At 42.5% G+C, this 72,089-nt stretch overlaps 2 protein-coding genes across 2 annotated transcripts; both read left to right on the top strand.

The window, feature by feature from the left end:
• The first annotated feature begins 29,808 nt into the window (after positions 1-29,808).
• On the top strand, positions 29,809-35,172 carry LOC118400162 (kelch repeat and BTB domain-containing protein 8-like). Its single transcript, XM_035796715.2, has 5 exons — positions 29,809-29,914; positions 30,767-30,968; positions 31,171-31,477; positions 31,725-32,532; positions 32,603-35,172. The coding sequence occupies exons 1-5, from the start codon at positions 29,899-29,901 to the stop codon at positions 33,064-33,066; spliced, it is 1,797 nt and encodes a 598-aa protein (XP_035652608.1). The 5' UTR covers positions 29,809-29,898; the 3' UTR covers positions 33,067-35,172.
• Positions 35,173-35,837: 665 nt separating this feature from the next.
• On the top strand, positions 35,838-63,702 carry LOC118400161 (monocarboxylate transporter 2-like). The gene is made up of 5 exons (XM_035796714.2): positions 35,838-36,086; positions 50,458-50,678; positions 54,808-54,951; positions 58,335-59,177; positions 62,512-63,702. The coding sequence occupies exons 2-5, from the start codon at positions 50,462-50,464 to the stop codon at positions 62,778-62,780; spliced, it is 1,473 nt and encodes a 490-aa protein (XP_035652607.1). The 5' UTR covers positions 35,838-36,086; positions 50,458-50,461; the 3' UTR covers positions 62,781-63,702.
• Positions 63,703-72,089: the final 8,387 nt, after the last annotated feature.

The raw sequence follows: 72,089 nt of genomic DNA, 5'->3' as shown, positions 1-72,089 counted from the left end.
AAGACCTCCAAAGGAGTCTGGGATGAGACAAGACTAAGTCAATTGTGTGCTATATTTTCAAACAATGTAAACCATTTCCATAAAACAATGTGTCATCACAATATTGTAACTACAGTAATTACTGTTTAGTTACACAGGTACAAGAGAAACGTAATGTAACGTGTTACCATCCTGTCCTGAACGTGTATTCATGTCATCTACACTGTTAGATCCTGCATGTCATTACAAAGACACTGTAAATAGTGAACATGATAATAGTAAATGGATCTAAAGTGGTACAACGCTGTGGATAAAAAGCACAGAGCAACACCAGCTGAACCTTTAAAGAGGAGAGCAACAGCTTTACACCTCTCCCCTCTCAGTGAAATATCACATCACATTTCAGGCACCAAAAATCACAATTAACAAAGAGGATTTGTCAACCTTCCAAGTTGTGGGAAACAACCGATTTGCGGTGTACTGTGAAAAGCACTGCAGCTTGGCCACATCATGCTTGCTTGTTAAATCACATTGACAAGTCCAGTTTGTAAAAGGATAACCTTTCCTTTGTAAATGTCTTTGTAAATGTCTTTGTAAATGTCCTCCTTCTGTCTATGTGAGAAACGTTTCCCCCCTAAAGAGACACACCTTCCTCCCCATAGTCATTGCTCCCTCCACACTCCCCCAGGGTGAAGTGTTGAAAATCATAATTTCCCGTGGGCATGTTGCCGTGGTGAAGGCTTGCAGAAACACGGTCGGTCGGCTTTTGTGCTCCCAACATGCACCTGAATGTGTTTGTGAAAGGACATGACAGGCTGGAACGAAGGAACAGCTATGTCAATACAGCCAAAATGGGAAAAACAAACATTTTTGAGTCAAGTGTTACTTCAGTTATTTTCACCTCCACTGGAGCTCACCCCCGTACAAAAACACACACACAGACCCCACCCTCACACACACAGACCCCATCCACCCACCCAGACCCCACCCTCACCCTCACACACACACACACACACAGACCCCACCCTCACACACACAGACCCCACCCTCACACAAATCAAATCAATTCACATTTTATTTGTCACATGCGCCGAATACCTTACCGTGAAATGCTTACTTACAAGCCCTTAACCAACAAGGCAGTTTATAGAAAAATAAGAGTAAAAAAAAAAATTACTAAATAAACTAAAGTAAAAAATAAAAGACCAACAATAAGATAACAATAACGAGGCTATATACAAGGAGTACCGGTACCTAGTCAATGTGCGGGGGTACAGGTTAGTCGAGGTAATTGAGGTAATATGTAGGTAGAGGTAAAGTGCATAGATAATCAACAGAGAGTAGCAGCAGAGTAAAAATGCAAATAGTCCTGGTTGCCATTTGGTTAGTTATTCAGGAGTCTTATGGCTTGGGGGTAGAAGCTATTAAGAAGCCTTTTGGACCTAGACCTGGCGCTCCGGTAATGCATGTCGTGCGGTAGCAGAGAGAACAATCTATGACTAGGGTGGCTGGAGTCTTTGGCAATTTTTAGGGCCTTCCTCTGACACCGCCTGGTATAAAGGTTCTAGATAGCAGGAAGCTTGGCACCAGTGATGTACAAGGCCGTACGCACTACCCTCTGTAGCACGTTGCGGTCTGAGGACGGGCAGTTGCCATACCAGGCGGTGATGCAACCGGTCAGGATTCTCTCGATGGTGCAGCTGTAGAACTTTTTGAGGATCTGAGGACCCATGCCAAATCTTTTCTGTGTACAGGAGCGGACTAAGCACGCACCCCTGAGGGGTCCCTGTGTTGAGGATCAGCGTGGCAAATGTGTTGTTACCTACCCTTTACCACCTGGGGGCGGCCAGTCAGGAAGTCCAGGATCCAGTTGCAGAGGAAAGTGTTTAGTCCCAGGGTCCTTAGATTAGTGATGAGCTTTGAGAGCACTTCGGTGTTGAACGCTGAGCTGTAGTTTGTGAACAGAATTCCCAGGTAGGTGTTCCTTTTGTCCAAGTGGGAAAGGACAGTGTTGAGTGCAATAGAGATTGCATTATCTGTGGATCTGTTTGGGTGGTATGCAAATTGGACTGGGTCTTGGATTTCTGGGATTATGGTGTTGATCTGAACCATGACCAGCCTTTCAAAGCACTTCATAACTATAGATGTGAGTGCTACATGTCGGTAGTCATTTAGACAGGTTACCTTGGTGTTCTTTGGCACAGGGACTATGATGGTCTGCTTGAATCATGTAGTTATTACAGCCTCAGCCAGGAACAGGTTGAACATATCAGTGAAGACGCTTGACAGTTGTTCAGCTCATGCATGTCCGTCTAGCCCTGCGGCCTTGTGAATATTGACCTGTGTAAAGGTCTTACTCAGTCGACCGGAACAGCTGGTGCAATTAATGCATGCTTCAGTGTTGCTTGCCCCGAAATGGGTCTATAAGTAATTTAGCATATCTGGTAGGCTTGTGTCACTGGGCAGCACGTGGCTGGGCTTACCTTTGTAGTCCATAATAGTTTGCAAGCCCTGCCACATCCGATGAGAGTCGGAGCCGGCATTTAATGGTTTGTCTGATGGCATAGTGGGATTTCTTAGAAGCATCCGGGTTAGAGTTCCGCTCCTTGAAAGAGGTATCTCTACCCTTTAGCTTAGTGCGGATGTTGCCTGTAATCCATGGCTTCTGATTGGTGTATGTACAACGTCATGTATGTACATTGCTGCAGGGACAACGTCATCGATGCACTTATTGATGAAGTCGGTGACTGATGTTGTATACTCCTCAATGCCGTCGAATGAGTCCCGGGAATATTTTCCAGTCTGTGCTAGCAAAACAGTCCTGCAGCTTAGCATCTGCGTATTTGACTACCGTATTGAGCGAGTCACTGGTACTTCCTGCTTTAGTTTAGGCTTTTAAGCAGGAATCAGGAGGTTAGAATTATGGTCGGATTTGCCAAAGGGAGGGCGAGGGAGACCTTTGTACGCATCTCTGTGTGTGGAGTAAAGGTGGTCTAGAGTTTCCTCTGGTTGCACATGTGACATGCTGGTAGAAATGAGGTAAAACGGTTTTAAGTTTCCCTGCATTAAGGTCCCCGGCCACTAGGAGTGCCGCCTCTGGATGAGCATTTTCTTGTTTGCTTATGGCTTTATATAGCTCGTTGAGTGCGGTCTTTGTGCCAGCATCGGTTTGTGGTGGTAAATAGACAGCTACGAAAAATATAGATGAAAACTGTCTTGGTAAATAATGTGGTCTACAGCTTATCATGAGATACTCTACCTCAGGTGAGCAAAACTAATATTAAGACTTCCTTAATATTCAATTTTGCACACCAGCTGTTATTGACAAATTGACACAGACCGCCACCCGTTTTTTGTCCTGCCAATGCACGGAAGAAACAGCCAGCTGTATATTATCCATGTCGTCGTTCAGCCACGACTCGTGTAACATAAGATATTATAGTTTTTAATGTTCCGTTGGTAGGATAGTCTTGAAAGGAGCTCATCTAGTTTATTCTCCAATGATTGCACGTTGGCCAGTAGGACAGATGGTAGAGGCAGGTTACACACTCACCGACGAATTACACAAGGCACCCGGGCCTACGTCCCCTGTATCGACATCTTCTATTCATGCAAATTACAGGGATTTGGGCCTGGTCGGGTATCTGGAGTAAATCCTTTGCCTTCGATTCGTTAAAGAAAATATCTTTGTCCAGTTCAAGGTGAATATATATCCAGAAGCTCTTTTCTGTCAAAAGATACGGTGGCAGAGACATTATGTACAAAATAAGTTACAAACAGCTAAAAAAATACTCAAAATAGCACAATTGGTTAGGAGCCCGTAAAACGACAGCCATTTCCTCCGGCGCCACACACTACAGACATCAGTGTAATCTAAAAAGAGACAATTACATTTTTCTCCTATACTACTGTATAAGAAGAGTCCTATACTCTTTAGCTTCGTGGGTGAGAAGAAAAGTATACGAAATGTAATTTTGTATACTGAAATTAAATTTCTTTTCAATTGAGATTTTGCAATAAATACTGTACGATATCATTCATACGTCAGTGGTATATTTTGCATCTCTCAAAACTCTCTCTCAAAAGTGTTTAAAATCCTATGGTTACATCTAACTCTATCTCTCTGCTCATGAAGAGCCCTCTGAGGCAGATCCACTCTAGCCCGTGCCCCTGACTGTGCCCTCATTGCCCTGGGTCGGGTTTACAGTTCAGACCGGTTGAACACACATATTCTCTATTCAGCTGGACACGGCTGTAGAGTGCACCTGGTTGTGTCCATGTTCTCACGACATTGTGTCATTCCACAGCACCTGTTGGTAGAACCGTCAGAAACAGATGTTCCAGCCACATACCAGCAGTAAGGCATGACTATTGATTTGAAGGAAATCCCTGTCAGGATCCATCATAGAGTTTGCTTTGAGCTGTGGTGTGGGAGCATTGCAGTGCCATACTGTGCTGCTCAGAAATTAACTCGGGGAAAACACTCTCACCCAAAGCCAGGAAAGCTGTTTCCTGTCATGTTATGACACATGCACACACACAAACACACTCTTGTAATTCAATGTGTCAATTTGTATTTATTTACAGTAAGTCCAGTGAAAGGATATAAACATGTTCATACAAAGAAAGGAATTCATGACGGTTCTTTTCCTCTGTGACTTGATACAAATGTACAGTATTACATCTGAACAGTGTGCTTTCTCTTCTTTCGTTGATGGTGTAGCGTGATATGCAGCAGTCTGAAGATATAGATCACAGGGCTGACGAACGTGATTGTTAAGAAGAAGTATGGTTTGACAGCGTAACAATGACAGCCGTCCTTGTAAATAAGAATTTGTTCTTAACTGACTTGCCTAGTTAAATAAAGATAAAAAGCAAGTGGATGACTTATGGAGCAAATCTGCCTTAGATTGAAAAAGATTGAGAGTGACTACGAACAATTAAAACAGTTTGGGTGAGTGAGTGAGCGAGTGACAGAGTGGGGAGTGACCCTCTAGGAGGCTGGTGGGAGGAGCTATAAGAGGACGGGCTCATTGTAATGGCTGGAATTGAATCATGGGAATGGTACCAAACACATGGAAATTGTTTGACTTCATTCCATTGATTCCAATCCTTCCATTACAATGAACCTGTCCTCCCATAGGTCCTCCCACCAGCCTCCTCTGGGAGTGACATACTGAAATAATGAATTAGTGAGTAAGGGATGAGTGAATGAATAAGTGAGTGACAGTGAATGGGAGACACGAATGGAGGAGGGAGGGAGTGGGCTAGAGGATTGCAGAGAGTGGGAGAGCTTTCACCTCTTTCGCCATTAAAATCCAACGGCCACAAGAAAGCTCTCTAAGAGAACAGGCCGTACAGCTGTAACTCCCAACTATAGAAAAGGCTCTCATCTTTATTACTACTTTTCAGTTAACTGTCCCTTTAATTTCACTTTCTGGTTAACTGTACCTTTTAACTGCAGGCACCTCAAAGCCATAAAGATTGCAACGACGTATCAGTCCTCAATGGCGCTGCCCATGTGAACATAGGCTTTATGGCACTAGAGACGTCTATACAGCTCTATGCTCTGAGCATTTCCCTTATTAAATACCTGAGTTCCCTGTGTCTTTCAGTTCAGTGCCAAACAATCAATGCCTCTTGAAAATACTCTCCAGCATGTATCCCTTTTATTTATGTTGTCTGTGCTTCCAATACCCAACCACACACAAGTCAATAACGGAAATGAAACTGGATTATGATTGAGTGGAGAAAATAAACCGGAGCTGCAACTCTAAACCGAAAGTCTCTCTGCTCCTATCCTTGCCCTCTATTTGGGACTCCCATACCTGTATCAGCTCCTACCGCACCCAGTGCATTCAGAATAGGCAACCAGCCTTAATACCCACAAACTTACGGACAATTACTGATTTTGGTTGCCGTGGCAATGTCATTTCTGACAGAGCAATGTAATTTACAAGATAGCTTAAACAAAGCAAACTGCAGCCTGACAATGGGCCATTGGGCATGACTTTTGTCCCAAAAAATTATGCATTCTTCCTCAGTGACTTCAAACGGTCCAGCTACAAAAACATTATTGTATGTTCCCTGCATTACAGGCATCCCAGTACAGAGACAGGCCCTCCTCTCAGAGGCTGAGGGGTCCTCAAACCCTGGCACTTTTCTTGTCATTGTGCAGTTTTTGTGAATGGGGCCGCAAGTGGGGTTTGGTGTGGGTGTGTGTGACATGTGTGTCCCTCACACACAGACCCCATCTGTTGATGGCTGGACACAGTCTGGGAACGTGTGTCCAGGCAAAGAATTCACACACAGCACAAAGGTCCAATTATGAGCCCAAACTCTGAGGAGGGAGGAGGGCTGCTTTGGAGAAGGATAATAGAGGCTTGTCCATCTCAGACGGACGTATGATGGTTTCCTTGCCTCTCCCCTTCCCCCTCTCCTACCAACTCGGATGAAGTTGTAGGGTAACTTTACTTTGAAGCTAAATATATAACAATATAACAACAAAATGACACAACATTTTCAAATTACATAACTTGACATCTAGTATAGTAAATAAGTATTTTTTTAAATAAAAAAACAAACATTTTATTTCACCTTTATTTAACCAGGTAGGCTCGTTGAGAACATTTGAGACTACTTTAGGTTTAAGAAAAAAACCTGGACAGAGCAATCTCCTGTGTCGAAATCCCCCTTGAAAACTTCACCTTCAGTCTGTGTGAACTCTGTGAAAGCTGATTAGATAGCCTCTATTGGGAGGCGGCGATAATGCCCTGTAAGAGTCACCTTTCATCCGGCGCAGTCACAGGAGTGACAGAAGTTGTGCCAGCTCACAACTTTGATTCCTTATCTCACATTTCAACAATCTACTTTTGCAAAAAATGTTCTCTCCTTCATTACACATCTACTAAGCTACTCTACTTTTATTTCACACTTTGTAGTTTGCGAGACGTTGTGACTGCTTTCATCTCTCCCGTCTTGTTTAAACTGGACAAAGCGTTACTTCCCTTGTTGTGATACCAGAGGCTGGGAGTGTGTACTGGTCCAAACTTTGACACTTCTGGCCTGAGTCAAAATAAACAACCGCAGTAACATGACCGAGTTAGGCAGCACAACAGCAATGTGGATAATTCACTTTGAAAGGCATGATAAAAGTTTGCCTATCTGCTACTGCAGGGCTGTTCTCCACGTACTCATCGTTTGCCAAAGCAACTCAATATGTTTTTGTAATCTGCAGGTTATATGCACTCCCGTATGGTATACTAAACACATTTCACATTTACAGCATTTCAAATGCATAGACATTCAGTTGCAGACCAGTCCAGGGACTTGCATCTCGTACTTTGTTGCAGTTGTGCGTACAGGATTGTGTCTTTGTGCATACCATTAGGGATATACAGTAGGCTCTGGAGAGCACATGTGAGCATGAGTGCAAATATGTAGGTGTAAGATGTATGTATGAACAAACATGCAGGTGTGTGTGTGTGTGTGTGTGTGTGTGTGTGTGTGTGTGTGTGTGTGTGTGTGTGTGTGTGTGTGTGTGTGTGTGTGTGTGTGTGTGTGTGTGTGTGTGTGTGTGTGTGTGTGTGTGTGTGTGTGTGTGTGTGTGCGCGCGCGTGCGTGTGCGGGTGTGTGTGCATGCGCGCGTGTGTTTGTGTTCTGTTACTGACATCAGAGTGTCAGCAGCTGGTCAACTCTTCTCACACACCAGGTGTGACCTGTAGCTTTCAGCGCTGTGTCAGCACATAACCTAGCAACATGACACTGTTTAACACAACGGACACACACACACACATACACACACACACACATCTGTGTAGTGCATCCGTATAGTATAAGTACCAATATAATGTTTTCCTTTTAGAACTTTATATCTCACTTGGAAGCGACTTCACCATCATTGGCAATTTCACCACAGCATGATCATTGACTTATGTATGAATATTTTTGTAGGGCAGGATATAGTTGTAAACTAATTGTGGTCATCTTCTGGTTGTGTGGCTGTGGTGTGATCATGACTATTCAAACTGAGGCCACAGAGACAGATGGGCTTGTACTGCCTCTGTCACTTGTGTGTCCCTATCACTTCAATTATGGCTCACATCAGCACTGGGAATATGACAAGCCTACATGCCTCTCTCTCTCTCACACACGGACGCATCAACTGACCTAACACACTCTTACAACTTTGGTTCAAGCCATGTCTATGTTCAGATAGTGAGTCGTGCCCTCTATCTCTGTTTGACCCATGTCAGGACAAGACAATCCATCAACTTTTACTAATTACTGGTTAACAGTAAATACTTTATTGAACCACGATAATCTGTAGAATTCATATTTTTCTTATGAGGAAAACAATGGCGGACGAGAGCAACTGATACGAGCAGGCGCTGACAGACACGGTAAGACACAGACACCAGTCCGGGTCATAACATTAGACCGCACTGCAGACTTCCCAATCATCTCCAAATTCACATAATCCCACCCTCCGGATTTAAAGGTTATTGCCTGTGTTCTATTCTTTGTCTCAGGGGTCGCTTTTGAGGCTGAGGTGACTCTGAGGTGAACACTGAAGGATTGTAGCACAACGGGATAATGTAGCACTGTTGTAAAATATAGCATCCCAACCCGTGCGTAACGCTCATTCATTTTGATGGAAATAATCTGCGATGACAAACCTTTGAGGGCGGTTACCTGTTGAATAATATTATTCAAGGCCGTTGCAGTAGTGAAGGGTGCATGGGGAGGTACAGGCAGGGCAGGCCAATCTATTGTGAGGCCAGTTGAATGTTTGAACAGAACACCGAAGGTCATGGGTGACACCTGTTTTCTGTCTCATCTCCAACGTCAAGTTGAGTCTCTGCAGGGATTCTATCCCCCACCCACTCTGGCTCAAATACCCCAGTCTTCCTTTCCTAAATAGCCTACAATAAAAGGAAGGGACAAAATGTCAACGGTTGTAATTTAGAATGATAAATTAATTCCCAAGTTGAAATGAAAGGAAGGCATATCTCTATTGGAAATGTACTCTTTGGGATTTATGCATGAAAACTTATTCTGGTTTGAGCGCCATATACAATTGGATAAACGTATGTGTGAGCATCTGTTAGGGCCTAAAGAAACACTATAGCCCAATTACTAGAAATGTGAATGGAGACAGATTGCCCCCTTGTGGGAGCTGTGAACAATGTTAAGTTGCCCTTGTGCCGAGACTAAGTAGTAGGCCGCTAAGCAAATTCACACAGCTTGCCTCACATTAGATAGGATCATGGTCTGTTAGGCAGGCTATAAATCATGATCCCTTATTGATGTCACTTATTAAATCCACTTCAATCAGTGTAGATGAAGGGGAGGAAGGAGACAGGTTAAAAATATGTATTTTTAAGCCTTGAGACAATTGAGACATGGATTGTGTATGTATGCCATTCAAAGGGTGAATGGGCAAGACAACAGATTTAACCCTTGTGTTGTGTTAAGGGTCAAAAATGACCTGCCACAATGTTTATGTGGTCCTTCTGTAGCACAGTTGGTAGAGCATGGCGCTTGTAACGCCAGGGTAGTGGGTTCGATTCCCGGGACCACCCATACGTAGAATGTATGCACACATGACTGTCAGTCGCTTTGGATAAAAGCGTCTGCTAAATGGCATATTTTTTTTTTTTTAACAGCAGAGAAAACCCACTAAGTTATCTTTTTTCAACTTGAAATTTCATTTCTTTTCCTAGAGTGACCCCAACATTCAAAATAGTGAAAAATCGCCTTTGTTCATATTTCCATGAAAGCAGTACACCACGAGGGTACAAAGATTGTCTAAGGGTAATTTTTGACAAGGCAGTTATAAAATAATTTACACACCACAAAAAAAAACAAAGACACACACACACACAATGAGAAATTGAGATTAGGTGTGCTACTGATTGAACTCAGACAAAACTCAAATGTTCTTGTGCATGTGCAGCATCTCCCCTCCACGACCCCACACATGACTCAAGTTCACAGACAAAATAAAAACAAATTCAGGCAAAATAAACAACATTTCAGACAAATTAAACATTTCTTGAAAGCATTGTTTAGTAATGGGGAATGCAGTCAGAAGCTATAAAGGTGCTGCAGATGACAGTCCCCCTAGTTCTCTCTTTGCTGAACCATGAGTGTACGTTTCAGTGCCCAATAGGCCGTAGATCTGATTTATTTCAGATGTCCAGGAGGAACAGCAGTCTCTGCAGCGCTTATGAAAGCTGTTCAGGAGGCTGAATCTTTTCCTGATCCACCTGAGGCTACAGCTGGGGCAGGCAAGAGGAGGAGATGCCATTTCTGCCCCCCAAAGAAGGACTGTAAAACAAATACTATGTGCTGCACATGTGAGAAATACATCTGCAAAGATCATGCACAGACACTTGCATATTGTCCTACATGTGCTAATTAGAGTTTATTGATGTATGTTCTTCACGTTTTTGCTATTATCTTATTTTATTCCTATTTATTGTTGATGTTTATACACCTTGTGGGTTCAAAAGATAGGAATGGACTAGTATTTTGTAGTTGAATTCCTCATTGTACAGTATATAATAATGTTGCCAAAAAGGTTCATGACTTTTATTGTTTCCCTTCAATAAAATGCATTCAAAACTACTTTCTGCACATTTCTGCTACTTTCTTAGGCTATACAAGTGCTATCACTTGCACCGATACACCTATGCAGTACCTTCAGCAATAATAATAATACACTTTTACTTTAGTAAAGAAAACAATTATGACTGGTGTGTTGTAATATAAATGAGTGGTGTCCACTGAATGCTGTCTTTCGGCATTGTGAAGAGGGAAAACCAAGATATTCACAAAGTTTAAAATTCAATTAAGCTGCTTTATTTTAGAGCTTTAATGCCAGGCGCAATGGTTTGTGTCAAGAACTACAGAGCTGCTGGGTTTTTTCAAGATCATCAGTTTCCTGTGTGTTTCAATAATGGTCCACCACCCAAAGGACATCCAGCCAACTTGACAAAACTGTTGAAAACATTGGAGTCAACATGGGCCAGCATCCCTGTGGAATGCTTTCGACACCTTGTAGAGTCCATGCCCCGACGAATTGAGGCTTTTTCTGAACTCAATATTAGTAAGGTGTTCTTAAAGTTTTGTACACTCAGTGTATATAAGCACCCACCTTATTGTTATTTAAAAAACTTGTTTTCAGCTTTGCACGGCGTTAGGCCCCCCAATAAATGTCTAGTGGAATTTTATACATTCATTATGCTTACTACTGGTAGGCTCATTGAGATAGACTATGTAATTGACATTTGGGGCTATTTGTACAACGGACAAGTAATACATTATAGGCTATAGGTTCCTTTTGTGAGGGTCTTGTTTTGAGGTATGCTACCTGTTTGCCTGTGCAAACTAGTATAAACCCATGTGTTTTGTGTTGTCATGGTCAGGCTGTTTGGCTCTTACCTTTACCATATGGTCTTGTATAATGCTGTGTGCACACCCTTAGGCCGGTTTGTATTGGGAAGGGTCTCAGTAAAAGAGGAGAAAAGCGTTTTCTCCCAGCCTCTTTATTAGCCCCCTGTTTCCCAGTTGAGTTCTCTGCAGCTGAGGCGTGAAACTGCTCTGTGTTTAAGGCCATGACGCAGCTGCACACTGACTCAAGGTGCAACTCCTACTCCTTATCACTCCTCCCCTTCTCCTGGCTGTCCCTTCTTTTCCCCCTCCTTGGTTTGGAACATGCTAAAGCACTTACCCCTTCTCGTTCTCTCTCTCTCTCTCTCTCGTTCTCTCTCGTTCTCTCTCTCTCTCTCGTTCTCTCTCTCTCTCTCTCTCTCTCTTCTCTCTCTCTCTCTCTCTCTCGTTCTCTCTCGTTCTCTCTCGTTCTCTCTCGTTCTCTCTCTCTCTCTCTCTCTCTCTCTCTCTCTCTCTCTCTCTCTCTCTCTCTCTCTCTCTCTCTCTCTCTCTCTCTCTCTCTCTCTCTCTCTCTCTCTCTCTCTCTCTCTCGTTCTCTCTCGTTCTCTCTCTCTCTCTCTAAAACCATTACACGGACAAGAGTGCATCCACATGTATTCCTATGCTAAGGAATTTAAGGTAGCCTAGTGGTTAAGAGCGTTGGGCCAGTAACCGAAAGTTTGCTGAATTGAATCCCTGAGCCGACTAGGTGGAAAATCGGTCGATGTGCCCTTGAGCAAGGCACTTAACCCTAATTGCTCCTGTAAGTATCTCTGAATAAGAGTGTCTGCTAAATGATTCAAATGTAAATGAATTGTCCTCCATTTCATATGTTAGACATGACTTGCACAGAGTTAGTTATTGTTGAGAAGATACTATAACAGCAACTTGGGTAGTTATGGTTTACAATATTGGTCAAGTAAGTCAAACAAAACCAATCAAAATCACACAAACCCATTCAAACCATACAAGACCATACAAAATCATACAAAACAATACAAAACCTTTCAAAACCATACAAAATCACACAAACCCATTCAAACCATACAAGACCATACAAAATCACACAAACCCATTCAAACCATACAAGACCATACAAAATCACACAAACCCATTCAAACCATACAAAACCATACAAAATCATACAAAACAATACAAAATCATACAAAACAATACAAATCATACAAAACCAAAACCAGTAGATGGCATCAGTGTGCCGTAACTTGCTTGTAATGTATTTTTCTTTAAAGCATTGTACCGGTCAATGTGTGGTTTGTGTGGTATTGTGAAGACGACAATAAAAGTGTTGGGTGTTGAGAAGATACTAGAATCTGACAAATGAGCCAGCCATCCCTGTAAAATATGTTTCAGACAACTGTCATACTTATATTCATTGGACACTGTAATTCATTATACAAGGCTCTTCATCCAAAACCAAATCTACTAATTACACGTTTCTTCCACTAGTGGATTTACCTCAAAACCTTCTGCATCTAACTCGATGACAGACAGTTGCATTGTACATTGTGGTGAGGTCACTCTTGTGCCCCGGCCAGGTGTTGACGCCGTGGGAAGGGGATGCTGTGAGCTGTGAGGGCAGGAACGGAGACAGCTGTTTGAGCAGATCATTGAACAGTTTAACATCGGAATATCTAGAGTGTGCTGGACTGGGCACGCTTTGTGCATCAGCTCTGTATATTTCCAAGCGACTGAACCTCATAGCCTGCCATAGGTGTGGCATATACTATGTGTGTATTTTTCAACCCCCTCACTGTTTTTTATGTCACTATCACTATGTTTAATTATTGGCTCTCCATATTTGGGCGTTCATCCAAGTGAGCTTCTCACTCAATTTCCCAAATCCATATATTATTCGTGCATGGAAGAACCCTGCAACATGCAAACCTCAGTGGCCACCTTGAGTGCACAACCATTAATCATTTCACCCACAACGTTTGCGCATGTGAACGAGCGTCTGAGTTGCCAAGCGCTAAAAAAATAACTTAGTTCTATTTTAATTGAACACACACTGCACGTCCCCTCCTTATTGGCTATCAGGAAGATACAAACCCAAGCGGATGCTTGAAAGACAAACTAGGAGAGATTCATTGAAGATAACTAACTAAAATATATCCCTTTTTAGCTGTGGATTAATCTTCAGAGTAGAGAAACCCATGATTTACACACGATTTTTTATGACTCCTTGTAATAAAAAAAAAGAAGTTCATCTGCATGTCATGATTGCATCTGGTGCGGGAGACAAAATCAACATGAGCTCATACCATATTTCCTGAAAGAGGTAACTGCAGAGTGCGTCGCTCGTGCGCATGCGCCATCGCTTGTCTGGTGTCTATCCCCACCAGACGTGATCATGACACACAGGTTCAAATACCAAAATCAACTGTGAATCATTGATATTCATTTCTGTCAGGTTGAAGCGCACATGAAACATTCATGGACATTTAGCTAGCAGTTTGTCCTGGGAGATGAACACCTGGGTTGTTATTTGACCTGACATACACATAGTCCTCTTTTTAACTGTCTCTTCCTAGAATTTTGACGAGGAGTCATACAGAATCGTGTGTTTCTGTACTCTGACGATTCATCCACAGACAAAAAGGGAAACCTAGTTTGTTTTTTGTTATCTTTAATGAATATCTCCTAGTTTGTCTGTCAAACATCCACATGGGTTTGTATCTTCTTGATATCCAATAAGGAGGGGGACTTGCAGTGTGTGGAGCATCTAAATTAAAGTAGAACCAAGTTCTATTTTTTGCACTTGGCTAAGCAGACGCGCGTTCACGCGCACAAGTGGTGTGGGTGAAATGATTGAATAACATGTATGTGTATATTTATTTTGCAACACTCGCACACACAATGTGGCTGGTGAGGTTGGCATGTTAGAAGCGAATGGCACTCTCTACATTTGGATAGTCAGAGGAACCTATCAATCCAGCCAGAGCTGAGGCCTCATTTGTCTCCCTCTCACATGCCTCTGAGATGCCTGGATGCTGCCTTTCCCCCCAGCTAGTGGCAGCCTTCCTCAGACAGACAGACAACTTATTAATCAGGCTTTCCTCCTCCTCCTCCATCCCTCCTCAGCAGTCCCCCAGAGTCCCTCTCAGATTGGACAGCTGCAAACAATACTGGAAAAATCCTTGAAAGTGTAATTAATGAGTGTAATGGTGAGATAATTCTGGCGAACAAAAATATTGATCAGGGCCAAGAACTCCCGAGTCTTACAAAAAGGAGTGCGCGCTCAGCAGTTACCTCATCCATGTTTCAGTAAATATGGCATGAGGTCATGCTATACCTCTGACTATTTTATTGCAGTAAAGCATTATTCAGATGGATAAAGAACACTCAATCAGAGAAGAGACAGGTTCTTAGTTGAACTCTCACTTCTTTTCATTTAGGAGAAAGTATCTGAACTGGGGAGAATGATTACTGTATTGCTGTGCTGAGAAAGTGACTTTATTATACTGTTAAAGTGCCATAAGCCACCCGGCAATCATAGTAGATGTCATTCTTGTTTAAAAATGGCTGAGTCATTATTAAGAGAGCATTGAAGTTTACAGTAAAGCCGCTGGTAAAGTTTCATGTGTGAGGTGACTGTGAACTTGTGAAGGACTCCTTGGTGACCTCTATTGGTTCTGCATAACAAATGGCCAGTGTTTCCTATTTGACTGATGAAATGGAGTCACACACTGGACACGATCAATGATCCAAAATGGGCTAGCAGAATAGAATAAACAGTAGTCCAACGTACTCACTGAGACCTTAAAATGACCTCAAGGAGTAACTTCTCAACACTTCTACCCTGTACATACTCTTAACATATCACACTCAACGTAAGTAAGCATTTCACTGTAAGGTCTACCTACACCTGTTGTATTCGGCGCATGTGGCTAATACGATTTTATTTGTTTTGATATCAATTCAAAATGACGAAATAAGGACATCAATACAGCAGCCTGTTTCAAATGATTGGCTGACACCCAACATGCTCTCCTCTCCTCACATGGTTGGGGTTAATGAATGAGGCTGTGTGCTGATGGCGAGATGAAGGATAGTCAGTGAGAGTGACAGGTTTATTTTGAGGCTCATACAGGAGCAGGCTTGAAAAATGACGTGCCAAGCTGAATAATTCAGCAGCTCTCAGTTCTACTGATCCGTCCACAGATCAATAGACACCGTTCAGATGGATCGTGCCATATGTCCTCTAAAACTCGACATCACAACCACACGGATTCGATTTATCTTAGTTAACCTTTCTAATATCCAAACAACCAATAACTGAAAGGTACAGTACCCAGACTGGGCATCATACACTTACTACCCTTCAATTTAATGACTGGTAGCTCTTTACATCAGCCAGGGCTTGTACTGGTATGTCTCTTATAGCCAATAAATTCAATTACTGCAATTTCCCTCTTGTAAACATTAGTCAGTTGTGTACATGAATCCACATGATCATTATTGCAGCAAGTGGCTTAATATTTTTTGTATTATCCCGTAATCCATGTTTGATTGAATGCAGCCTAATGTGTTTGTCTCTGTCTGTTTAACACCAGTAGCGGCAGTGCTGCACCCTGTTCTGGGTTTAGAGTGCTTGTTATTTCCTAAAAGGCCCCTGACCTCTGCGGCTCCCTGACAGGGTGAAGCATTAGCCACTGGCAGTGGCGTCCGCACACCAGCAACTCTGATGCAAATTTCATGTCACAACCTCAAACGCTCATCTGATCAAAGGTCAGCTCTCCTTTGTGTAGGTGTTTGATATAGAAATTTCTATTTCATCTCCAGCTGTCAGGGTATGTTAGGAGGGAGAGAGGGAGGGGAGAAAGATAGAGGGAAAGAGAACGAGAGAGAGGAGAGCTCTGTGTATTCAGTGTACTCGGTGAATAGAAGCTAAAAAGCTTGTCATTTGCTGAGTGTTTCTTTTTGTTATCGGAATGTGTTTGCATTTTGCAAATGGTTAGTTTGAGGAAGACAGTTTGGTACTGTGAATGTGAATGCAGACTACCTGATTATTCCTGTAATGGTAAACCAATTGGATTTTGAGAATATCTACTTGCTCCTGAAAATCCTAACCCAGCTCAATTAGATTGTTAGATTGTGCTTTGGACATGCACCTACACTCACAGGCACACACAAACGGATACACATACACTCAAACATGACCCTACACACCTCACACAGTAAAACATTGAAAGCAAAAAGGATGCTGAACAGCAATTTTATGTGTAATAAAATGTCTCATCTGGGTTTACTGGCCCCTCACCTCAAATGGCATTGTTGTTATTTCCCCATGTAATCCTCGTGAGCCACAGCAGATTGGAGAGGAAGGGAGGAAGGTAGTTTGAATCGATGCATCATTCCGATTAATTAGGGGCATGATTTGCTGCTGCGCCTCTGAAATAAACCAATCTGAATGTGAAATTAGGATTCATCAGAGAACAGCGAGGCCAGGAAACATCCAGATATGTGACATTATGCATTAAATTATGTTTAAAGTAAAAACCTCCCTCCCTCCTGTGTGTGTGTGTGTGTGTGTGTGTGTGTGTGTGTGTGTGTGTGTGTGTGTGTGTGTGTGTGTGTGTGTGTGTGTGTGTGTGTGTGTGTGTGTGTGTGTGTGTGTGTGTGTGTGTGTGTGTGTGTGTGTGTGTGTGTGTGTGTGTGTGTGTGTGTGTGTGTGTTTTAGAGAGAGAATATGCCAGATTTGAGTCAGGTGGGCTATGGAGGCATGCGCTAGCTGAACTAACACACAGCCATGTCAGACACATGTGCAATTACTTGCACCACAAGGGGTGTTTTACATTATCGCCGTAATATATTACTGAGTCTGGCCCCTCTGTCTTTGTGATGCACTGCCACCTTATTAGCCTGCAGAATGTACATAAGATTCATGGCAGGCACCAGTGGGGCACATAGCAAAAGATTATTATTCCACTGCATGGAAGCGCCACCGCATCCCATGTAAATTTACCACCTCAGATATGTCTGCTCAATGCACGCCATAAGAATACATCTCAGCACTGCTACACATAGCCAAGGCCATGGTTGTATTATTATGTGCATGGTAAGTGTCACAGTAGGACAGTCAGAGCAGAACGGCAGTCACGGAGAGACAACTAGGGAGCATTCTAGATGAGCTATCTCCTGTTTAGGGTCCTAATATTTAGTCCCCTGTCTGTCTGATTAGCACTGATGTGTTTTGATTGACTGTCTAAACTCTGACATGAGATAGAGCAGTGAGACTAAGGTGTCAGAACCTGCATAGTTCTCCTTATGCCCATTGTTGCCTGATTATTGGAGTAATACAGCCTATCAGTGATTATGCCTGCTGTTTTTCCTCCCATTAACCCTGTGTAGCCCAGGGGTAGGCAACCCTGTTCCTGGAGTGCTGCAAGGTACTGCAGGATTTTGTTCCAACTAGGCACCACACCTTACCAACTGAACTAATTGATCAGTTCAGCCTAAATTCAACACACCTGGTCTTCCAGGTCGGTTAAATCCAAAACAAGTGGCTGCGGCATTCCAGGACCAGGGTTAAATACCCCGGGTGTAGCCTATCCTCAAATACCATCCTGTTGATAAAGCATGTTATTCCCTTTCAGGATGATAGATGGCAATGTTGTTCTTCCTAAGAATCTCATCCAGTCAAGTTTGGTGCCAATAATGTGACTAGGTGTTCCCTCTCTGACTGCTCTTGTGAGAGAACATTTAGTTTAGGTACAATACAACACCATAATGCAACACATCTGACTTTACGACACTCAATGTTACAACTAAATCAACAGGTAACTTTTTTCAACTATGTGTTTATAGAAAGCATCAAAATAAATGCATACATTTTGTGAGCAACGTTGCGTTTGATGGCTCAACAGTAGGCATACATAATCATAAAATTTGAAAACATATTTTCTTTCACCATAGCTGCCATCATGGACAACATCATTTGAATCCCTGCCCAGACATTTCCTTCCATCCTAACCATGAAATTCTTCTCTTTGACAAGTTCAATGTGAATCATTGCACATGATTCATAGATGATAAAAAAGACAGACTACTGCTGATTTTGGGGAAGGGGGAGAATTTGCATTGCTCACAGGGGGTCTATGTATTTGGACTATAATCCATAAAGAAAAATCTGTATGTGAAAAGAAAAGAAAAGAGAAGAGATTGCCTTATCATCTCAAATATAAAATTAATCAATGGGGAAGAGAGTTTCATTCCACTGGGTAATTTATTCTCTCCCTGCTGCAAATGAATGTCTGGCCTCATATCTGTGGCAGTGAATAGGCTTTGTTTTACTAAGCCGTGGAGTCCATAGACTGCTACATTAATCGGCTGACAGCCCAACACTGATCAGGCCCATAGAGAGGGAAGAGGCTGAACGACCAGAGAGAGAGAGGAGAGGAGCCAATAATTCACAGTCCTTTATTTATTGGCACCCCACCTTACCCATTGTGAAAATGGAAGAGAAGAGAGTTCAAGAGAGACAAATGAAGAGAGGGAGAAAGAAAAAAGGGAGAGAAAGAAAATGAGAGGGAAAGAGTTAAATAAAATGAGAAAAGTTGGAGCGAGGGCAAGAGGGGATGAAGAAAGAGCTAAGAGAGAGGAGGGGCGATGGAGGGAGTAAGGGAGGGAGAAACAGTCTGACAGAGAGAAAATATGATCTCAGTACAGAGCTCCAGATGCTGTTCAAATCTCCTCTTTCCACTGAGTGCCACTGAGGAGGCTTCAGCACTGCTCCCCTGTGTGGTGGCTGCTTCTGAGACTGAACACTTAATTACCACACACACACACACACACACACCAACCAACAGTGTGGCTAGGATATGTCAAGCAGACAGGTGTTCCGTCTCAATTCTGATGTAAAGATTTATTCAAGATGTATCAAAGTGTGTTTTCATATTGATTTTGTAAGTGTCACTTCACGTGTACTATATCGGAGTGTGTATTGGAGAGCATTGGAGTGTATATTTCACAATCATGTCTGCCTCCACACACTCCCACTCAGTGTTGGGATGTGATGTGTGTGTGCATTGTGATTAGGCTGAGTTGATGAGGGAGAGGAGTGAGGGAGGAGATACTCCGTGACATTTCCTCTGTCTACAATGCAAGCAGGCAGGCAGGCAGACGATGGTCCCGTCCCCAGCCCCTGCTGCTCCTGTGTCTCGCCACCTCAGGTCAGTGACTTTGACTCACTACGCACCTTCATTAGTATTCCAAGAAGCTCCACAGCAGACACCCTGTTTCTGGGTAAAAAAAACAAAGGCTTGTGTCATTGTAGGATTCACTTCCCATGTGCCATAATATTCCAGAAATCAACACTAAGGGTTGAGGAGAAAGTGAGATACTCTCAGACATCTTAGTAAAAAAAAATTAGTAAAACTACCAGAAACAGGTGTTTTAGCCACTTTTATGTTGTTCGGAGGCACTGATGACACATGCGCACGCATGTACACACACACACACACACACACACACACACACACACACACACACACACACACACACACACACACACACACACACACACACACACACACACACACACACACACACACACACACACACACACACACACACACACGCACACACACACTGAGCTGTCATGATGTCAACGGAATGACATTTAGTTAAATTAACGTTACTAGTCTGCATGAAAGAAAATCTCCATATTGAAGGATTAATGTTTGCAGGAACACTAAGTAATGACTGTACGTTATGCTTCTGAAAATTCTCATAAACCCCGTTTTTAGGTATGCAAATATCTCAGTGGGGTTTGGCTTTTTAGATAAATATTTTGCTGAAATGGAACAGTGACAGGGAATGTGTATACAGTGAATAGATGCTAAATGAATTACTGCTCAATAGCATGAGCTACATACATTTAGGCACTTTAGGGCGTTATTGAGATGTATTTTCAGGGGAACATTTTGTGGATTAGCCATTAGACACACTCACCATGAGAAATTATTTAAATGTTCCAACATTTAATTCAGAGACAATAAGAGAAAAAAACATGTACACATCCATGTCCTTTAGTACTTTTCCTCTCACATCTCAAATGATATGTGCACACTTTAATTTTCTTGTTAAAGAAAGAAGCCAAAGATGTATATGTTTGTATTGGTTGGGGTTATGCACAAGCAAATGTACAAGAGGCCACATGGGTCCAATCCCCAAAACACCTAATGTTGTTTTCATATGCATAATAGTTTGGACATTCAGCAGAATTGTAAGTTCACTAGGTTGTCTGCTTATACTGCCTATATTAAGTCAAATTGGATATTAACTTAACATGTGTAAATATTTGTATGAACATAACAAGATTCAACAGCTGAGACATAAACTGAACAAGTTCCACAGACATGTGACTAACAGAAATGGAAGAATGTGTCACTGAACAAAGGGTGGTCAAAATCAAAAGTAACAATCAGTATCTGGTGTGGCCACCAGCTGCATTAGGTACTGCAGTGCATCTCCTCCTCATGGACTCCACCAGGTTTTCCAGTTCTTGCCGTGAGATGTTACCCCACTCTTCCACCAAGGCAGCTGCAAGTTCCTGGAGATTTCTGGGGGGAATGGCCCTAGCCCTCACCCTCCGATTCAACAGGTCCCAGACGTGCTCAATGGGATTGAGATCCGGGCTCTTCGCTGGCCATGGTAGAACACTGACATTCCTGTCTTGCAGGAAATCACGCACAGAACGAGCAGTATGGCTGGTGGCATTATCATGCTGGAGGGTTATGTCAGGACGAGCCTGCAGGAAGGGTACTTCCCTGTAACGCACAGCATTGAGATTGCCTGCAATGACAACAAGCTCAGTCCGATGATGCTGTGACACACCTCCCCAGACCATGATGGACCCTCCACCTCCAAATCGATCCCGCTCCAGAGTACAGGCCTCAGTGTAATGCTCATTCCTTCGACGATAAACACGAATACAACCATCACCCCTCGTGAGACAAAACTGCAACTTGTCAGTGAAGAGCACTTTTTTGCCAGTCCTGTCTGGTCCAGCGATGGTGGGTTGTGCCCATAGGCAATGTTGTTGCCAGTGATGTCTGGTGAGGACCTGCCTTACAACAGGCCTACAAGCCCTCAGTCCAGCCTTTCTCAGCCTATTGCAGACAGTCTTACACGTGGTCTGCCACTGTGAGGACGATCAGCTGTATGTACTGTCTCCCTGTAGCGTTGTCTTAGGCGTCTCACAGTACGGATATTGCAATTTATTGCCCTGGCCACATCTGCAGTCCTCATGCCTTCTTGCAGCATGCGTAAGGCACGATCACGCAGATGAGCAGTGACCCTGGGCATCTTTCTTTTGGTGTCAGTAGAAAGGCCTCTTTAGTGTCCTAAGTTTTCATAACTGTGACCTTAATTGCCTACCGTCTGTAAGCTGTTAGTGTCTTAATGACCGTTCCACAGGTGCATGTTCATTAATTGTTATTGGTTCATTGAACAAGCATGGGAAACAGTGTTTAAACCCTTTACAATGAAGATCTGTGAAGTTATTTGGATTTTTACGAATTATCTTTGAAAGACAGGGTCCTGAAAAAGGGCTGTTTCTTTTTTTGCTGAGTTTATTGATTTATAACTGAATGCCTTGTTAACTAATTAATGTTACTGACTTGTCCTTAGACTCTGGTCATGAGATTAGAAAGACTAAGAAAGTGGGCACGCATACTGGTAGTCTTGAATATTAGGGTCCAGCATTTGTCACCTTCTAAGGCAAGTGAATAAAACATGCGGTTGTCCAGCCCAACCACAGTAAACCAAAGCCACTCTCAGTAAAAGGCCCTTGTCTAACCGGTTAGGCCCCCTAAGGCTGATTCAGACAGGTCTATTTGGAACAGTCTTGTTTGACCTCTCACTGCGTCTTCCCCTGGAGCCAAGCATGCAGTGAATCAATCACATGATAATACACACCTCACTATTCATGACCTCACCAGGCACACAACACTGCCCCTAGTACTTGTCTGGTCCCTCTCCTTGCTATCATAATGTAGCAGGCTGGAGGGCGTGGTACACTTAGTTGGGAACAGGGCCACTCTCAGACCACACCACATGTGGATGCAACAATACAGTATATCCATCTTCCTATCTTTTCAGACCAGCAGGTCATTGTCATTAACTGTTCCTTACCATAGCCAAATGTTTTTGGCAAAGCTATAGTATTTTATACACTGCTAGGTATTTCATTTTCTTTGGTATCCATAATGCAATGGTTTTCAACTGAAAACGCTCAGCACTCAATTAGATTTCTGTGTGTAACTGTAAATTCTGCAGAAGGTACTGTATAACATCACACCCTACTCAGCTATTTTCATTATGGCATAACTTAATTTACAGTATATGGCAAGGTTTCATCTGGTGCATAATTTGTTTGAAATCAGCCGGTGTATTGGTTGCTGGTACTTTAAATGAGAGAGGGCAAATGGAGGGTCAGAAGCCCTAAAATGAGCTGGAGATTACAACAGTGCACCCGATGGGGAATGTGGTAACATATTGTTGGGAGAACGATCATATAGACTGGTATGGTCTGTATGGGTGAGATGATTAAGTGCTAAAGTTGCACTTTCTCCTCGGAGTAACCTGCCTGGGGCTGGAAGGCTGCATGATTGCCTCTGCGTGCTAGATTACATTAATGGATACTCTCCCGGAATAATGTCAAAGTACCATGCCAGTACCTCAGAATTCTGGGTGTGCAATCGGATTTGCTGATGGATCACCCCCGCGCAAGCACCTCAATATTGATGATGGTCAGAGCCTTCACACACGAGTGAGCCGGACACGCCGGGGGAGTCCTCTAATCCGATTCTGCTATTAGAGCTTCAGACTTCCCAGCTGGGTGTCTCCCAGCCCGCTTCCACTCACACCGAGAGACCTCAATAGTGCCTCAGTGCGGACGCACCGCCTGTGAAGACCAAAAAGATTGCTGAAATATGTATATATTTTTTCTTCAGTAATTAGAGAGCGGCTAAAAAAAAGCCAGATTTTATCAAACAGAATCCATCAGCCGGACAAGTGGAACAAATGACTCGAGCTCACAGTGGGGAGCTGCAGCCTTATTTGTTTTCTTTTGAAGGGCAGACAATGCACGGTCACCCAGCCCAATGAACTGTCCCCAAAGTTATAAAGGAAAACTGTACTCCTGCTTACTCCAATTCAGTCACTTTGGGATACTACCCAGAAAATATGTATTCATAGACCTACAGTACAGAAGTGCTTTCATCCATTGTTCTATAATCTCAAATTCTGAAGAGATGAAAATGTGGTTTTCTGTGGGGAACTCTTTTGCTAAATTGAGGTTATAACCTCAGACCATAAAAGGATGAATGGCTAATTACACCAAAGAGGGGAGACCACCAAATATGCTAGCTACAAACCGAACAATATTTCTCAATATTCGTGCAGTATCCAACAGACAGCAGATAATAAAGATGCCCATCTGTATTTTACCCCGTTTTTCTCCCCAACATGACCCGCCAAAACATTTTTTACATTTGTAATTTATTTAATCTTTATTTAACCAGGTAGGCCAGTTGAGAACACGTTCTCATTTACAACTGCGACCTGGCCAAGATAAAGCAAAGCAGTGTGACAAAAACAACAACACAGAGTTACACCTAAAAAAACTACAGTCAATAACACAAAGGAAAAGAGAAATAGACAGATCTATGTACAGTGTGTGCAAATGTAGAAGAGTAGGGAGGTAAGGCAATAAGTAGGCCATAGAGGCGAAAATAATTACAATTTAGCACTAGTACTAGAGTGATATATGTGCAGGTGATGAATGTGCAAGTAGAGATACTGGGGTGAAAAAGAGCAAGAGGGTAATTAATAATATGGGGATGAGGTAGTCAGGTGTGCTATTTACAGATTGGCTGTGTACAGGTACAGTGATCGGTAAGCTGCTCTGACAGCTGATGCTTAAAGTTAGAGAGGGAGATATAAGACTCCAGCTTCAAAGATTTTTGCAATTCGTTCCAGTCATTGGCAGCAGAGAACTGGAAGGAAAGGTGGCCAAAGGAACATGACCCACCAAATTGCGCTTCTTAACACCTGCCCGCTTAACCCGAAAGCCAGCCACACCAATGTGTCAGAGGAAACATCGATCAACAGACGTTCAGCCTGCAGGCGCCCGGCCCACCACAAGGAGTCAACAGATCGCGATGAGCCAAGTAAAGCCCACCTGGCCAAACCCTCCCTAACCCAGATCGATGTTGGGCCAATTGTGCGCCGCCCTATGGGACTACCGATCACGGTTGGTTGTGATACAACCTGGGATTGAACCTGGGTCTGTAGTACTCGTAGACTGATGTACCACTCAGGAGGCCCAAGAGGATTGTTTTTGACTCATTGACCAAAGAGGCCTTCAATGAACTAAAGTGTTTTCCAGTGGTGTAAAGTACTTAAAATACATTAAAGTTATACTTAAGTCATTTATTGGAGTATCTATACTTTACGATTGATATTTTTGACAACTTTTACTTTTACTTCACTACATTCCTAAAGAAAATAATGTACTTTTCCCTCCAAACATTTTCCTTGACACCCAAAAGCAGGACAGGAAAATGGGCCAATTCACTCACTTATCAAGATAACATCCCTGGTCATCTCTACTGCCTCTGATCTGGCTGACTCACTAAAGACACATGCTTTGTTTGTAAATTATGTTTGACTGTTGGAGTGTGCCCCAGGCTATCTCTAAATTAAAAATAATATATATATTTTTAAACGGTGCTGTCTGTTTGATACTTAAGTATATTTTAGCAATTACATATACTTTTGATACTTAAGTACATTTAAAACCAAATACTTGTAGACTTTTACTCAAGTTGTATTTTACTGGGTGACTTTTACTTGAGTCATTGTCTGTTAAGATATCTTAACTTTGACTAAATTATGGCAATTAGTTACTTTTTCCGCCACTGGTGTTTTCCAATTCTGCTGTAATTCTACTCATAAACTTTAGCCATTGTAGTCATTAAGAAACATCATCAGCAGTTTTCCAAGTGGCATCATGGGGTTGTGCTGAGACTAGCTAGGTAGGCTCCAAGCATATGATGAGGTATTCACCCAGCCCCATAGATGGGGTTAGAAAGGCACTTTTTAAACATGAAGCAGGGACTCCAGGTCTGTATTTACAGCAGCCTCCCATCGTGCTCCTATTTGTCTCCTCCTGGGTGGCAGAGGAGACACAGACAGACCGAGAGGCTCTTCACAACATCTGCAGGCGTTCTCCCACAGGTCCCTAGAGGCATTTTATAACCCATTACCTCCATCTCTGACAAAAACACACATTTAAACTACAATTACACCCCCTGCCTCCTCTCCCTCATGCATTCCATCTCATCCTCTCTTCTGTTCTGCAATTCAATCGCTCCCGACCCAAGGCTCCTCCGCTTATCCCTCTCTCTCCGATGCCCGGCAGACGGTGCAAAATTGTCTTACAACTGAAGAGGGGCCTTTTAGGCAGGATGGGGAAATTCATCATAAAGTGCAATCCCTCTATGGCACGTGCACACACCTACACACATTAAAAAACATTGAATATGAATTCTCACATTCATGTACACCTTGGTCATTTTTTGGAAGTGAACATCTGGTGTGTAATTCAATCAACGTACAGTACGTACCAAATATAACAGTTGCATTCCACAGGACAATAGTGCTCATTTACTCAGCAGGTTTCTGGTGCTAAGGGTTAAAGAATCTGAGAAAAGGGCTGGGCTAAATGATGACATTGCAATTTCTTCCAGAAAAAAATATTTTAGAGCATTTCTGTTGCTCCCCACTCAAAAGAAGCTCTGGGACACTTTTATTCGTAAAATAATTGTAGCTTAACAATGTGTGTCAAAGGACTGCAGTCTTTAAACCATATAGTATCATTCTGTAAGACTATAACTACATGATATAGTTCATCCAAGCATTTTCCCTTCGGAGAAAAACACGGGCCTACAATTTTAGACTGCAATCTGAGGATAAACCACAAAAGATGACCCCATCTATTCCCATTTTCTCTCAGTCAACATTTCCCCACATGTCATGGATTGTAACAAATCCCACTGTTTTTAAAGTTGAGACAGAGTAGCCTATATATTTTGAAAGTGCACCAAAAATAAGGAATCCTTTTTCATTGTTACTGTAACCTGAAAATGCAGTTCTACGTGCAAAAAGTAAAAAAGTATTAGGCTATAAAGAGCCAATATATCAGGAGATGGTTTCAATGTATCAAAAAGGGGGCATTCTGCAGAGGGGTAAACATAAGCTAAAGGTATCATTAAATAACAGAAACCCCAGGAAGCCTCTTTCCTTCATTCCAGAGCAGCTAGGCCCAATTTAACAGCCTGCACTGTAGCTGAATGGGAACAAATTGGAGAGAAAAAAATCGATTGTGCGGATTGCAGTTATTTTATTTGACTCTCCTCCTATCATTTTACAATGTTATGCAGCGTTAGAGTCATTTTCCAGGCTGCACTATGCTGATAATGGCAAAAAGAATGATCAGACTGTTGCCTTTACTGTAGTATTGCAAGACACAAACATTCTGACCAGAAAATATACAGTTACTAGTGACAGTCCACAAACCTTTTGCACAGACTTCACATTTCGCTGCCTTAAAATTAAATCTAAAAAGTGATTATATTAGATTTTTTCCCCTACCGATATACACAACCTACTCCATATTTCCAAAGTGAAAGACAAATGATAGAAAATGAATGAAAATGTATTGATTGCGTATGTCTTCACACCCCAGAGTTAATACTTTGGCAGCCATTACAGCTGGTAATATTTTGTTGTAGGATTCTACCAACCTTGCACAACTCTTAGGGCAACATGTATACATTGTTTTTGTAAAAATTACTGAAACCAAGTAAATTTGGTTGGAAATTATTGATAGACAGCTGTATTCAAACCTTGTCACTGATTTTCAAGCATATTTAAGTCAGGACTGAGACTAGACCACTCAGGAACACTCAACACCTATTGGAAAACCATTCTGCTGTGTCTTTGGCATTACAATTTGAGTAATTGTCCCGCTGAAAAAAAAACTATAGCAGGGTTAGGTTTTAAGGAGACTACCCATAACATGATGCTCTCACCACAATAATTGACAATACAGAGGATCAACAATATTGCATTCACTGAACATTACTTGTCTGCGTGACAAAGTTAAAAGAAGGAAGCTTGTGTTTTAAAAATAGACACTGAATCATCCTCTCTGTTTGCAACAAGGTCGTCAAGTAATACTGTGAGACAACACAGCAAGACATTTTCTTTTTGGCCTGAGTTAAAAACGACATATTTGGACTTACAGCTGTAGTTTTTAACTCACCAAAAAGTTCATGTCTTTGACGTATTGTCTTGCAGTATTCCTTCTGTCAAATCTAATCCAACAAGACACAGTGTGAAACCCTCTGTATTTTTAAGTATTGTGGTGGCAGCATCATGTTATGAGTATGCTTGTTACCAGCAGGGACTGTGGAGTTTGTCAGGATCAAAATAAATATGAAAGAAGCAAAGCCCAGGTAACGTTATAGGAAAATCCACCTCAAACTTCTGAGTACCTTACCCAGTGATTGAGTCTTAATTTTCAGCGGGACAATTTCACAAAATGTTATGCCAAAGACACACCAAAATGGCTTTCCAGGTATTGCATGTTCCTGAATGGTCTAGTCTTAGTCCTGACTTAAATATTCTTGAAAATCAGAGACATGGTTTGAAAATTGCTGTACATCAATGATTCACAACCAAATTTACTGAGCATGAGGATTTTGACAAAAACAATGGATATATGTTGCCCTAAGAGCTGGTAGAATCTTATTAAAAATTATTCACAGCTGTAATGGTTGCCAAAGGTGCTTCCACCAAATATTAACTGGGGAGTGAAGACACGCATTCAAGACATTTTCAGTTTTGTAGATCTGTGGGGGGGAATCCAGTTTAATTCATTTTTAGATGTACATTGAGCCTACACAAATTAATACAAATGTCTAACCATAGAATAGAACAACAAAATATGCCAGCGTCAATGACTTGTTACAGTCATTAATAAAATATAATGTACTCTTGCATGTTGATGTAATTAATCTAATAATGCTGCCAGTATATACATTCTAATTAAGAGCAATACAGATTAAATGACACACTGCATTAATATATGGAAATTACAAGCCAATTGCATGGCTTGTTACAGCAAATACCCTGTTGACACAATTAGATTGCAAGTGGCACCCCATGTGCCAACCTGGACTCAGGGTTGGAAGTAACATAGTACATTTAAATCTGGAAAATGTAAATTGGTATCATATGTTGTGTTTCGTATGGTATGTATACATTTGTGGATGTCCATCATCCATTTAGTATGATATGTTACGAATTGCAATTCGTATGATATGTTATCAATGTGTAACAAATCTGAATTCGGTAACAATATGTTACCGATTTGCTAAATGTATGCTATGTTACGAATTCCAATTTGTTGTGGCTAACATTAGCTAGGTGGCTAATGTTAGCTAGATTAGGGGTTAAGGTTAGGGTTAGGGTTAAGGTTAGGAGTTAAGTTAGAGGTTAAGGTTAGAACTTAGAACTTAGGTTTAAGGGTTATGGTTAGGCTTAGGGGAAGGGTTAGATAACATATTCAGTATTTTCAAAGTAGATACAAAGTTGTAAGTAGTTGCAAAGTTGCTAATTAGCTCAAATGATGTGATGAGATTCAAACACACAACCTATGGGTTGCTAGACATTTGCGTTATACACTTACCCATCCACCCCACGACCAACCACGCTACTAGCTTTTGCCTTAAGCAACCTTCTGTCTTTTGTAGCCATACTAAACGTAACATATGATTCTACAGTAATTTGAGTGGCCCGGATTTACATTTACTATATTATGCCTAGTTTATGAGACCAGACTGTATGTGCTGAACTTCAAGAGGCCCACATCAAAATGCTGACCACTCTCTTGTGATTGAGAGTTCAATTTTAAATTAATTGCATTTCATACATTCTTCTTAATTACTGAAAGGCCATTCACCAATTGTAATGTTGATAACACGCTTGGTATGGGCCTTTAGCAGCATAGAGACAATCAAAGTAGTGTAGTTTCATAGATGCAAGGTAATGGCTAGACAGACCTTGGAGTTACTTGGATGCTAAGAATTTGTGTTTTTGTAAGGGTTGTCCTACATTAAACTTCGGATGCATGACAAGATAGTGTGTGTAAATCATATCATTAAATAGAACACAGTGTTGGCCTATACAGAGCCCTTGTTCTAAATTAAATGCTCTGGGCCTTTAAATCTATATTCAATTTATTCCCGATTAAAAGAGAACGTATAAATTGTTGCCTAGATGTTCCTTTAGTGATTAATTTGATCATCAATTCCATTGGCTCTACGTTGATTGGGTGTCATTGTCGGCTGTTTCCGTTTCACCGTGTGCTCTGAGAACAGACTGAGGAGAATGGCTGCCAGTGGAGGTTAGCGTTTCTTGATTGTTTGTGTTAACGAGGCAGACTTTTTAAAACCAATTTTAAAGTTCCCTAATTCATATTGAATGGTATATAACCACCAAGATTACACCCTGACAAAAGTATTAGACACTTAAGATTGTCTCTTCGTTTTACAAGTGAAGCTGTAAGCGAATGGCTTCCAAAGTGTATACTGGTTAGCTAGCATTACTATCTATAACGTTATCAGATGGCTAGTTTTAACCACATTTTGTCTGTTAGTAGAACTAAGTCTAAACAATTGCCTATATTTGTATGCCAATGATACTGTTAGACCTTTCACGTGTACTATCTGAGCTTTTATTAATAGCTGTCAATAAGGTATGTAACAAGCTAACTAACGTATGTCTGGCTAGCTAACGTAACGTGCCCACGTCTCGTCCTGATGAAACATGGCTAGTTGTTGGCCAGTTTGACGGTACTTGTGTAATGAGCTAGCCGACGAGCTCCATGTCAACATGAGTTAGCTAGCTAGTTAAGAAAGGTATCGGAACGGCTCTTTGTTCTGTCAATAAATCGTGCACACAAGTTGTGCTGAGTGGGTGATATCCATGGCACACTGATTGCATGCTCGCTAACGTTACTATACAAGACTATCTAGTGTGTCGAATAGTAATTTAGTATAGCCATACCTAGTCAGTTTACTAATCTCCACATGTTTTAGAATATTTCTCTACCTATTGTAGCCAGTACGCTTGACTCAATTGTTGTGGTGCATATGTTACTAAAAAATATTAACGTTTCCCACAATTTCTTCGTAGTGTCTGTTTTAATGTCCATCATGGAAAAATGGTATGTTTCTCTCCTGTGTTTCTTCCATAGGCAAGCTGTTTCAAGTACAGAATGGGAGTCCGTCAAGCACAAACTACAGTGGGGTATATGCTGTTCATGCCTGTAACATCCTCCAGCAGCTCAAAGTCTTGTATGATGAAGCACAGCTCACAGATATTGTTGTTGAAGTGGACCATGGCAAGACATTCTCGTGTCACCGAAATGTCCTTGCAGCAATCAGCCCTTACTTTAGGTAGGTCTGATGTGAGCAGCTTGTTTGTAGTTATCTAAAAATGTAAATGACCAATGCTTCAACTAGCCTGAGTGCCAGTCAGTTTGTGCCATCATACCAGCTTCCTGTCACTCATTGTCATGTCAATGGAGTAGTATCTGGGACCAGGCAATGCTGCAACAAGCTTTCTTTAAAAAACGTGTGTATTTCCTCTTCCCTCCAGGTCCATGTTCACCAGTGGCCTTACAGAAAGCAGCCAAAGTGAGGTGCGGCTCGTCGGGGTGGAGTCTGAGTCCATGCACCTTGTCCTGGACTATGCCTACACGTCCAGAGTCACGCTGTCAGAGTCCAACATCCAGGCCCTGTTTACGGCAGCCAGCATCTTCCAGATCCCAGCCCTGCAGGACCAGTGTGCCCTGTTCATGATCAGTCGTCTGGACCCCCAGAACTGCACCGGGGTCTACATGTTCGCCGACGCCTACAGCCACCAGTTGCTGAGGGAGCGCTCCCAGGACTACATACGCAAGAAGGTGGGTTTTATTCTAAGAAAAAGCTGTTCTATTGTGCTTCACTTGGCTTGCCATTTGGGAAGGATTAATGTATCAATATGTCATTAAAATGGCCTTATAATTACAATAATGTGAGAACACAAAGCATAGAGTAGTTGACACTTATATTTTAGGATAGCATTCCAGGTCTTTATCTGTTAGTTGAGCATTCTGTGACAAATGACTGAGGTCTAGGTGAAATGTGACATGTGGTGTTGTGCTGTTGTAGTTCCTGTGTGTGGCGCGGGAGCAGGAGTTCCTCCAGCTCACCAAAGAGCAGCTGGTGAGCATCCTGAACAACGATGACCTGAACGTGGAGAAGGAGGAGCACGTGTATGAGAGCATTGTGCGCTGGCTGGAGCACGACCGCTCCCGCAGGGAGGCCCACCTGGCTGAAGTGTTCTCTCAATGCATCCGCCTGCCACTCCTGGATAACTCCTTCCTCAGCCGCATCCCACCCCCCTTTGCCTGCGCCCTCTCCAGAGACTCTGCCATGGCCGGTCTCAACGGCACCAACGGCTGCCCCCAGCGCTTGGGCATGACCGCCTCTGAGATGGTCATCTGTTTTGATGCGGAACACAAACACTCAGGGAAGAAGCAGACAGTGCCTTGCCTGGATACCACTGCTGGGAAGGTGTTCAAGCTCTGCAAGCCCCCCAATGACCTGCGGGAGGTGGGCATCCTGGTGTCATCGGAGAACGACATCTTCATCGCCGGGGGCTACCGCCCTAGCAACAATGAGGTGTGCATCGACCACCGTGCGGAGAGTGACTTCTGGCAGTACGAGCACGCAGGGAACCGTTGGCTGTGGCGTTCGCCCATGCTGCGGGCCCGGATCAGCTGCAGGCTGGTCCACTGCTGCGGGAAGCTGTACGCCCTGGGGGGCCGTGTGTATGAGGGTGATGGGAGGAATGCACTGAAGTCAGTGGAGTGCTACGATGCCAGAGACAACTACTGGACCGCTGTCAGCCCCATGCCTGTAGCCATGGAGTTCCACAGTGCTGTGGAGTACAGAGACCGCATCTACATCCTCCAAGGTGAGGCAGAATAGTGGAGACACTATGTTTTTCTTAACACTCAGTGGTGCTTCTTTTCTCTGTTTCTCAGGTGAATACTTCTTCTGTTTTGACCCTTGCAAGAACTACTGGGGCCACCTGGCCCCCATGAGAGTCCCCCGGAGCCAGGGCCTGGCTGCCTTACACAATAACTGCATCTACTACATTGCTGGCATCTGCAGGAACCACCAGCGCACCTTCACCATGGAGGTCTACGACATCGAGCAGAACACCTGGGCCCGCAAGAGAGACCTTCCGTTCGACCAGGCCACCAGCCCCTACATCAAGGCCCTGCTCCTCCAGGGCAAGCTGCAGCTGTTTGTCCGCGCCACACAGGTCATGGTGGAGGAACATGTGTTCCGTACCAGCAGGAAGAACTCCCTCTACCAGTACGACGACGAGGCGGACACATGGACCAAAGTCTACGAGACGCCCGACCGCCTCTGGGACCTTGGTCGCCATTTTGAGTGTGTGGTAGCCAAACTGTACCCACAGTGTCTTCAGAAAGTGCTCTGAGAGGGCCGTAGGTGACGGGTTCCCTCCTCCACGAAGAGGGAGTGTGTGTTGTCCTGCGTGCCTGGTACTGTCCTGTGTTTGCACCACAAGGACTGTTGAGTTTAGTCTTAAAGCGTTCATGGTTCAACACGATCAAATTGGTGTGGTTTTAAAAGATAGCAGAATTGTTTTTTTTCTCTTTTTTTCAAATACCCATACTGATACTTGTTTTACAGTATAGTACAATGAATCATAAGTGCAATTATCTTTTTTTTTAGCCATTTTGTTCCATTTTATTGTGTGGACCCCTGGAAGAGTAGCTGCGGCTTTCGCAAAACAACTAATTGGGATCCTAATAAAATACCATTCTTAAAAGGATATATAGGTTAGAATTTTTACAATTGATATGCATGCAGTTGCGGGATCAATATGAAGTGCCCTCTTATTGTCATGTCAGCATAAAGTGAGAATTATTAATAATTTTATTCTTTATTCCTATGGGTAAGATGGGCGGTGATGCTCAGATTGTTGGGGTTTTGTCTTTGACTGCTCATTGCGCCCTACAGCAAGCTCGTCTTTGGAAGTGTTTATTAGTGTGTGCTAGTGATTTAGGTTTATTTCAATCGGTGGTAGGAGGCAGGTATGTGTTTTTGTGAAATGCATACTTTGCTTTTAAGAGAAGGCCTTCGCTGTGTCAACCAATGTGCTGTTTGGCTTTGTTGTAGTTGGATTCATAATTTTTGCATTTGTAGATTAGCTTCACACTCGCAGCTGACATCCATATTGTTGTAACAAGTGTCACATGCCAAGACAACTCTAAGTTAGACTATTCACTCTCCACATTGGAGAAACAAGCATGGTCGTCAGGTGTGTGTAGCTAGCATAAGTGAGACATTTTTAACCATGCAACCGTTTGCTTTGATAGCAACTCGGCAGTCAGGTAAGGAGCGAAGGGACGTGGTTTAGTCAGATTCATTGATTTGTCCAAAGTGTGGGCAGCTTGCTGCAGCAGTGTTTTCTGTGGATATACATTTTTTTTTCAGCATGTCTATTGATTAGAAGCTTTAGAAGTGTTTGGAATAACCTACCTCTTAAATGCCAAATTGCATTTCAGAACTTGGTTCATCTGAAAAGTGGATAAAGTTTCTAGTAGCAATAACTAAGGAAACGTTGATACAATTAGGTTTACCCTTGTGGAAGTGCATTAACTTTTCAAGCTTAATTTGTGTACTTTAGGTGAAACAGCTCAATATTGGCTGTGGCTGGCTGATGTACAGTAGTTTGAGGAGCAAAATGGAGATTGTTGGTGTGTAACTTGGCGCAGATCCCAATGGCTGCCATTGTGCCTGTGGGTGGGTGCATGGGATAGTAGTCCTGTGTTTAGCCTGGCGAGGCAGTGTCTCAAGTCTTACTCATCATTGCACTGAATCACTCTCCAATAGTCAGTCACTGCAAACTTTACCAAACACCGTCCTGGACAGAACTACCAGTGTTGGGCACAACTTTACATCTTTTACACATGAATCCATCTGTACATGCTATCACATGGAGGAAAAACAAGAGAACTTGGCCCTGCTTTTTTTGACAGTCTTGTATGTAATAATTGGGGTAACACAGCCATTGAGTGACGGTTCCCTATGGAACTGCAACATTTTCAATGATGTCAATAATTTCCTCATGCAGGTTGCTGTGTCATCTTTGCACTACATATGATTTTCTCGTTTAAAACTTTCCCTAAAATCAATCAAAAACAAAGCAATCTTGGGATATACAGTTCTGCCTGCAAAGAATTTGAAATGGGGAATAATATGAAAACCCACATTCTAGGTGTGGAGGTGACATGATAAACTTTTGTAAAGAAAAGGATTGCAGATCATTTGGTGCTTGTTTGATCTGGTCAGAGCAATGCCCTCCTGAAGCCCTCACAGGTGAAAGGGGGTTTGCCCGAATGCCTAAACTCAGTCACTTGGGAACCAGGAATGGACAACTCTCAGGATTTCTATTGATACAGAGTACTGTATTTAAATGTCTTGTGTAATATACTGAACTATACGTTTGCTGTACTTGCACAGTTTTTAAACTTTTTTTTCCCTTTTGTAACTTAAAATAGATGTGATTTAATTTCAATGGCTGTATTTCTATTTTCTATATTTAGTTATGGTGGTGATTATGTTCTGTATCCCACACATGGATATCGGCACATTATTTGATTTTCTTGTTTTAGTTTAACAACTTCTCAGTAAGCATTACAGATATGTAACTTCAATGTTGAGTTAATCTCCAACACGATGCAAAGCTTACAATGAATCAGCCAATCTATGTGCTTTCTGTGCAACAGCCTTAGTTGGCCTTGTGCAGCCATATCAAAGCTCATTGAAGACCTGTATGTAAGCATTGTCCACAGATGGCAACTCGCAGTGGACTCTTCCTGTATTTATTTTTGATGGTTTGTCTTTGTAGGGTTTGGGGGGGGGGGATAGTGGTGGTTGAGCTTAACTGTGAAATTCACATTGCACATATTTTGAGAATAAAATTTGATAACCTATTGGTGACTACTTGCCATATGATTATTTGGTGCTTTTATTATTAGCAAACCTTGTACTACCCTTGTCTAGCTAGCTATTTTTATAAAAAAGTAACATATCACATTGTTCAACTCCCAGTTGAATTCGGCGCATGTGATGAATACAAAACAATTTGGTACCTTTTCAATAGATAAAGTTACAACATTTGTAACAAATATAGCTAGCAAGTTGACATGACGTCACTGAGTAAGGACATTCTTGTGACCTGGGTAGTGAAAGATGGGACCAATGTCGGGTTGCATAAAATATAAATAACGACCAGAATCGATTGCCTAGTAAATCAAATTCATAGCCTTTTGGGAGTAGAAGACTGTTCGAATTCATTCAATGAACCACCAGGGGGAAATGAGGTGACACGTGTCTAAAAGCTTCTGAAAAGTACTATCGATTTGTTTCAGAAACTTTCAGGGTTGTCCTCGGAGTTCAAGTGCTGGGCTTTGTATTTTCGTGGTCAAGGTAAGATTGTTTTATTTATGTCTCGCACCCAATATGTTAAACGTTTCAACTTGTATGTGTGCACTCCGAGTCGGATATCCACGTGTACCAACAAAATTCGAGGCTTCCTGAATTTGTTGGGTGTATCGCAAATGGTCATTATGCTAGCTCCTTAAAATGAAAACACGTTCTTTGGATTTTTAAATTGACTCCATATGTAGGATCTGGAGAGATGATGCACCTTCACAAGCCAACAGCTAAAACGTATTCTTTACGTTCTTCTGTGCGTCTCATCAGGTAGTCTTGATGCAACTCGTACAACGGCTAGTTTGAATTACTTAACTAAACTTAGCAATGATCAGCCTGGTCTCAAACGAGACATAACATAGTACACGTAAATCTCAGGCACTCAAATTAGTGCGCTTGGTATGGTTACTTAAGGCAAAAACAAACGATGGTTGGTTGGTGTGGGTGTATAGGGCAAACGTTTAGCAACCTAAAGGTTGTGACTTCGATTCTCATCCCGGACAATTTGAGCTAATTAGCACATGTTCAACTACTTACTATGTTAGCCAATCCTTATCCCTAAACTTCACCCTTGAACTCAAGTCCTAAATCTAACCCTAAACCCTATCTTAGCTAACGTTAGCAAACTAGCTAAAGTTCACGTAGTTAGAATTCGTAACATACTTTTTTTTGCTAATTTGTGACATATTGTACCAATTGTAATTCGTAACATATCATATTAAATGACTGATGGACATCTACAAACGTGTACATGCCTTATGAAACATATACTAAATGGAGAATCACTGATGTACGTACAGAATAATACAAAATGCTTTGAGACCAGGTTGAGATGATTGACACAGCAACATAACATGCAACCTATGAGTATGAGTCTAAAAAGCAGAGTAAATAAACAAATCAATTGGAATTACACCATCTACAACAATAGCATATATTGAAAGTCTACTAATGGACATTTCCATATATAAGGACCCATGAGCACCAACGTGAAGTTCATAGAGCATGTTAAATGTGGTTTCAAATGAAAGCTTAGTCTATATTTTTGAGAATTTACGGCATATATATATATATACATTGTCCAACAATTTTCTATCCTAAATGTTAGGAATAAGTAAAAGGGATCTCACATGCTGACTGCGTGCGCAAGCCTTGCAAAATAAATGTACACATGTTACTCTGATTCCAAGACGGCGTAGCTGTCGAACGTCTGTTTGTCTTGTCCTGTCCCATGTATATATTTTTCTTCGTACATATTTTTTACAATTTCCATCTACGGACTGAACATACTCTCCCGCCTCACCCAATGTGGTATGGATATGCAATGTTTTACACTTTAGCACCAGAACCCCAATAAGCAGCTAGCCAGCTAACTAGCTAGTAGTCAGCCACTGTTAGCGGTCATCACCGTTAACTTCTGACATCAGCCAGCCTCAGCCCGGTCAATTTCTGCCAGTGTGCACACCGTGATATCAACCCAGAGCATATCGGACTGCTTTTTCTCTACCACATCTTCAGATTCTTACTGCAAGCTCTGAAACTTTACAACGGACCATTGCAGCTAGCTAGCAGCTATCCGAGTGGCTACTCCTGGCTAACGTCTCTGTCCCTAAGCAAGCACCAGTTAGCCTGGAGCTAGACTCGTCTCCCGGCTAGCAGAAGAGGTCCATCATCCAATTATTGGGCTACAGTACCTATTTTGCCAATACCTGGGCCGTTTTACTGCCGACATGGGGCCCCGCCGATCCATCACGACTGGTCTGCCTACATAACCATCCCAGGGGGTTTCAATAGGCTCTTCCATTGCGACGTCCATCGAAGGCCCATTTGCTAGCCACGGCACGCTAGCTGTCTCAATCGCCGTGCCTCAAGCTCGCCTAGCTACTCACTGGACCCTATGATCACTCGGCTACACATGTCTCTCCTTAATGTCAATCTTCCTTATCTATTGCTATTTTGGTTAGTGATTATTGTCTTATTTCACTGTAGAGCCTCCAGCCCTGCCTTAGCTAGCCCTATTGTTCCACCCCCAACACATGCGGTGACCTCACCTGGCTTAAATGGTGCCTCTAGAGACAACCTCTCTCATTGTCACTCAATGCCTAGGTTTACCTCCACTGTATTCACATCCTACCATACCCTTGTCTGTACATTATGCCTTGAATCTATTCTTCCGCGCCCAGAAATCTGCTCTTTTTACTCTCTGTTCCGAACGCACTAGACAATCAGTTCTTATAGCCTTTAGCCGTACCCTTATCCTACTCCTTCTCTGTTCCTCTGGTGATGTAGAGGTTAACCTAGGCCCTGCAGCCTCTAGCTCCATTCCCATTCTCCAGGCGCTCTCATTTGTTGACTTCTGTAACCGTAAAAGCCTTAGTTTCATTGGTTGCATTTTAACATTAGAAGCTTCCTCCCTAAGTTTGTTTTGTTCACTGCTTTAGCACACACCGTCAACCTGGATGGCCTAGCCATGTCTGAATCCTGGCTTAGGAAGGCCACCAAAAATCCTGAAATTTCCATCCCTAACTACAACATTTTCCGACAAGATAGAACTGCCAAAGGGGGCGGAGTTGCAATCTACTGCAGAGAGAGCCTACATAGTTCTGTCATACTATCCAGGTCTGTGCCCCAAAATATTGAGTTTCTACTTTTAAAAATCCACCTTTCCAGAAACAAGTCTCACCGTTGCCGCTTGTTATAGACCCCCTTCTGCCCCTGCTGTGCCCTGGATCCCATATGTGAATTGATTGCCCCCATTTATGTTCAGATTTCATAATATTAGGTGACCTAAACTGACTGGGACATGCTAAACATCTTTGGGGTAGAGGGCAGTATTAGAAATTTTGGATGAAAGCGTGCCCAAATTAAGCTGCCTGCTACTCAGCCATAAAAGCTAGAATATGCATATTATTAGTCGATTTGGATAGAAAACACTGACGTTTCTAAAAGTGTTTGAATGGTGTCTGTGAGTATAACAGAACAAAATCCTACCAGGAAGTGGGACATCTGAGGTTTGAAGTTTTTTTTAACCCCTATCGAATACACAGTGGGATATTGGTCATTTTGCACTTCCTACGGTTTCCACTAGATGTCAACAGTCTTTAGAAACTAGTTTGATGCTTCTAATCTAAAGGAGGGGCTCATAAGAGCTCTTTCAGTGAGTGGTCTGGCAGAGTGCCACAGGCTCAGTCTCACACGCTCAGGTGAAAGGTAGCTAGCTACCTTCCACTTCATTTCTGCAGACAAAGGAATTGTCCGGTTGGAACATTATTGAAGATTTATGTAAAAAACATCCTAAAGATTGATTCTATACATCGTTTGACGTGTTTCTACTAACTGTAACAGCTTTTTTGACTTTTCGTCTCAAACTAGTGAATGCACTTTATGAATGTGGATTACTGGACTGAACTCGCTAACAAAATGAGCTATTTTGACATAAATGATGGAGATTATCGAACAAAACAAACATTTTTGTGCAACTGGGATTCCTGGGAGTGCATTCTGATGAAGATCATCAAAGGTAAGTTAATATTTATAATGCTATTCTGACTAATGGTGACTCCACAACATGGCGGATATATGAATGGGCTCTAAGCGCTCTACTCAGATTATAGCATGGTGTGCTTTTTCTGGAAAGTTTCTTTGAAATCTGACACAGCGGTTGCATTAAGGAGAAGTGGATCTAAAATTCCATGCATAACACTTGTATCTTTTATCAATGTTAATGATGAGTATTTCTGTAAAATTATGTGGCTCTCTGCAAAGTCACTGGATGTTTTTGGAACTACTGAACGTAACGTGCCAATGTAAACTCAGATATTTGGATATAAATATGAACTTTACCGAACCAAACATACATGTATTGAGTAACATGAAGTCCTATGAGTGTCATCTGATGAAGATCATCAAAGGTTAGTGATTCATTTTATCTGTATTTCTGCTTCTTGTGACTCCTCTCTTTGGTTGGAAAATGGCTGAATGCTTTCTGTGACTAGTTGCTGACCTAACATAATGATATGTTGTGCTTTCGCCGAAAAGCGTTTTTGAAATCGGACACTGTGGTTGGATTAACAAGATGTTTATCTATAAATGGTGTAAAATACTTCTATCTTTGAGGAATTATTATGGGATTTCTGTTGTTTTGAATTTGGCGCCCTGCAGTTTCACTGGCTGTTGAGAGGTGGGACAGGGACCAACATCAGGGGAAATTTCAGAGTGACAACTAAAAATACAACTTCGTAACATTAAACATTCTTGAAAATGCGAGTGTCTTACGCCCTTCAAAAGATTAGAATCTTGGTAATCAAACTACATTTTCCAATTTAAAATAGCTATTACAGAGAACAAATCCCATGCTTTTGTTTGAGAAGAGCAATCAAGAACAAAAACATTTTCCGCCATGACAGTTTTTACACATTCACATCTGAAGGTAAAATGATGACTTACATTCTGATATCTTGCTCTTATTTCTCTCCCTGAGTGTCCCATTGATCAAATGAAGTGCCGTTTTCTTTGATAAAATCCATTTTTATAGCCTAAATCGAAACATTTTGTAAACCGTTTGTGCCGTGAATTCCATCTCTATCAATTTTTTACGGAGCATTCGGCGTGATTCCCCCCCTGTAAACAATCGTTTATCTAGTCATGGTAGGTTTCAGTGCATTCCTCTGGATGTTTGCAACACAGCCAAACGTCATTGTTTATTTTGCGGGTAGTATTGACCGAAGTGAGCTGATTTGAAGACAACGATAAATTACTAACTTGCGCACCAATAATTTTAGCGAAGCTTCATTGATTGACTATATTTCTGCCCAATGACCACTGATCTTCTTGAAATCTAGCTGGGTAGATAGCCAATGAGCTGAGGTAAACGCCAGTATGTAATGGTTTGGGGTTAGACCACAATTCCTTGTTTGTAATCGTATGCGCAGGGAACTCCATTCTCGCCTTGACGATCAGAGGAGTTGCTGTAAAGCTTTTTACGCGCAGCTGTATTTCGGAAAGTTGTAGTTTCAACGATTTCATTGAAGATATCATGGTGAATAAATCATGTAAAGCAAAGTCAAACTCTAAAGTGAAAGTGAAAGTGAGACAGATTTTTTGTTTGAGGAATCTTGGAGTGTTATGATTCAAATGAACTGAGGAGCTGTTTCTGCAAGGACAGGACGTACCTCTGGACAGGTAAGTGCTAATGCCGTTTTATGATATATATATATATATATATCATATATAAAAAATAAAATAAAAAATACCTTTTTTTTCAATGAAATGTGTAGTTTGTTTGTGTGTGTGTATGTATGTATGTATGTATGTATATATATATATATATATATATATACAACAATGGCCAGAGTTTAATGGAACACCTTCGTGACTGTTCCCTCTGCTCTATACAATACATATCTGTTTATTTTATGTGATGATAAAAGGCTCATACAATACAAATATTTTTTAAATGTTTTCTTTCACAGTGATAGCGCCTCCGACTGGGAGCCCCCGGTGCCAAGCTGCCCGCTCTACCTGTGCCCCCAGTGGTGTTCATATGCCACAGTTCATTACTGCAGGCATGACTGTGCCTCAGGGCCAAAAGGGCACAGCATGGAGGCCTCGTTGTGTTCTGTGTCACATGAAATGCACCACTTTTCAGTTTGCTTCTGTTTTACATCAGAAAGAGAATGCTATGTGACATGGCACAGGCAGCAAAATATTATGACGAGGACTTCCAAGGGGGGTGTACTGTTTTAAAATGTTTTTTTTTTTCTAATATTTTTTAAAACATTTTTTGTGTGTGTGTGTGTGTGTGTTAGAATTGCTTTTTGATATGTTGTATGTAGTTATTTGCACTGCTGTATATAGTTATAGGTCATTTCACCAATTCGGCCATTTGGGCAACTTGAGTGGGACACCTGGGTGACTTCATGCTAAATGTCATGTAGCTCACCCATTCCTAAAGTTATCAGTCTGAAACTTTGCACACCTACAGTTGCCTTCTTGTGTTATCCATCAAAATTATCTCCAGCATCCTATCTGACTGTGTGGCTATTCTAGTACATGTGAAAGATGATACTACAACAATAAAAAACAGAAAACGTATGCTTTCTTTCTCTTTTCTTCCACCAGATCTACTGTGTTATATTCTACATTCAATTAACATTTCCACAAACTTCAAAATGTTTCCATTCAAATGATACCAAGAATATGCATATCCTTGCCTCTGGGGCTGAGCTACAGGCAGTTAGATTTGGGTATGTCTTCAGGCGGAAATTGAGAACAAAGGTATGCAGCTATACAATCTAAGATAGATGCCCTCAATCTCACAGAAATTATCAACGAACCAACCAGATACATCCCTCAATCCGTAACCATGGGCACCCTCAAAGATATCATCCTGAGCAACTTGCCCTCTAAATACACCTCTGCTGTCTTCAACCAGGATCTCAGCGATCATTGCCTCATTGCCTGCGTGCGTCAAAAGACCACCCCTCATCACTGTCAAACACTCCCTAAAACACTTCAGCGAGCAGGCCTTTCTAATTGACCTGGCCCGGGTATCCTTGAAGGATATTGACCTCATTCAGTCAGTAGAGGATGCCTGGTTGCTCTTTAAACATGCTTTCCTCACCATCTTAAATAAGCATGCCCCATTCAAAACATGTAGAACTAAGAACAGATATAGCCCTTGTTTCACCCCAGACTTGACTGCCCTTGACCAGCACAAAAACATTCAACGTTCTGCATTAGCATCGAATAGCCACCGCAATATGCAACTTTTCAGGGAGTCTGGAACCAATAAACTCAGTCAGTTAGGAAAGCTAAGGCTAGCTTTTTACAACAGAACTGTGCATCCTGTAGCACTAATTCCCAAAAGTTTTGGGACACTGTAAAGTCAATGGAGAATAAGAGCACCTCCTCCCAGCTGCCCACTGCGCTGAGGATAGGAACCATTGTCACCATCGATAAATCTACGATAATAGATCATTTTAATAAACATTTTTCTACGGCTGGCCATGCTTTCCACCTGGCTACCCCTACCCCGGCCAACATCTCAGCACCCCATGCAGCAACTTGCCCAAGCCAATCATATTCTGGGCTAGACAATCTGGACCCTCTCTTTCTAAATTTATCCGCTGCAATTGTTGCAACCCCTATTACTAGCCTTATTCAACCTTTCTTTCGTATCATCTGAGATCCCTAAAGATTGGAAAGCTACCACGGTCATCCCCCTCTTGAAAGGGGGAGACACTCTAGACCCAAACTGTTATAGACCTATATCCATCCTGCCCTGCCTTTCTAAGATCTTCGAAAGCCAAGTTAACTTCTTGGTGACAGGGGGCAGTATTTTCACATCCGGATGAAATTCATGCCCAAATTCAACTGCCTGCTACTCATCCCCAGAAGATAAGATATGCATATTATTAATATAGTTGGATTGAAAACATTCTGAAGGTTCTAAAACTGTTTGAATCATGTCTGTGAGTATAACAGAACTTAGTTAGCAGGTGAAACCCAGAGGACAAACCATTCAGATTTTTCCCTTTTTCAATGGGTTTTCATTTCTAAGGGACCTTCTTGCACTTCCTATCGCTTCCACTGGATGTCAACAGTCTATAGAAATTGTTTTAGGTTTATCCTTTGTGTAATGAAGAAGTTCGGCCATCTTGAATGAGGGTCACTTTAAGTGTACTGTTAGATAGAGGCACTTGACCAGAAAGCTAGCTACAGTTTATGTTCCTCCTGTTTTGAACACAGATCATCCCGTCTTCAATTTGATTGATTATTTACATAAAAAAATACCCTGTATTACAAAAGTAGTTTGAAATGTTTTGGCAAAGTTTACAGGTAACTTTTGAGATATTTTGTAGTCACATTGTGCAAGTTGGAACTGGTATTTTCTGGATCAAACGTGCCAAATAAATTGACATTTTGGATATATATCGACGGAATTAATCAAATAAAATGACCATTTGTGATGTTTATGGGACATACAGTGGGGCAAAAAAGTATTTAGTCAGCCACCAATTGTGCAAGTTCTCCCACATAAAAAGACGAGAGAGGCCTGTAAATTTCATCATAGGTACACTTCAACTATGACACAAAATGCGAAAAAAAATCAAGAAAATCACATTGTAGGATTTTTAATGAATTTATTTGCAAATTATGGTGGAAAATAAGTATTTGGTCAATAACAAAAGTTTATCTCAATACTTTGTTATATACCCTTTGTTGGCAATGACAGATGTCAAACGTTTTCTGTAAGACTTCACAAGGTTATATACCATGACTTTGTTGTTCTTAAGCCATTTTGCCACAACTTTGGAAGTATGCTTGGGGTCATTGTCCATTTGGAAGACCCATTTGCGACCAAACTTTAACTTCCTGACTGTCTTGAGATGTTGCTTCAATATATCCACATAATTGTCCTGCCTCATGATGCTATCTATTTTGTGAAGTGCACCAGTCCCTCCTGTAGCACAGCACCCCCACAACATGATGCTGCCACACCCACGTGCTTTACGGTTTGGATGGTGTTCTTAGGCTTGCAATCCTCCCCCTTTTTTTCTCCAGACATAACGATGGTCATTATGGCCAAACAATTCTATTTTTGTTTCATCAGACCAGAGGATATTTCTCCAAAAAGTATGATCTTTGTCCCCATGTACAGTTGCAAACCGTAGTCTGGCTTTGTTATGGTGGTTTTTGAATAGTGGCTGCTTCCTTGCTGAGCGGCCTTTCACGTTATGTTGGTATAGGACTCGTTTTACTGTGGATATAGATACTTTTGTACCTGTATCTTCCAGCATCTTCACAAGTTTCTTTGCTGTTGTTCTGGGATTGATTTGCACTTTTCGCACCAAAGTACGTTCATCTCTAGGAGACTACGTCCCTTTCCTGGGCAATATGATGGCTGCTTGATCCCATGATATTTATACTTGCGTGGTACCTTCAGACATTTGGAAATTGCTCCCAAGGATGAACCACACTTGTGGAGGTCTACAATTTATTTTCCGAGGTCTTGGCTGATTTCTTTCACTTTTCCCATGATGTCAAGCAAAGTGTCACTGAGTTTGAAGGTAGGCCTTGAAATACATCCACAGATACACCTCTATTCGACTCAAATGATGTCAATTAGCCTATCAGAAGCTTCTAAAGCCATGACATAATTTTCTGGAATTTTCCATGTTTAAATGCACAGTCAACTTATTGTATGTAAACTTCTGACCAACTGGAATTGTGATACAGTGAATTATAATTGAAATAATCTGCCTGTAAACAATTGTTGGAAAAATGACTTGTGTCATGCACAAGGTAGATGTCCTAACAAGAAATGTGTGGAGTGGTTGAAAAATGAGTTTTAATGACTCCAACCTCAGTGTATGTAAACTTCCGACTTCAACTGTATGTGGATATCTACAAATACCTAGATGTCTAGTTAGTCTGTAAACTCTCTTTCCAGACTCACATTAAGCATCTCCAATCCAAAATTGAATCTAGAATTGGCTTCCCATTTCGCAACAAAGCCTCCTTCACTCATGATGCCAAACATACCCTCGTGAAACTAAAAATCCTACTGATCCTTGACTTCGGTGATGTCATTTACAAAATTGCCTCCAACACTCTACTCAGCAAACTGACTGTAGTCTATCAAGGTGCCATCCGTTTTGTCACCAAAGCCCCATATTCTATCCACCACTGCTACCTGTATGCTCTCGTTGGCTTGCCCTCACTACATATTCGTTGCCAAACCCACTGGCTCCAGGTCATTTGTAAGTCTATGCTAGGTAAAGCACCGCCTTATTTCAGCTCAATGGTCACCATAGCAACACCCACCCGTAGCATGCTCTCCAGCAGGTATATTGCACTGGTCATCCCCAAAGCCAACACTTCCTTTGGCCACCTATCCTTCCAGTTCTCTGCTGCCAATGACTGGAACGGATTGCAAAAATCACTGAAGCTGGAGTCTTATATCTCCCTCTCTAACTTTAAGCATCAGCTGTCGGAGCAGCGTACTGATTACTGTACCTGTACACGGCCAATCTGTAAATCGTCCACCCAACTACCTCATCCCCATATTGTTATTTATCCTCTTGCTCCTTTTCACCCCAGTATTTCTACTTCTACATCATCATCTGCACATCTATCACTCCAGTGTTAATGCTAAATTGTAATTATTTCACCTCCATGGCCTATTTATTGCCGTACCTCCCCAATCTTCTACATTTGCACACACTGTACATAGATTTTTCTTTTGTGTTATTTACTGTACGTTTGTTTATGTGTAAATCTGTGCTGTTTGTGTCGCACTGCTTTGCTTTGCCAGGTCGCAGTTGTAATTGAGAACATGTTCTCAACTGGCTTACCTGGTTACATAAAGGTGATTAAAATAAAATTAAATTATTGCACCCACACTGTTCGAACTTGGTTCTATTTGTGATGCTTGATGCACTGCAAGTTCCGCCTCTCCCATCTCCTCAAATCAAATTAGCGAGCCTATAACTGACTGATCAGTTCTTTTTCTCTTATTGTGACCTCCCTCTTCACGGTTAGCATTGAGCACTTCTCTTCATCTTTTTGAAGAGGTCCATTGTCAGAGGAACTTCTACATTCCCAGGTGGTTTCAGAGTTGGATGAGTGGTGAGGAAGCAATCCTTACATTCACCAAAAGCACATAGCTTCGATTTCGGGTCACACATACTTGAGTCGACCATGTCCTCAAGGTTTTTGGTGGACTGAAGGCCAAGGCTGTGAAGAGAATTTGCCATAAACTGTAAATTCTCATGGGTTTTGCACTGACAAGTTTCACAATCAGTGTCATTGGGCGTAACAACCCAAAATGGCCTGAGGCGGCAGAAGGAGGTATAGGACAACTGACCTAGTTCCTCAGACTGGAATTTCATGTGCAGATTTTTCATTGTGGTGGTCGTGTGGTGGTTTGTTTGCATCATCACGGAGGAAGAAATCCTTAACTTTTGATTTCTTTTTCTGTTCTGCTTCCTTTCCTTCCTCGTCAAAAAAGAGCAAAGGTCCCCTTCCAACTTCGCGCTTCTATTTGAAAAGCACAACACTGTCTGGGCATACTTCTGAAGTTAATACTTCTTCAGTATATTCACTGAGGTCACTTTTGTAATGTTTTGCTTGTTCTTCTGTTTCCTTGCATTTCTGTATTTTGTTTTGACATCTTTAATGAGAGATGTGTGAAAGAGAAGAGCCCTCTTGATACGTTATGTCACATTCTGATGTCTCAGCAATGCTTTGACTGTTGAACGAGGCGATACAGATGCCTGTTCTCCCCTAGTCCTTGCGTACCTCTTCCTGAATTTTTCATTTTCTCCTCTCCTTTGCCACTTCTGATTGTAAAATCTCTTTTTGGAGTCTACTGTGTGTTTTTCTTTTCTTTCTACTAATGCGTTCCACTTGCTGGAGTTGCCTAAAACACATTAAATGAATGGTTAGGATTATAGAGGTAGAGTCAGAGATAAAGGTAAGGATTTCTTAGTAGATCGGGATTAGGGTTATGGGTTGTGGTTAGGGATTATGGTTAGAGTTAGTAAAAGTTTGGCAACTAAGAATCTTAAATTCCTTATTTTAAGCATATTCTAACCTTGAAGGCCCAGGCTGATTTTCAGGAGTTGAGGGGGGTGTTTGGGACTGCAGTATCGCACTAGCCTTGGCCCTGGCTCTGAGTATCCTTTTGGAATCTCTCCATTTCTTCCTTTCTGCACACTGTCACTGAGTTCAGCTATTGTCTTCTTCTTCCCTGTCTCCTCCATTTCTCTAAATACTATCTCCTTCTTTCTGGGTCAGCATTACATCATTCTCTGTATTGCCGCTGTCTTTCAGCTGCACTAAAAGGAGGTGCCATTCCTTCAGAAAGACCTGATTCAATTGATATTTAATTATTCTTAAAATACTATACATGCTAAATATACTGTAATTATGTAATACAATTTCTGAACAAAAACACATATTTTACAACACACTACTGCAAGATATCCATTTATCCACCCTATTGAGTGTATGTATGTCCACCCTGTTACGTGTACATGGATAACAGGGTTTACTATAATAGGGTGGACATTTTGAGCTAAAATTAGCTCCAAGTGATCGTGATGAAGCTAGGATAATGGCTGTCACTTGAAAAGGAATTTGCATTGTTTGACAAATATATTTTGAAATTATGTAATTCAATAAACACCTTTTTGTGTTTTTGCTTAACAGGGTGGACATGTTATGCTTTCTCACATCACCGACATATAATGCTGAAAATGTAATACTCACCAGGTTCACCACAGTTGTTTTCCCGCCAAGGAAGTGAACCCTTCTGTATAAAGTCTAACACTAGGCAGCAAGATGCAGCCACTGGTCAACGAGTACTTCCACGCTGGGAAAGTCGAATTGCAGAAGCATCTCAAATATTTTTATCTCCCTAACTAAAGCAGTTTATAGTTGTGTGTGTGTGTGTGTGTGTGTGTGTGTGTGTGTGTGTGTGTGTGTGAACAAAAACCTTGTGATAGGACAAAAAACAATTAGGGTGGAGGATTTTTAAATATTTTGCCAACAGAGGGAATAATAATCCCCAATATTTTTTGTAATTGCAACTGTAATTGGAAGGGAATGAAGACAAAAGTATCAGCATATTTCTTTGATCAGTAGCTGTAATATTATTACTCAATATAGCAGTAGCTCCGTTATATTACTCGTCACCGCAAAAAGTGATATTATTACTGTAACGCATTACCCCGAACACTGGTCACACAAACCACCATTGCTACATTCTACCCTTCCACTGGCATACTGTTTTGTTCAGCTCGTAACTGTTTTCTTTCTCTTTCAGTCATCTGGTGGTCAACACAAGTGTGAAAACAGTCTGGAGAACATTCTCTCTGTCTCTCGCTGTCTCTACCCTCCCCCCCGACCAATTCTGAACCAATCATAGATGCTATGTTTCACAAATTGGGAGAGTACAGTAAAGTTAAAAGATTTTGAGTACGGTTCAGCACAGTACTTTATATATTCAGTAGCGCTATACAAATTAAATGTATTCTTTTTTTATAACCATCATTATGCATTTCTGTGTAGCACAGATCAGGGACTAATGATGACATGCCATTATTGCAGTTCTGTTCCTGGGTATAAATTTACTTCACTTACTGTAGTTCATAACCAAAATAGATTTTTTAAACCCAAGGTGTCATTATAATAGCTGACATCCCATTCTTTCTGCAGACATATTTGAATCTTAATTCTGAGCAGATTTTCAATTGTTTTTTTGAAACCATGGTCACATAAAAAACGGAGGGAGATTTGACAGAAATTCAGTTACTAAACGTTGCATCTGTTCTTCGCGTAAATGTGTTTTTGTAAAATGGTCAGTCTAAATTGTGAAAAGTGTTCATTTAGCATAGAGTTGTATGGTTTGTTAAACTTTGAAATAAATTGTTTTTGTATGGCATATATTTTAACGTGAAAAATCTGAAAAAATGTACAATTCCTATACAACATTTTCATTTGGAACCAGGAGTAAAAAATATGTGTAGCATGAGCCTATGCATCAAAGGTTTTAAGGTATAGCCCATGGCTACTCAAATACTATTTGGGAAGGTCCGGTCACACAAATGCCCTAGGTTGCAAAAGTCCAGGTGGATTTGCCATTTAATGGCGTAGGAACAAACCACTACCTCACAACCCATGAAACCCCAAACTGTTCACACCCCTCTTGGCAGATACATTTTTTTAAAGCTAATTTCTTGCAATTCTACACATTTTGCCATGGGGCATAGAGAACCTTTTGACTTTTTTAAATACATTTTCTGCAGTTCATGACCTGTCTTATGTGTTTATATGATAGCTAAGTATCTCAAAAAAGTCAGTGGGGGCTCCCTGGGGGTTGAGGCCTCAAGGCACGTAATCAGGCCATGATAACTAGTCTACAAGCGTTCAATATGTTAGCCTAACTTACCTACCTAGCTTATATGTTGATCAACTGGACATTTCTGACAGGTTATAAATAGCTCTTGGAGGTCTCAGTTAATGACGTAACAGGAAAACTGCCCATACACTCAACAGCATTAAGTAGAAATCTCGACTGACTTGAAACTAATCAAATCACAAAAGAGGTTAGGCCTGTATGCTCCTCTCTGTGACAGCAGTAACTTGGCACTTTAAATATGTGTAAATATCAAACAGAGACAATACCTGGGTCAAACAATTATGGTTTGGGGAAATAAAGTGATGATTTGACTGTTTTTCTCTGTAGTGATTTGTGCGTGTACTTAAAAAAAGGTATATTCAAGATCATGTTTTTGCTGTCATGAAACACTTTGATCCGGATTGTGAACTTCATCATCATCCTCTTTTCTATCGACAGAAACATGTCCCCTGCACCAGAATCTCCTCTGGGGTACATCCCACCAGACGGGGGCTGGGGCTGGGTCGTGGTGTTTGGGGCCTTCATCTCCATTGGCTTCTCGTATGCCTTCCCCAAAGCCCTCACAGTCTTCTTCAAAGACATCCAGCTGATCTTCGGTGCCTCCTACAGCCAGATAGCATGGATCTCCTCCATTATGCTGGCAGCCATGTATGCCGGTGGTGAGTAGGCATTCATGAAATCAAGCTCTGAGCCAGCATCAAGTCACATGAGGACCACAATGCACAGATTGTATTAACGGATGCATGTCTTGTATGGAGCTTTGCCGTTGCTTGTTTTTTTTCCTCCCCAAATTGTAGGCCTGTATCTTGCATGTGACCGCTGAGTGTAATAGCTGGAACTAATCAAGAAGAATGAGTACTACTGTGTTCAAATGACTATGACAGCCTAAGAAGTGAAGTCTTTGTACAGTCATCAGACTCTTCTCTAAAATTAGATGCTATTATCCCTGAATAATACATAGATGTTTGTAGTTTATTTAGTAAGTCTACTAGTTGAAGAAAATACAGTAGTAGGCTATTTGAGATGAAAGCCAAGCAATTGCAACCGACTTTATCATGCTGATAGAGTAAGCAGAGAATAAGAAGCTTGCTGTCTTACTTAACTCTAATGAGCTTTCACAAAGCAACCTCTCATTTTGGAAACCCGTAAATATATTGAATTAAAGAAACTCGTTGACCAGTGGCTGCATCTAGTGTTAGGCTTTATATGGAAGGGTTTGGCATAGGTTAGTCATGTGATTTTTACACCTGACACAAATTTGTGTATTTAAACAAAGCCACTCTTTCACTTATGAATGGGGACGTGAGGCGGCAGGGGATTCACCCTGGGGCATGTTCAGTTGGCCAACATGAGTGTTGATCCAGGGCACACATATATAGACTGTCTGTCAGTTGAAAATGCTGTTTTTTTGTTTTGTTTACCCTTGCTCTGTTTGCATGAGCATTTATATTCACAATTGTCAGTCTGTGCCGCAAGCCTTGATGGGACCTGGTGTGATGAATGACCAACACGAGTGTTCCATGTCACAATAAGAAAAAACTACCGTCTTAGAAATCCCTGTTGTTACTCAACGCCTGGGCCTGAATTTATTAACGATTAGGCACCTTACATGACTCATTAGATGACACTGAGATATTATAATAGAATGATCCAATTGAAGTTTGAGATAAATCAATCAGTGGCTGCAAGGTTAAAAGATGACAGGGAGCCTGACTCACCTGCAGTCACCAGCACAGAGAATCCTGTGAAATATTCCTGTTCTCAGTGGCAGAGGCACATGGCTTTATCATATTGTCCTTGGCTCAGCTTTTGCAATGTCACCCAGTTGAAAAAAGACAGGGAAAATATATCAGTCATGGGTTCAGCACATTTGGGCCTCGCACCAAGTCCCTATGGGACAAACGTGACAGCATTTCAGGGGACCTATGACTTAGGGAGCCAGAGTGATAAAGTTATAATGGGAGAGAAAATTGTGATGTCTGGGATGCAACCCCAAAGTAACACAGGAACTGGGAGGATGTGATCTATGCAATACATACCACTAGTCCCTATCCTCACTGGGGTTTGCTAGGCTGGATGAATCTGTTCTAGCTAGGGCACTGCTCAGATTACATGTCTTTTTTTTTTATCATCCAGAAATTATTGCGGGTATGTTGTAGATTTGTACATGCACAAGTGTATTTTTTAAATATCTATGCTGCCACTACTAAACATAGCATTTTTCAACAATGAAAAGAGGGAAATAAGACCTGATATGGTATACTTCCGCTGGACCTGTGGGACGGGATGAGAAGCAGGGTTTGATTAAAAAATGAAGGGAAATAAAATGAGAATTTGATTTATTCTTTGAACCTGTGTAGCGTACAGCTGCTTTTACAGGAAGTATTACGTCAAGGTCATTGTCAGAATATACAGTGAATTCAGAAAGTATTCAGTCCCCTTGTCCTTTCCCACATTTTGTTACGTTACAGCCTTGTTCTAAAATGGATTTAAAACTAAATGTCCCTCATCAATCTCCACACAATACCCTATAATGACAAAGCTAAAATAGGTTTTTAGAAGTTTTTGCAAATTTATTAAAAATAAAAAATATACCTTATTTACAGAAGTATTCAGACCATTTGCTATGGCACTCGAAATTGAGCTCAGGTGCATCCTGTTTCCATTGATCATCCCTGAGATGTTTCTACAAATGTGGTAAATTCAATTGATTGGTCATGATATGAAAAGGCACACACCTGTTTTATATAAGTGCCCACCATTGACAGTACATGTCAGAACAAAAACCAGGCCATGAGGTCGAAGGAATTGTCTGTAGAGCTCTGAGATAGGATTGTGTAGAGGCACAGATATGGGGAAGGGTACCAAAACATTTCTGCAGCATATGAGGTCCCCAAGAACAGTGGCCTCCATCATTCTTAAATGAAAGAAGTTTTGAACCACCAAGACTTCCTAGAGCTGTCCGCCCGGCCAAATTGAGCAATCAGGGGAGAAGGGCCTTGATCAGAGAGCTGACCAAGAACCCGATGGTCACTCTAACAGAGGTCCAGAGTTCTGTTAGAGAACCTCTGTGGAGATGGGAGAACCTTCCAGAAGGACAACCATCTCTGCAACACTCGACGAATCCGGCCTTTATTGTAGAGTGGCCAGACTGAAGCCCCTCCTCTATAAAAGGCATATGACAGCCCGCTTGGAGTTTACCAAAATGCACCTAAAGGACTCTCACCATGAGAAACAAGATTATCTGGTCTGAATTTGGCTTGAACGCCAAGCGTCACGTCTGGAGGAAACCTGGCACCATCCTTACAGTGAAGCATGGTGGTGGCAGCATCAGGCTGTGGGGATGTTTTTTCTGCGGCTGGGACTGGGAGACTAGTCAGGATCGAGGGAAAGATGAACGGAGCAAGAGAGATCCTTGATGAATACCTGCTCCAGAGCGCTCAGGACCTTAGACTGGGGTGAAGGTTCACCTTCCAAAAGGACAATGACCATAGGCACACAGCCAAGACAATGCAGGACTGACTTCAGGACAAGTCTCTGAATGTCCTTGAGTGGCCTGCCAGAGCCCGGACTTCAACCGGATCGAACATCTCTGGAGAGACCTGAAAATAGCTGTGCAGTGACATTCCCATACAACCTGAAAGAGCTTGAGAAGATCTGCAGAGAAGAATGGGAGAAAATCCCCAAATACAGGTGTGCCAAGCTTGTAGCGTCATACCCAAGAAGACTCGATGCTGTAATCGCTGCCAAAGGTGCTTCAACAAAGTACTGAGTAAATGGTCTGAATACTTATGTAAATGTTATATTTAAGTTTTTTAAAATTTGTAATGAATTTAAAAATGGTCTTATTGTTTTGCTTTGTCATTATTGGGTATTGTTTGTAGATTGATGAGGGGGAAAACGATTGAATACATTTTAGAATAAGGCTGTAACGTAACAAAATGTGGAAAAAGTCAATGGTTCTCAATACTTTCCGTATACTAGAGATCTGATTTTTTTTTTAATGACATTTTAGTTGTTGTTTTTTGCATAAATCACGAGCTATGTAAGTAAACAACAATTATTTAAAATGTGTTTTTTTAACACATGTAATCAATTTTGGAGAATGGATTCAGAGTGGTAAAAATAACACCATTATTTTATCCAGATTAATCATCAGTCGTAAACTTGCGATTGAAATAGCCGCTGTCTGCCAAACTAATCCGCTTATTTTTTTACTAGGAATTTTCAATTATCACCCACCCTCCTTGCAGATTGTCATTCTAGCACTGACTAGAAAGGCAGCATGTTGAGATTTCAATAATCGTGGCAGCCTACATATTTTCTTGATTGATGCTCCCTCCTTTTATTTTATTTAATGAATTGCGGGGAATGATTTAGCGTTGTGTGATGCTAAAGGACTGTTCTACGTGTTCTCTGTGGCAGGGTTATGAATGAAGGATAAAGAGAGACCGAAATATAGAAGGCTCTTTAATTACTGATTGATCACTCACATTAGCTGTTTTTGCGGGAACATTGTCAGGAGAAATGCTCATAAGTCACTGGCTTGCTTTGCTTATGTAGATAAGATAACTATTTAGAACATCAGTTACCTCTTCAAGCCCTTTTAAACATGAGTTCCCATGTATGGATATTTGACCGGCAGTGCATTAGAGGTAATGAATAGGGATGAAGGGTTAGGTTTTGGTAGAGATCTACCGGTCGGGTGTCAACTGCCTATCCATGAACCTAAGACTGACACTTTCTCTCCCCTTCTCCTCTCTACTCTCTTACTCTTTTCCTTTGCAGGACCTATCAGCAGTATTCTGGTGAATCGCTATGGAAGCCGGCCTGTGGTCATAGCTGGTGGAGTGATGTGTGGCGTTGCTATGGTAACTGCTTCTTTCGGCAATACCATTACGCATTTGTACATATGCGTAGGAATCATTGGAGGTACCCACTCATTTCATACATTCGATTGACGTGGCTTGTTTTGTGATTTTATGTTTATGTGTGCGCCAAATCATACTCAACAGTAACAAAAATCTGTTGTTTTTAACTGAAGGAAAGTTGACAACTTTGATAATTATTTCTGTAGGCCTAATCCAAAAGTTTACTTTATGCTCTAAATGTGTGAACCTAAATAATTCAAATTGTGGTCCTATTGAAGATAATGTAGTTGATTAATTATACCTAAAACACAACGTTAGATATAAGGGTTCAGGAAAGACATCTGGGACGATGTGTTGTGTAAATGAACCAGTCTCGACACGGGCTTAAATTTGTTTACCCTGCCGATAGACCAGCCCTCCCCCAGCCCTCAACCAGCCCTGGCGGTGCTCCTATGGGGCTACACATCCTCTCTGGGTGGCCCTGGTCTCCCTGGCTGGGCTGGCGTGCTGTCTGTCTGGGTTCAGGCCGGGGAGTCTCAGCCTCTGGGTTGTGTCCGGTGCACTGGAGTGGGGAGGGGGGGGGGCAGCGCAGGTGTAATTAGAATGGTGCCATTCTGGTTCCAGGAGAGCACTGTTTACCAGGGCTCCCTGTTCTCTCCCACAGGCTACCGTCCAGGCCCCCACATGGCAGTGGCTGCCAAACGCCACCCAGCGAGACTCATTAACCAGCCACTGAGCTGCAGGCCTGGAGGATTAATAGAGGGAGGAGGGATTTGTGTTGTGTTCTATCCTCTCCTCTTTGCCCTGGCCCACTGAGACACACTAAGACACACATCCCTCTCTCACATACACGTACAGTGCCTTCAGAATGTATTTACACCCTATTGACATTTTCAAAATTTTGTTGTGTTGCAGCCTGAATTTTAATTATTATAAATTGAGATTTTGTGTCACTGGCGTACACACAATACCCCATAATGTTAAAGTGGAATTATGTTTTTATAAATGTTTACAAATGACAAAAATTCAAACCTGAAATGTCTTGAGTCAATAAGTATTCAACCCCTTTGTTATGGTCAGCCTAAATAAGTTCAGGAGTAAACATTTGCTGAACAAGTCACAAAATAAGTTGCATTGACTCATTGACTGTGTGCAATAATAGTGTTTAACATTATTTTTGAATGACTACCTCATCTCTGTACCCCACACATACAAAGTGACGTTATTCATTACACTTTGGATGGTAAATCAATACACCCAGTCACTACAAAGATACAGGCGTCCTTTCTAAATCAGTTGCCGGAGAGGAACGAAACCTCTCAGGGATTTCACCATGAGGCCAATGATGACTTTAAAACGGTTACAGAGTTTAATGGCTGTGATAGGAGAAAACTGAGGAAGGATCAACAACACTGTAGTTACTCAAGAATACTAAACTAAATGACAGTGAACAGAAGGAAGCCTGCACAGAATACAAATGTTCCAAAACATCCTTCCTGTTTGCAATAAGGCACTAGAGTAAAACTACAAAAAATGTAGCAAAGAAATGAACTTTTTGCCCAGAATACAAAGTGCTGTGTTTGGGGCAAATCCAACACTTCACTGAGTACCACTCTTCATATTTTCAAGAATTGTGGTGGCTACATCATGTTATGGGTATGCTTGTCATCAGCAAGGACTAGGGTGTTTTTTTAGGATACAAAAAAAAGGAAATAGAGCTTAACACTGGCAAGAGGAAATCCTGGTTCAGTCTGCTTTCCAACAGACACTGGGAGACACTCACCTTTCAGCAGGACAATAACTTAAAACACAAGATCAAATTTACACTGGAGTTGCTTACCCAGATTATTATTATTATATATTGTTTTACCTAAATTTAACCAGGAAGGGCTCATTGAGATTTGAAATCTCCTTTTGAAGAGCGTCCGGGCCAAGATAGGCAGCACCAAGTCATTACCCCATTACAGACTGACAATGTGAAAAACTACACATAATTTAGTAAAAACCATAGAAATCACAGAAGTGTAACGAAATCATAAAACAGCAAATTAAAAACATTGACAGGTCAAGTTTAGAAGTATTTTGTAAGGAGTTCCAAGCCGATGGTGCAGAGTACATAAAAGCTCTTTTACCAAATTCAGTTTGGACATTTGGAACAGTTAGCAGGATAAAGTCTTGCGAACGAAGAGAGTACCCACCACATTTCTGAAGAATAAAAATGCCCAAAGAAAATGGTAATAAACCCAAAATGGTTTTGTAAATACAAGTATACCAGTGACTGGGCATATGAGTGACTAAAGAATGCCAGCCAACCCTGGTATATAAGGTGCAGTGGTGTATAAGGGGTTTTGCAGTTTTAAAATATATCTCAATGCTCCATCATGAAGGGTGTCAATTGATCTCAAACACTGAGCGGAAGCATTCATATATAACATATCCCTATTGAATGTTCTTGAATGGCCTAGTTACAGTTTTGACTTAAATCTGCTTAAAAATCTATGGCGAGACTGGAAGATGTCTGTCTAGCAATGATCAGCAACCAACTTGACAGAGCTTAAAGATTAAAAACAATAATAATGTGCAAATATTGTTCAATCCAGGTGTGCAAAGCTCTTACACAGAAGCACTCACAGCTGTAATTGCTGTCAATGGTGATTCTAACATGTTTTGACTCAGGGGTGTGAATACTTATGTCAATTATATATTATTTCTGTATGCAACAACTAGTTAAGTGGAAGAGATGTCCTCCCTCTCAGAGACAAATAACACATACAAGGAGTATTTATTTCTAATCATTGTGCTTTAAAGAGCATCCCAGTTCAATCAAGTTGAGACAGAGATAATTGTTGACCAAAACTCTTAAAACAATGAAGATGAAAACGAATCAAAATCCCCTGTGGAGCTGGGATATCTACCTTGCATTAAGTCTTGTGTTAGCATGTACTTTTCAATCAAGGAAGAATGCATACTGAGAACTATTTATATCTGTGAACTAAAACTAGGCTTTGGAATTTGTGTAGCTCAGTGGGCATTGTTCAGTGGGGGATTGTGAGCAGCAGACATTTAGCAGTCGTTAGAATGATGGAATGGTTCAGTCGAGGTTGCTACCTGGAGCTCTTCATCTTAAAGTGGAGACTCATTTAGAGAATAAAATGCTCATTTACAGGCTGAAATGTTACTAAATTGGATTTTGGGGAAAGGAGGTGGTAGTGAATGAATTACCTGGAGTCTCTAATTTGCCATTAAAATGTAGAAAAAAAATCTGAAAATGTTCCAGCTTCCTCAAATGAGATTTTAGTTGGCAATGTGAAATGAGATGGAACCTTAATGTGCACAAAGTAGAATGGTCTTCATTTAATCCTGTAGTACCAGTCGTTTTAAATTGTATCCTCTGAAAATGTGACATGTGAACGTAACTACTCTCCTCTCTTGTATTTCCTGCAGGGTTTGGACTCTCCTTTAACCTCCAGCCGTCCCTCACAATCATTGGGAAGTACTTCCAGGTCAAGAGGCCATTAGCCAATGGGCTGGCCATGGCAGGAAGTCCAGTCTTCCTCTGTACATTAGCACCTATCAACCAGTTCCTGTTTAACCACTTTGGCTGGAGGGGCAGTTTCTTCATCCTGGGAGCTCTGCTGCTCAACTGCTGTGTTGCCGGCTCTCTCATGAGGCCCATTTGTCCAAAGCCAACTGGAGGCCAACTCACGCAGACAAACGGATTCCCTAAGAAACCTCCCACGGACCGGTCTGAGGCCCAGGTGAATGGACACAACACACAGCTTGAGAAAGGCTGTATGGAAAACTTCAACAAGTTTCTGGACCTCTCGCTCTTCAAGCACAGGGGCTTTCTGATCTACATCGTAGGGAACACAATGATGTTCTTCGGTTTCTTCGCCCCTGTAGTGTTCCTGGCCCCGTACGCCCGGAGCCATGGCTTTGATGAGTACTCCTCCGCCTTCCTCCTCTCCATCATGGGCTTCGTGGACATGTTTGCCAGGCCGGGGACTGGGCTGATAGCTAACACTAAGTGGATCAGGCCCAGGATCCAGTACTTCTTCAGCTTTGCCATCATTTATAATGGTATGTGCCACCTGTTGTGCCCCTTGGCCAGTGGGTACTGGGGGCTGGCGGCCTACTCAGTGTTCTTTGGTATAGCGTTTGGCATGGTGTGTGCCCTGCTGTTTGAGACACTCATGGACCTGGTGGGGCCTCAGCGGTTCTCCAGTGCAGTGGGACTGGCCACCATCATAGAGTGCGGCCCCGTGCTCCTGGGACCACCTATAGGAGGTAAGCCTACACACTGAACACAGCCCACAGTCCCCCTCCTTCTCCAGAGTCAATACACATACAGCTCATAGATAGCTAACGGCTTTAGCCAACAGAACCTATTGACAAAAGGACAAGCACTATTTTACTCGAGTCACCACTCTCCCTCCAGTTCTTCTAAGATCACCTCTCCATCGTCGTTCAGTACATGGCATTCAGTACTATCCCAGTATTACACATGCACTTGAGAGAAGGAGGAGTCCTACTTTAGAAGACGTTAGGTAAAAAAAAAAAGAAGAATTTATTTGAAGCCGAAAAAGCAGCTAGTCGGTTGTTGCTCTCTTTCTCACTCTGCTCCTCTGTCACGGCCTGTATGGTGGTGGAGTGGAGCCCAACTTCTTTCCAGGGTGTCATTATTGTAAGACATTCCAGTAGAATTGGATTATCATCGGTGAGCAGGGCGGCCTGGAGCGCACGGCCCTCCTAGAGAAAAGCAGTAATTGGTCACGGTTATTTACTGCTGTAAATAAGCTGGGCCGCTCCGGCTTTCAGGGCACGCCCGCTAGAGGATTCATCCTCCACACAAATTATGGAACATTTTTCGGAGCTAAGAAGCCGTAAGGGTAATGACGGTCTCTCTGCGACTCTTTCGCTGTCTATTTTCCCTTCTCTCTTTCCCAGGTCCCCTCGGCCTAGAGTATAAGGCCATTAGACCTCTACTATCACTGGCTGCAAACAAAAGCTTGGAGAGTTAGTTATTGGCGTTACAGAAACATTTGACCATTGCAGTGTTCCCAACTTAATTTGATTAGCTGACGATACGTTCATGGAAGATTAAAGATACACTGTAAGTGATTGACTCTAACCCCAAATCCTAATTAGCAAGCACAATCTATTAGACTTTACTATTAAAACAATGTCATAGATCTCTCTCTGGTTCTAAGGTTTCAGAGGAGGCATTTCCACATAATAGCTTACTACTGATTAGGCATCATTGTGTAAGATTATTCTGACAGGACCATATTTCCCTGAAATTGCCAGGGATAGCACAACTTTTCAAAACGTAATCTTCGACAGTCAACTTTGATGTAATTTATCACAGAGGAGAACTAATAATGTTACCATTCTCTGCTCAGCCCAAACTGGTGTTCTGCCTAGTCCATAGAGATCCTATGGTCTTGTCTGTCAGGTAGGTAGGATGCTTTTGTAGTCATTCCTATGCTTCTCTCTCATCTGCAGAGTTGTAAGGAGGTGTAAATGTATAGCCCTCCTGGTTGTATTGAGCGACCCCGTTCTGAGGTGCTCATTTAATGGAGGCAAATGCATCTCTCTGCACGTTGAGCATTCTTCTCCAGAGAGTCTTTACGTTTCCCATTACAAGTCTCCTCGTTACGGCCAGCCTCGTTGTGCTGCGCCGTGCCTCTACCCTAACCTGGGGGTCAGCCTAATTAGGAGGAAGTGATGTAATTGGTGTAATTATCCTTTTGCTTTCGTGTTTAATGGAATCTCAGTTCAGACCTCACTTCACTCATCAGACTCCCGTAACTTGGAAGCCATGAATATGCATTTAGAAAAGAGGTGACTAAGCCAGATGGACTTAATTACCGTTCAGCCAATCAAGGGCTGCCTTAATTAGGGTGACGGTTATCTGCATATGCCCACAGGACAGAACACCCTCAATCAGACCATGGCCCTGATGCTGATTTATACTGGACCATGGGCAAAGTGACCCATCCCCTCCCTTTATACTGAACCATGGGCAAAGTGACCCCCCCACACACACACACACATGAGAGAGAGAGATAAATGAATGGCCCCGTCCATATCAGCTTCATTGAAAATTGACTCATTAAGAACAGTCTTTTAATTGGTTTACCTAACCTGAAAACTGCCCCTCCATTTAACAACCTAACTTTGTGTTTATGTATAGTGGGTGTTTAGTGTTGTTGATTGGTGATTATTTCAGACTCGGTAATTGACCATTAGTAACTGAGTTTGCCAGACATTAGTCCATTACAGGTAAATACTCTTAGAAAAGTTTGAAATGCAGAGGGCAATCAAAGGCAATGTCTCCTTGTACAAACACATGGAAGTTAGATTAGATGCATAAAACGTTTATGGGTGTAAATCATGTTGTGGTGCTCAGCTGTAAAAACTTTATAAATGTATTCACTGTGATTGAATTAGTCAATGACCATAAACTCCCCATACAATAGTTTGGATAGTACATCTTGGGAGAGTACAGCTTGGGATAGTACAGCTTGGGATAGTACCGCTTGGGATAGTACAGCTTGGGATAGTACAGCTTGGGATAGTACAGCTTGGGATAGTACAGCTTGGGATAGTACAGCTTGGGATAGTACAGCTTGGGATAGTACAGCTTGGGATAGTACAGCTTGGGATAGTACAGCTTGGGATAGTACAGCTTGGGATAGTACAGCTTGGGATAGTACAGCTTGGGATAGTACGTCTTGGGAGAGTACAGCTTGGGATAGTACAGCTTGGGATAGTACAGCTTGGGATAGTACAGCTTGGGATAGTACCGCTTGGGATAGTACAGCTTGGGATAGTACAGCTTGGGATAGTACAGCTTGGGATAGTACCGCTTGGGATAGTACAGCTTGGGATAGTACAGCTTGGGATAGTACAGCTTGGGATAGTACAGCTTGGGATAGTACAGCTTGGGATAGTACACCGTTGTCACAGATGATCTTCACCTTCGTTAATCAATTTAGCAGATCCGACAAACATCTGACATGCATAACCCTGCAGAGTGTTATACAGTATACACAGGCAGAGGGGTGGACAGACAGATAATTAGATACACACCGTGGAGGCTGAGTGAGATGGGGAGGACTGCAGAACGATCCAGGGGAGGATGGAGGCTCAAAAAGCTTATGGTTCCAATCTGATATAAACTACATTTGTCACTTTTTTTCCCTCTGAAGCGGGCTAGTTTTTGATCGTTTTCAGAATGGGCATGGCCACACTCCTGATTCGTTCTTGTGCAGCAGACAAAATTGCCTTCCCAGAGAGCAGTGTGGAGCGTGGCCAGGTGTAATGGCTCCATGTTATTTCCTGCATGTCTCCAATAGGATCGTCCTATCTTCTTCTCTACAGAACAGAGTTTGAAAAGCACATTAAACCATACCCATGTTACACCTCCTGATTCACCTCGTGGAGCGAGATGGGGAAAGGCTTCCCTAAACCCAACCTGTTGATGGAAAGATACTATAAGCAGGGGGGATTTTTGTGGCGATCTTGTCGAACTATACTTTCTATAAGTGAACTTTTGATCGGAAAAAGGGAACAGAGACTTTGTTTAACCTTCCGTATCATTTCTGCTCCCCTGCAGGAGCCTTGGTGGACACCTTTGGTGACTACAAGTACCTGTACCTCATGTGTGGAGCGGTGATGGTGTTCGCAGGACTCTTCCTCTTTGTTATGAATATCTACAACTACAGGATGCTGGAGCGGGAGAGGAGGCAGGAGGAGGGAGAGGCGAAGGAGGGCTGTGGGAACCAGGAGCAGGGTATGTGGCTGTGTGAGAGGGGAGAGGCTTCCTCAGAGGAAAGAGCAGAAGAGCCTGAGTCTACGAAGGAACAAGACACCCAGGGAGACTGAAACATGCTATCCATCACAACAGTGTATACAAGCACACTATATTGATTTCAGTACATCAATGTATAGGCCTATCTCATATCCCCTCCACCCACGCACACACATCCTATTTGATTCTGTTTATGTTGGTTCCTGTTAATGTGTTAACTCTACTACTAACCTTGGTGGAGTACACTCCTGGAGCTGTTTCCCCATGCTGACAAAGGCTGTTTGGAGAGAAATACTTCTGGCTGTATGAGATCAAATAGCAGTGTAATCCTTTCCGGGAACGTTATTTATTTGAGCAGCCAGGTGTGCCACCCCCCCCTGAGCAGTCCCAGCTAGTATCCAGTTTCTCGTGGTCAGGGACAACTCCAGGCTCTAATAATTCATTAGAAACATAAAAAATGCCTAATAAATCAATGTAAAGTTACATCGAGTGTTACTCTGTGAATTATGACCATTAAATACATACTTGATATCAATGATGAAACTGTGAACAAACATTTGCAGTTGAGAGGTTTGTCACATCCATGACGAGGATGTAATATTTCAGCCTTGTGGTAGTCATGAACATTTTACTCTTCTGCCTGTATTGATGTTACAATGGGTGGATGAGGAATGCACTGTTACTGACATTATGATGTCATGTTATGCGTCTTTTTCAGGATCCATTTTTCACTTATATGACCAAAAGAAGTGTCTGCTTTAAAATGTTCCCAAACAGATCACAGAATGAATGTAATGAACACGGATTCAGCTGTAATGACGTTTACGATGACAATGTAATTCATGTCTAGGCTGTAGATTTGCATAAACTGTTTGTTTTCTTTTAAAGATGGATTTATTGTTTTAAGATGCTAACTGGAAGGACTGTATTTGAAGGACTGTATCCAAAGTTAATATGATTGGGTAGAATACTCAGCAATAAATGCCGTCATTCTTATTCAGTATTTGATTAGAATTATTTCAATAACAAAACAGCATACAACTCTGAATACTTTCATTCGTAACTCTTGACATTAAATAAATATTGTAATGGATAATATTGTTTCTTGTAGTTTTACCACTACAATTCAGCTAAGACAAAAGCATGTCTGTAAAAAAATGTTGCTGCATATTAACAGCAGGAGAGAAAAATGACAGTCCAAGTGGCACGGAACTGGGTGTCAAAGCCAGATTTACCATGCAGCCATTAATGTTTGTAGCTGTGGCCAATTTTTCACACCAATTAGAAAGATGTGTAACAAGTTTGAAAATGTCAGCGCTAAGGGCATGACTAGCTAATGAAGCAAGGCCCGGATGTTCCACACTAGCGCACTGAGCTGCATGAAGTCTCTGACACGCTCAGCAAATCACTAAGCCAATAAATTAGAACCCGCACAACTCACCAGCCCACAGCCCAGCCCAAGGTCCTGGGACATGGCAAGGTGGGGGATGCCCCAGAGACAAGGGGATAGTCGCTGAGTCTGACATTCTTTTTCTTATTATAATATATTTCACCACTCCACGCTGTTGACCCCCTACCCCAACCCTCATCTACCCCCTGTGTGTTCCCATAATGCCCCATGGTCATTGTCCTTCATGCTGTCTATCAGAACAACTCTAGTCTCTGGTGGATCCACAGGGGTGGTTCAGTGACCAACGTTTCCATACAGGGTAGGTGGAAGACTTTTAGGGCATGCTGACATGTTTGTTGTCCCCTTTATTAGGTTTTATCTTCGCGGTGAAGGTATGACTGCATGATAATCGTGTTGTGAACTTGTGGTCCTTGAGAGCGAGCTATGGAGTGTACAAAACATTAGGAACACCTTTCTAATATTGAGTTGCACCCCCTTTTGTACTCAGAACAGCCTCAATTCGTCAGGGCATGGACTGCAAGGTGTCAAAAGCGTTCCACAGGGATGTTGGCCCATGTTGACTCCAATGCTTCCCACAGTTGTGTCAAGTTGGCTGGATGTCCTTTGGCTGGTGGACCATTGTTGATACAGACAGGAAACTGTTGAGTGTGAAAGACCCAGCAGTGTTGCAGTTCATCACACACTCAAACCAGTGCGCCTGGCACCTACTACCATACCATGTTCAAAAGCATTTACAGTGCATTTGGAAAGTATTCAGACCCGTTGACTTTTTCTACATTCTGTTACGTTACAGCCTTATTCTAAAATGGATTAAATAGTCCCCCCCCCAAGCTACACACAATACCCCATAATGACAAAGGAAAAACAATTAGCAAAAAACAATATCACATTTACATAAGCATTCAGACCCTCTTCTTAGTACTTTATTGAAGCACCTTTGGCAGCGATTACAGCCCCGAATTTTCTTGGGTATGACGCTACAAGCTTGGCACACCTGTATTTGGGGACTTTCTCCCATTCTAGTCTGCAGATCCTTTCAAGCTCCGGCAGGTTGGATGTGGAGCGTCATGGCACAGCTATTTTCAGGTCTCTCCAGAGATGTTCGATCGGGTTCTAGTCCGGGCTCTGCCTGGGCCACTCAAGGACATTCAGAGACTTGTCCTGAAGCCACTCCTGCTTTGTCTTTGCTGTGTGCTATGGGTGTTTGTTCTGTTAGAAGGTGAACCTTCGCCCCAGTCTGAGGTCTTGAGCGCTATGGAGCAGGTTTTCATCAAAGATCTCTCTGTAATTTGCTCCGTTCATATTTCCCTTGATCCTGACTAGTCTCGCAGTAACTCCCGCAAAAGAAAAATCCCACAGCATCATGCTGCCACCACCATGCTTCACAGTAGAGATGGTACCCTTCCCCAGATCTGTGCCTCGACACAATCCTGTCTCGGAGCTCTACGGACAATTCCTTCAATGCACTGTGGGACCTTTATATAGACAGGTGTGTGCCTTTCCAAATCATGTCCAATTAATGGAATTTACCAGGTGGATTCCAATCAAGTTGTAGAAACATCTCAAGCATGATCAATGGAACAAGATGCACCTGACCTCAATAAATAAGGTATTTCAGTTTTTATTTTTTTTATAAACCTGTTTTTGCTTTGTCATTATGGGGTATTTTGTGGAGATTTCTGTATTTAATGTATTTAATCAATTTTAGAATAAGGCTGTAGCGCATCAAATTTTTTAAAAAGTCAAGGGGTCTGAATACTGTCCGAGTGCACTGTGAATCTTTTGTGTTGCCCTTTAACCCTCTGAATGGCACACATACATAATCCATGTCTCAATTGTCTCTTTTTAACCTGTCCCCTCCCCTTCATCTACACTGATTGAAGTGGATTTAACAAGTGACATCAATAAGGGATCATAGCTTTCACCTGGATTCACCTGGTCAGTCTATGTCATGGAAAGAGCAGGTGTTCCTAATGTTTTGTACACTCAGTACCATATTTTAGGGGTACTTGACAAGACATGAGCAAGTTAATTCATGAGCAGAAATGTACATGCTTGTCTTACATGATGAACTGAGGCTAATATAAGACACGCTTAAAACTGATTGACATTTCACATTGATGTGTCGAATCTAGTAAAGAACTAAGATTACAACAGGAAAATGTAAGTCTCTGTCTTTGTTGAGATGGTGTCAACTAGACTTAAGATTTTTTTTAAACTAGAATTAGATGGATATTAGTTTAATAGGCTTTTTTCTTGACTTTTGAGAACTGGTGATGCTGGTTTATGCTTTGTACAAACGAATGCCCTTCTGATGTGTTTAGAGTTGGCTTGTACAAGAAACACAGTCAGGACCGTGGTGAAATGGAGGGATTTAATATTCTCTCAGGGCTCAAAGAGCACCGCCATCTATCAGCAGTAGAAATTGAATGGGTTGTGTTTCTCTGAGCTTCACAGATTAGATAGGCATAGATGGTTTGCAAGCAGAGCAGAGGCCTACAAGTATGCTTACCTTGCTACTGCTTTGGGATCAAGCATAGCACACTGACACAACTCTGGGAAAACCTGTCTCTTTCTGTCAAATCAAATGTTATTTGTCACATGCGCCGAATACAACACCTTACAGTGAAATGCTTACTTACAAGCCCTTAACCAATGATGCAGTTTTAAGAAAATACCAACAAAAAATAATAATTTAAAGTACAAAAAAAAGTAAGAGATAAGAAAAACAAATAAATAAAGGGCAGCAGTAAATAACAATAGCGGGGCTTTGTACATGGGGTACCGGTACAGAGTCAATGTGTAGGCTATGTACATGGGGTACCGGTACAGAGTCAATGTGTAGGCTATGTACATGGGGTACCGGTACAGAGTCAATGTGTAGGCTATGTACATGGGGTACCGGTACAGAGTCAATGTGGAGGCTATGTACATGGGGTACCGGTACAGAGTCAATGTGGAGGCTATGTACATGGGGTACCGGTACAGTGTCAATGTGGAGGCTATGTACATGGGGTACCGGTACAGAGTCAATGTGGAGGCTATGTACATGGGGTACCGGTACAGAGTCAATGTGGAGGCTATGTACATGGGGTACCGGTACAGAGTCAATGTGGAGGCTATGTACATGGGGTACCGGTACAGAGTCAATGTGGAGGCTATGTACATGGGGTACCGGTACAGAGTCAATGTGTAGGCTATGTACATGGGGTACCGGTACAGTGTCAATGTGGAGGCTATGTACATGGGGTACCGGTACAGAGTCAATGTGGAGGCTATGTACATGGGGTACCGGTACAGAGTCAATGTGGAGGCTATGTACATGGGGTACCGGTACAGAGTCAATGTGGAGGCTATGTACATGGGGTACCGGTACAGAGTCAATGTGGAGGCTATGTACATGGGGTACCGGTACAGAGTCAATGTGGAGGCTATGTACATGGGGTACCGGTACAGAGTCAATGTGTAGGCTATGTACATGGGGTACCGGTACAGTGTCAATGTGGAGGCTATGTACATGGGGTACCGGTACAGAGTCAATGTGGAGGCTATGTACATGGGGTACCGGTACAGAGTCAATGTGGAGGCTATGTACATGGGGTACCGGTACAGAGTCAATGTGTAGGCTATGTACATGGGGTGGTACAGAGTCAATGTGGATGCTATGTACATGGGGTACCGGTACAGAGTCAATGTGGGCTATGTACATGGGGTACCGGTACAGAGTCAATGTGTAGGCTATGTACATGGGGTACCGGTACAGAGTCAATGTGTAGGCTATGTACATGGGGTACCGGTACAGAGTCAATGTGTAGGCTATGTACATGGGGTACCGGTACAGAGTCAATGTGGAGGCTATGTACATGGGGTACCGGTACAGAGTCAATGTGTAGGCTATGTACATGGGGTACCGGTACAGAGTCAATGTGGAGGCTATGTACATGGGGTACCGGTACAGAGTCAATGTGTAGGCTATGTACATGGGGTACCGGTACAGAGTCAATGTGGAGGCTATGTACATGGGGTACCGGTACAGAGTCAATGTGTAGGCTATGTACATGGGGTACCGGTACAGAGTCAATGTGTAGGCTATGTACATGGGGTACCGGTACAGAGTCAATGTGTAGGCTATGTACATGGGGTACCGGTACAGTGTCAATGTGGAGGCTATGTACATGGGGTACCGTTACAGAGTCAATGTGTAGGCTATGTACATGGGGTACCGGTACAGAGTCAATGTGTAGGCTATGTACATGGGGTACCGGTACAGAGTCAATGTGGAGGCTATGTACATGGGGTACCGTTACAGAGTCAATGTGGAGGCTATGTACATGGGGTACCGGTACAGAGTCAATGTGGAGGCTATGTACATGGGGTACCGGTACAGAGTCAATGTGTAGGCTATGTACATGGGGTACCGGTACAGAGTCAATGTGTAGGCTATGTACATGGGGTACCGTTACAGAGTCAATGTGTAGGCTATGTACATGGGGTACCGGTACAGAGTCAATGTGGAGGCTATGCACATGGGGTACCGGTACAGAGTCAATGTGTAGGCTATGTACATGGGGTACCGGTACAGAGTCAATGTGTAGGCTATGTACATGGGGTACCGTTACAGAGTCAATGTGTAGGCTATGTACATGGGGTACCGTACAGAGTCAATGTGGAGGCTATGCACATGGGGTACCGGTACAGAGTCAATGTGTAGGCTATGTACATGGGGTACCGGTACAGAGTCAATGTGTAGGCTATGTACATGGGGTACCGGTACAGAGTCAATGTGGAGGCTATGCACATGGGGTACCGGTACAGAGTCAATGTGTAGGCTATGTACATGGGGTACCGGTACAGAGTCAATGTGTAGGCTATGTACATGGGGTACCGGTACAGAGTCAATGTGTAGGCTATGTACATGGGGTACCGGTACAGAGTCAATGTGTAGGCTATGTACATGGGGTACCGGTACAGAGTCAATGTGTAGGCTATGTACATGGGGTACCGGTACAGAGTCAATGTGTAGGCTATGTACATGGGGTACCGGTACAGAGTCAATGTGTAGGCTATATACAGGGGGTACCGGTACAGAGTCAATGTGTAGGCTATGTACATGGGGTACCGGTACAGAGTCAATGTGTAGGCTATGTACATGGGGTACCGGTACAGAGTCAATGTGTAGGCTATGTACATGGGGTACCGGTACAGAGTCAATGTGTAGGCTATATACAGGGGGTACCGGTACAGAGTCAATGTGTAGGCTATGTACATGGGGTACCGGTACAGAGTCAATGTGTAGGCTATGTACATGGGGTACCGGTACAGAGTCAATGTGTAGGCTATGTACATGGGGTACCGGTACAGAGTCAATGTGTAGGCTATGTACATGGGGTACCGGTACAGAGTCAATGTGTAGGCTATGTACATGGGGTACCGGTACAGAGTCAATGTGGAGGCTATGTACATGGGGTACCGGTACAGAGTCAATGTGGAGGCTATGTACATGGGGTACCGGTACAGAGTCAATGTGGAGGCTATGTACATGGGGTACCGGTACAGTGTCAATGTGGAGGCTATGTACATGGGGTACCGGTACAGAGTCAATGTGTAGGCTATGTACATGGGGTACCGGTACAGAGTCAATGTGTAGGCTATGTACATGGGGTACCGGTACAGAGTCAATGTGTAGGCTATGTACATGGGGTACCGGTACAGAGTCAATGTGTAGGCTATGTACATGGGGTACCGGTACAGTGTCAATGTGGAGGCTATGTACATGGGGTACCGTGAGTCAATGTGTAGGCTATGTACATGGGGTACCGGTACAGAGTCAATGTGTAGGCTATGTACATGGGGTACCGGTACAGAGTCAATGTGGAGGCTATGTACATGGGGTACCGGTACAGAGTCAATGTGGAGGCTATGTACATGGGGTACCGGTACAGAGTCAATGTGTAGTACATGGGGTATGAGTCAATGTGAGGCTATGTACATGGGGTACCGGTACAGAGTCAATGTGTAGGCTATGTACATGGGGTACCGGTACAGAGTCAATGTGGAGGCTATGTACATGGGGTACCGGTACAGAGTCAATGTGTAGGCTTTGTACATGGGGTACCGTTACAGAGTCAATGTGTAGGCTATGTACATGGGGTACCGGTACAGAGTCAATGTGGAGGCTATGCACATGGGGTACCGGTACAGAGTCAATGTGGAGGCTATGTACATGGGGTACCGGTACAGAGTCAATGTGTAGGCTATGTACATGGGGTACCGGTACAGAGTCAATGTGGAGGCTATGCACATGGGGTACCGGTACAGAGTCAATGTGGAGGCTATGCACATGGGGTACCGGTACAGAGTCAATGTGTAGGCTATGTACATGGGGTACCGGTACAGAGTCAATGTGGAGGCTATGCACATGGGGTACCGGTACAGAGTCAATGTGGAGGCTATGCACATGGGGTACCGGTACAGAGTCAATGTGGAGGCTATGTACATGGGGTACCGGTACAGAGTCAATGTGTAGGCTATGTACATGGGCTCCCGGTACAGTGTCAAAGTGGAGGCTATGCACATGGGGTACCGGTACAGAGTCAATGTGGAGGCTATGCACATGGGGTACCGGTACAGAGTCAATGTGTAGGCTATGTACATGGGGTACCGGTACAGAGTCAATGTGTAGGCTATGTACATGGGGTACCGGTACAGAGTCAATGTGTAGGCTATGTACATGGGGTACCGGTACAGAGTCAATGTGTAGGCTATGTACATGGGGTACCGGTACAGAGTCAATGTGTAGGCTATGTACATGGGGTACCGGTACAGAGTCAATGTGTAGGCTATGTACATGGGGTACCGGTACAGAGTCAATGTGTAGGCTATGTACATGGGGTACCGGTACAGAGTCAATGTGTAGGCTATATACAGGGGGTACCGGTACAGAGTCAATGTGTAGGCTATGTACATGGGGTACCGGTACAGAGTCAATGTGTAGGCTATGTACATGGGGTACCGGTACAGAGTCAATGTGTAGGCTATGTACATGGGGTACCGGTACAGAGTCAATGTGTAGGCTATGTACATGGGGTACCGGTACAGAGTCAATGTGTAGGCTATGTACATGGGGTACCGGTACAGAGTCAATGTGTAGGCTATGTACATGGGGTACCGGTACAGAGTCAATGTGGAGGCTATGTACATGGGGTACCGGTACAGAGTCAATGTGGAGGCTATGTACATGGGGTACCGGTACAGAGTCAATGTGTCAAGGTATTGGGGGCACCGGTGTCAAGCTATTTGAGATATTTATGTACATGCAGGTAGGGTTGTCAAAGTGTCTAGGCATAGATAATAACAGAGAGTAGTAGCAGCGTGGGGGGGGGGGGGCTGTTCAGGAGTCTTATGGCTTGGGGTAGAAGCTGTTTAGAAGCCTCTTGGATCTAGACCTGGCGCTCCGATACCGCTTGCCGTGCGGAATCAGCTAGTGTGGCTGGAGACTTTGGCAATTTTTAGGGCCTTCCTCTGACACCGCCTGGTATAGAGGTCCTGGATGGCAGGAAGCTTGGCCCCAGTGATGTACTGGGCCGTACGCACTACCCTTTGTAGTGCCTTGTGGTCAGAGGCCGAGCAGTTGCCATACCAGGCAGTAATTCTGTACAATCCTTTGAGGATCTGAGGACCCATGCCAAATATTTTCTGTCTCCTGAGGGGGAATAGGTTTTGCTGTGCGCTCTTCACGACTGTTTTGGTGTGCTTGGACCATATTAGTTTGTTGTTGATGTGGACGCCAAGGAACTAGTAGTGAAGCTCTCACCCTGCTCCACTACAGCCCTGTCGACGAGAATGGGGGCATGCTCGGTTCTCTTTTTCCTGGAGTCCACAATCATCTCCTTTGTCTTGATCACGTTGAATGAGAGGTTGTTGTCCTTGCACCACATGGTCAGGTCTCTGACCTCCTCCCTATAGGCTGTCT

Source organism: Oncorhynchus keta, chromosome 21 (assembly GCF_023373465.1).
Source record: "Oncorhynchus keta strain PuntledgeMale-10-30-2019 chromosome 21, Oket_V2, whole genome shotgun sequence".
In the NCBI taxonomy this organism is placed as follows: Eukaryota; Metazoa; Chordata; class Actinopteri; order Salmoniformes; family Salmonidae; genus Oncorhynchus; species Oncorhynchus keta.
Note: the sequence above shows the minus strand (reverse complement) of the source record. Positions and strands in the feature narration are given on the sequence as shown.

What these genes read in the sequence shown, in the direction of transcription:
- LOC118400162 (XM_035796715.2), top strand. An exon ending in GCAATCAGCCCTTACTTTAG is followed by an intron (nt 30,969 to 31,170) that starts GTAGGTCTGATG and finishes TCTTCCCTCCAG; the next exon opens with GTCCATGTTCACCAGTGGCC. An exon ending in AGGACTACATACGCAAGAAG is followed by an intron (nt 31,478 to 31,724) that starts GTGGGTTTTATT and finishes GTGCTGTTGTAG; the next exon opens with TTCCTGTGTGTGGCGCGGGA.
- LOC118400161 (XM_035796714.2), top strand. Translation starts at nt 50,462, where the DNA reads ATGTCCCCTGCACCAGAATCTCCTCTGGGGTACATCCCACCAGACGGG. An exon ending in GGCAGCCATGTATGCCGGTG is followed by an intron (nt 50,679 to 54,807) that starts GTGAGTAGGCAT and finishes TTTCCTTTGCAG; the next exon opens with GACCTATCAGCAGTATTCTG. An exon ending in ATGCGTAGGAATCATTGGAG is followed by an intron (nt 54,952 to 58,334) that starts GTACCCACTCAT and finishes TATTTCCTGCAG; the next exon opens with GGTTTGGACTCTCCTTTAAC.